The 72,089-nt window shown below is 37.1% G+C and overlaps 3 protein-coding genes across 4 annotated transcripts; all 3 read right to left on the bottom strand.

Annotated features, from left to right (window-relative positions):
• Positions 1-2,407: 2,407 nt before the first annotated feature.
• LOC142530248 (protein PLANT CADMIUM RESISTANCE 10) lies at positions 2,408-6,397 on the bottom strand. Of its 2 annotated transcripts, none has more exons than XM_075636033.1 (4): positions 6,212-6,397; positions 5,015-5,242; positions 4,144-4,370; positions 2,408-2,740 (listed from the first exon to the last, which is right to left on the bottom strand). In XM_075636033.1, exons 2-4 carry the CDS (start codon positions 5,184-5,186, stop codon positions 2,573-2,575), a joined length of 567 nt encoding a protein of 188 aa, XP_075492148.1. In that variant the 5' UTR covers positions 5,187-5,242; positions 6,212-6,397; the 3' UTR covers positions 2,408-2,572. The 2 variants fall into 2 exon arrangements, with proteins under 2 accessions (XP_075492148.1, XP_075492149.1); XM_075636034.1 differs by lacking the exon at positions 6,212-6,397 and adding an exon at positions 6,047-6,170.
• Positions 6,398-36,052: 29,655 nt separating this feature from the next.
• Positions 36,053-37,801, bottom strand: LOC142537382 (protein PHYTOCHROME KINASE SUBSTRATE 4-like). The gene has a single exon (XM_075642918.1). The coding sequence runs from the start codon at positions 37,783-37,785 to the stop codon at positions 36,211-36,213; it is 1,575 nt and encodes a 524-aa protein (XP_075499033.1). The 5' UTR covers positions 37,786-37,801; the 3' UTR covers positions 36,053-36,210.
• A 7,986-nt stretch (positions 37,802-45,787) lies between these two features.
• On the bottom strand, positions 45,788-47,101 carry LOC142537488 (uncharacterized). Its single transcript, XM_075642999.1, has 2 exons — positions 46,880-47,101; positions 45,788-46,459 (listed from the first exon to the last, which is right to left on the bottom strand). The coding sequence occupies exons 1-2, from the start codon at positions 47,099-47,101 to the stop codon at positions 45,788-45,790; spliced, it is 894 nt and encodes a 297-aa protein (XP_075499114.1).
• Between the last annotated feature and the right edge of the window lie 24,988 nt (positions 47,102-72,089).

Raw genomic sequence — 72,089 nt, 5'->3', positions numbered from 1 at the left:
TAGGACTCGAGTCAAGGGGCTGGGGAGGAGTCCTAGCTTGCACGCAAGGGTGTGCAGCCGCGTAGGGAGAGAAGTTGGCTCGGCCAGGGGGCTTTGGTCTGGGCTAGGTCAAGTCCTTAGGGTCCTAGTATGGTGCACAAGGGTTTGGTTCAAGGGCTGGTCCATTGGCTAGGGTCCTAAGTGCAATTCAAAGGATCCTAATCTAGGAGGAGTTCTCGGCCGATTTTGTTGCTGGGTTGGGGGCTTCGATTTTGAGCTTAGGGTTGATTCCTAAGGGTTCTAAGGTCCAATAGGGTCCATAGGAAGTCTGGCTTGAAGATGGTCCAGCATGGTTCGAGCATGGCTCGATGAAAAATCAAGTCTGCTCGTGGGGTAGTGCATAGGCCGAGTTAGGGTTTCTTTGTATAAAAAATTTGAAACATGGCTCACGAGGGTCGAGTAATGGTTCAAGAGGGCTAAATTAATATAAAAAGTCTAGATTTTTAACTTGAAAATTTTATATTAAAGTTTGAATTAATTCAGGATTAAAACGCATTAAAAACGAATGATTAAGGAATAATTGAAAAGTCTAGAATTTAAGCTAAATAAAATTGTGATAAATTTAATTTAGGCTTAAATAATTATTTGGGATATTCTAGAGTCAATGAAATTAAGAAAAAATCAAATTCGAGGATTTTTACGTCTAGAGATAAAACGGTAATTTTACACCTCGAAAATAGTAAATGTCATGGCAGTGCCATGAATGCTGTTTTATATGTTAATATGATTATTTTGCATGTTTATGGAATTTTATGATGAAACAATAACGTTAAAAGACATGTTGCATGCTTGGTTTAAAAGAAAAACGTTATATGCATGTTTAATTTTTATTAAGTGATGAGAATATGAAATGTTGAAGGAAGTGAAGTAATTGTGACTAATACGAATACGATGATACGCTGATATGTTAATACGTAGGCCAAAGCTCAGTTGACGAGTGAGAGTGTCGCTGATGTCCCCGCCGCCCAGTACTATGGTTAATTGTAGATGGATCCATCGCCGAATACGAATACGAAAGTCACAATTAACGATTTGAATTCAATGTAAGAAAAATGGAATACGTATATGAATATGAATATGGATATGAAGGTGATGAATATGAATATGATTTCGTTGACATGAAAATGTTTATGAAAATGTTTATGATTAAAATTTATGCATTTTATGAAAATGTTATTTTACGTACAAGTATTTCACTGTTGAATGTGAACTGTATATGTAGTAATTGTTATCAAGATTATGGTGTATTGAGTCTTTAGACTCACTAGGTGTGATTGATGCAAATGAATAAGATAATAATGATAGTGGAGGTCTTGATCGTTGATCTGACTGGATTGAACTTGCACATAACCCGAAGGACCAGCGTTAGTTTTCCGCACTAGTTTATGATTTATGATTTTTATGATTATATTAAAGATATTTTAAGACTTTTTATTTATACTTTTCAGAGGTTGTTAGTTTTAACTTTATTGCTAATTTAAGATTTGCAAACGAGACGATTTTATGATTCAAAATATTTTTCTTTTGAATTTTTAAATGTTAGTTGGTTGAATTAGTTTTAAAATGATGTCAAAAATATTTTATGCATGTGTATGTAATTCGACCGAAATTATGAGGGTTTTTTAAAAAAATTCTTATACTTTTTAAGCAAAACGAGTGTAGTGAACGTTTCAATATGATTCATAATATTGTCTATGGATCCCACATTATGTTATTGAATAAATACGATAAGATGCAAACTTAAAATAAAGTTAGGATCTAATTAATCAAACAAGTGTAGGACAAAGGCGTAAATGATGATGCATGGTGTATAAGTTGAAGAAAACAAAATAGAGGTGTATAAGTTGAAGAAAACAAAAACTCTATTTTGTTTACGAATAAATTCAAGACACATTCCTTGTTACCAGCTTAAAGATCAAGTGTCTCATTCAAGTTGGCCTTGTACAAGATTGATTGCTACATTGGTATAAAAGAATTTATACGCTAAATCAAAGCAAGAGAGAAAAATGAAAGGGTCCGTGATGCTGTGAATGCCATCCAGCCAAACCGACACGTGTGCAACATAAAACCAATCTTCTACCCCCAACATACAGAACGTGTAGCCGATTATATCAGTGCAACTCAAATCTTTCTTAGATAATAAGAGTTCAAATATCATGTTTCAAAACATATTATGTCAACGCAGGGTGAATCTATGCTCTGCTCCAGGATTAAAACTTCTTCCCACAGATATTTACATGGTAGGACGAGCTTTTACTCCAGATAAGCACAGAAATAACTGTCATGCATGTCAGCAAGAGCAAATGATAATTAAGAGTACTAACCGAACTAACCACTCACTTGAGGTTGAAAAAAAAAAGGAAAATAATGAGATGCCTTCACACTGAAAATATATGAACTGAAGGCTGCAAATTTTCGGCAGTTTAAAAAACAGAGAGAAGGAAAAACGAGGTAACAATACACACATAATAATTAACTAACAGTACAACTAACTCATCATCAAATAGAAGTAATACTAGGCAAATAATGGAGCTTATTTCGATGAAACCAATTCCATTGTCTGCAAGGTAGGTGCCGTAACTTCCACCGTCTGACTCGGAGGATTTGAGCTTCCAGACCTCTCCCGAATTTCTCTATATTCTTGACATATGGCACATAAATGGCAGCAGAAATGAGTGATGAAATCTCCACATGGTGCTTCCTATATCAAAGAAGCCAAGAAATCATGCGGAAAGTTATTTGATCTGCAAAGTAAAAAATCACCATAATTTCACCAGATTATAAGCTACTTTGGCATTGTTACTAACACAATGCTGAGAATAACCATTCATCATTCCCTTCTTCAATTAAATAACACGGTAATTTAGCTGCACAGTTGACCGCTCATTATCGTCAATGGTCATAGAAAAGTAATGAGTAATTCTGGCAAGCAAGATTTCTACAGAATATTTCATACATTAGCAACTAGAGTTATAAATAATATGCTGTAACAAGGTTTATTACATATCCTTCCTGACATTTGGACACATATGAGAAGGTAAACAAGGAACATCATAAGCTTATCCGAGGAGCGTATTTTCCAAGCATAGGAATGATAAAATTAGAGCTACGACGGAAGAAAGAAAAATTCGGAATAAAAGCACAATCCAGATTAAAAAGTACTGAGGATAATAGAGGCAGGCTGATGATATATATATATATATATATATATATATGTTACGAAAAATGCCGAATTGCTCATGAAAAATACAAGCTTTCCCTACTGTATTAAATTTGATCAATTTGATCGCTCATCGAAATTAATTTCCTCTAAAGAACTGGTTGTAAAATGGCATAAAATCACCAGACAAGTTTTCTTTCCGCCAGAACTATGCTACACAGTTTTAGTGGCATGTAGCACAAGAGATTAATGGACACTTTCAATTAGATAAAGGAAAAACAGAAACCATAAGACCAACATCCAAGATCAAAGGTGTAGAAAATGCTGATATGTCCTACTCAAACAAGAATCTAATTTTGAGGACAACAATAGCTAAAGCTAGTTGAATCCAAGGGGATGACGCAACTAGTGAATTAACCTTTTGGAGTCTATATCATTGGGAGCATTAACCTTTTGGAGTCTATATTATTGGACCAAATATTCGACACAGACATATCAAACCATATTCACTGTAAAACTCCCACATAAATCCAGCAGGTGGACAGTTGACAAAAAGACAAAATTCTAAGTATTCCGTCACCATGCAAAGGCAATTGATGGATCATGCCACCAGAACACATTGACCATATTCAAAGTCATTGAGCCAAATGTTAAGTTCAGGAACAATTCTTTCTTGGAACTAATGCAACTCTTTGTATTATCAACACGGATGGATTGTCAAGGCACCAACACTGTGGCCAACACTTCAACTATCAGAGCGACATTAAACAACCAAAAGCACAAGACCAAGCCAACCGTCCTTGAACATCTACGGTAGAAAACTTGGCCGCAATTGTTAGAGAAGATACACGCATACGTGAAAGTTTACATTTTTTTGTTTTCAATTTTTTGGATTTCATGAATGATGAAATTTATACATGAAAGCATGAAATGCAAAGATATACCTGCAAGTTGTACTTTGACCTTAATGTCCTTCGGTAGCCACACGCATAGCATGCAACAAAGCATCCAGGTAACCCCCACAGAATGCCATCAGTCAACACACAGCAAACGGAATTAACAAGAGACCACAAAATAAAATGAGTTGTACAAGATCCCATTAGAGTTCCGGACCCCAAAAACTCTGCATTCTTGGCAAAAAGATAGCACGGGCAAATTAAGCCAACACAACCTGAGTAAACACTGAAGTTAGTTAAGAAATAATATAAATCAGGGTGAGATATCACAGAGTCATATTAGCTCTAGGAAAACACCAGAACACCATAAACTATTTTGGAAAGATAATTCTGACGTGATCCAACACAATTCATGTCCAATTATAAATTCAGTTTACTAGAAAGGAATTATTATTGTGTCATGTTTGACCTTGAGTAATCTCTGTCACACAGTGAACCAATGATTTCTCAAGTGTGAAAACTTCCACACAGCTCAATGAACTTTCTCTAGAAACACATCTCTCCATTTTTTAAAAAGAAAATACGTCACAGAAAGAAATAAATGTTAGTTTCGAATTATTTGCCTCTAGCGGACATTAAACAGTTATCATAGTCTCCACAAGGACTTCCACAATAGACTACATTCAAAAAAGGTGATTCCAATCCGCATTCAACTTCTTTTGGGCATAAGTAAACACAAACAGTATTAAAATACTGCTCAGATATGCATTAACAGATTATGAGACAAGCCTTCAAGCCAGATAGAATAAAAAATAAAGGGATGATTATCACATTATTTCTTGTACAACTCAAAAATGCACCTTCCATTCACTTTTTTTGCTTCTTATAAATCAAGATCACAAGGCAGAAAGTAGCGTACAGCTCTGCATATCATCACAACAAGCACAGATTCCAGATGACCACTCTTCAGGCACATTATTCATGTGCTGTTGAACAGGCGTTGCATCTACAGGGATTACTGTTTCCGCTTCTGCATCTGACTGACTCAGAGGAATATAAGGTGGGGGTACATAATTGGTTTGGCTCACCATTGAATCTCGGATGCAAGCTTCACAGCTTTAGTTGATTGAACAGCTTGAACTGTAATCTGCAGCAAAAGTATAATGAGAATTCACCAAAATTTCCACATAGGACAGCAGAGGCTTCCTATACCATCCAAACTACATCCATTCATCATGCCAGAAATTGCAAAAATATTGACTATATGTGTGTTCATAATTATATAGGGTTGTCCTTTGAACGGGACCAAAAAATCGCCAATGATGTAAGATGTTATTGTCCTTTGAACGGGACCAAAAAATCGCCAATGATGTAAGATGCTAAATACATTGCAGGCATTAAAGAAAATGACTGGCTCAATCATCCAGTTAAACATCATGGATAATCGATCATTCAAGTTCCAAATCAGAGTAAGTCCGAAGGAAGAACATTGCAAACGTTTGAAGAAACCAAGATGGACAAGAATCAACTTCCTCCACGATAATCTTCACTGATAAGCTCCAAATATTGGTTTAGGATTAATTAACCACTTCTAACCGACTCTTGCATGGTTTCAAAGGATATATAAATTTGTACAAACTTTAAAATGCTTCCCGAGTCCAAAATTCGATAACTGCATGTCGAGAAATACACTGTGTTTCCGTGCACATTTTTACAGAGAGAGTGCTGCATCAGATTCTCAAAACACATGACAAATAATTGTCAGCAAAAGCTCATCTTGACATACGAAGTTTCACCGTATTGTACATTTAAAACCAATGTGATTATAATCATAGTACCGCCTCACGAAAAACAAATACAAATAAAGGGACAAAATTACAGAAGTTCAACATTTAAGAAACGGGCATAATTCCCCTCATTACCCAAAAAAAAAAAAAAATCAAACTTCTACCTAAATGATTCAGAAAGTGAAGTTTCTTCTAGAAAACTTCGTTACATGAAACAATTGAAGATTAAAATAATTTTTAAAAGAAACAATTGAAGGTTGAAACTTGAAACCCAATCCAGTTTTCTCAATCATTCAAGAAAATCAATGGAATTGAGCGCGGGCACTAACCTGAGATAGAGAACCGTAGAATCAACAAGTGTGGACTTTCCAGTTTGGGGAATTAGATTCCAAATTCAAATCAAATCGCGTAAATTACGGATTTGCTCGAGGCCAAGCAAAAGTGCAATTCTACAAACCAAATTCGCTTCGTGTTTTTATAATTTCAACATTTTTTTTCTGAACAGAGAATATTTTCAATATATAAAGTTGTGAGAGTTTATTTTCTCAAAAGTAAAAAATAAAATTATTATTTTAATTTATTATTTTTTACCTCGAATTACTAATCAATAAAATAAGGCATCCCACACACTTCAATTTTAATTTATTTTATATATATATATATATATATATATATATATAATATATTTGAAATTTGACCATACTTTTTATCAAAATAAATCTAACAATTGCGGAAGTTTTTAGTGATCCGACTTCGTGACACCAATTAGTTTTTACTGTTGAGGATCGAAATTGAGTTTAGAGGAGGGTGAATAAACTCTACTCGTTTTTCCTTTCTTTTGATGAGGTACTAAAATCCTGTTAGAGATAGTAGTTTATCTTGTTGCGTATACCTTCACCTAAATTACAATTATAGGTGCGGAAACAATCTGATGAAGTAAGTGAAAGACAATAATAACAGTAGGCAGTAGTTGTTTATGGAAGTTCGAAGATGAAATCTTCTACGTCTCCCATTCTCCTGTTTTCAGAAGGTATAACTAAAAGACTTTGGATATTACAGTACAACTCTTGTACACACCCACTTCAGAAGGACTTACACATTTGCCTACTGAAACTCTTAGTTACTCGACTCAAAAAGTACGTGATACAAAAGGTTCTGAAAAGACTCTTTTCAGATTACAAGCTCTTCCTGATAAAGTATAAGTGTTGTAAAAGATTGTGAAGAGTGTAAGAATCAGTAGCACATGATGATCTTCAAAAGATCAGATATTTTCTATGAAGCGTCTGCTACTTTTCTTTGTGTTGAACTCAAAGTTATCAAGGAATTTCGAGGTTGTCTCGTTGAGTGAAATAGCGTTGATCCTTGAAAAGATATTATGCGTAGAGTTCTCTCTTTTGTAAGGGTTTGTTCCATGTATATATAAGCGACTGAGTTCAACGTTTATGATCAGAAGATGTCTTCAGATTTCTGATAGAGTCAGCTTTATTACCAAAAAAAAGGTTCCTGCAGAAAAGCTATAAAACAATCAGTCATGTTTTATACTAAACTCGGTAAAGTGAATTAAATGACTCCGTATAGTATTTAATGCTGCAATTAATACTAGTACTTGGTAACTTTAACGGTAACATTTAAAGTAGTCACGTTAGGCAACATCTTCTACTGATTCTGTTTTTCTATCCTTTCTACTGCTTTTGTTTTACTAGACCAGTAGCTTCTGATTTTCTTTTTGTCTACTGTTTTCTTAAAGAGTGCTGCTGGTCTGCTGGTTTTTATTTTCATCGCCACAATTAATTCATGTCTATCAATTTCTCCCTTTGTGGTGATGCCAAAACCTAAACAGTAGGAAAGCGTTAAATAACAGATAATCAGTTAGCAAAAGGATAATATCAATGAAATTAACACAGTAAATTAGTCAATCAGTTCCAATGTCCCTGTAAATGACTTCTTCATCTTGAGGATCCTGAAATCTTCTATCTGAAGGTTCAGCTTCTGATTGCCTTAGTTCTGCTTCAGATGAATCTCTTCGTTTTTCTTCCCCCTTTTTGGCATCAGCGGCAATCACATGGGCTATAAGATCATTCATTCTTCCAGACAAGTTTTGAATGCCATTGGTTAACATCTCCAGATACGGAGCTTGAGTAGAGATACGATCATTGAGAGTAGTGAGAGATTGAGTTTGAGAATCAATTTTGGCATCCATTACATCCATGGAGGTGGAAAATGATCGAATGAGATCATCATGCTCGGTGAGTCGATTTAGTATATCAGTTTGAGCAAGCACGATGTGACTATGATTTCTCGATACAGCTTGTCTGAAAACAATGGTTTCAGCATGCATTTTCTCCACGGATTCCGCCGTTTTATATATTTGTTTGCTCATTCGTTCTCTGAAGAGCTGAGCACCACTAAATTCTGATATGCTTTCACAGGACATCCGCTTGACTAAATCAGACAGGTTATTGAGTTCCCTTTGCAGAACGTCAATCTGAAACTCCAAATTGAATGATTCTGATTCAGGTGAGGGGGTTCGCGCAAGCATGCGTTGCCTCATTTGAGCAGCGCGAGTGTCCGTGAGAGTTTGAACAGGATCAGTGACAATCAGTGCAGTAGAGACTTGATTGGTGGTGAGGGAAGTGGTGTCCATCACAGCAGTAGAAGGACCAGGGTCAGCAGAGGTTTCATCTGGAATAGCAGAAACATTTGGTTCGGCAGCAATTATGGTAGGAACAATCTCTTCATCAGAAGCAACCAAGTTGGAGACCAAGTTCTCTTCTGTTGGAGCAACGGCAGTAGGTGAAGCTGATTGTTCTGCAGTTATGGGTTCAGATTGCTGGTTCAGAAGAACTTTCATTTCAGCTTGATGAGCAGTAGAAAATTTCTCTAGATTTGGCAAAAGAGATACAAGCATCTGATTCTGCCATATGTTGTTCTGCGGTTGGAGAGGGTGATTGTGGCAATGAAGTAGCTGGAACTGATTCCTGAGTAGTAGGGGACGTGGGAACAATTGACTCAATGACTTCTTCAACGGAAGCCAGTTCATGCACAGACAAAAGAGATGATGACTGAAGAGGCCTTGTTGGTGATGTAGGAGTACTGAGAACAGAAGCTTTTGGTGAAGCTGTAGTCCGTTCCTCAACTGTCTGGATCTGTGGAAAGTCTGGAACAAGACCGACTTGATATTCAATTGGCTCGCCAAAGCCCTTTTCTTGATCAAGAAGTTGCTCACTCATCTGTTTCAATTTGTCAGTTAGAATCAGAATGACGTTTTGATCCTGAACAGCAGTAGGAATTGTAGGATCAAAATTTGATTTAAGAATTTTCAGAACCGATTCCAACTTCTGACATTTCAGCTGTTCGAGGATGTAGCTTCTTCTACGCAATGCCTCGATTACATTTTCTGTTTTGGCAAGCTGAAAGACCCTCTTCTCAGCGTTCATTATTTTCCCATAGGATCCTTTCGTCTTGAAGTAAGCAAAAGAATGAAAAATTCGGACCTTGTGCCACTCGTCAAAGAAATTCATGTCATCATTGGCAGAGCTTTCTATTTCTGCCAAATGAAGATCAACACCTGTGGTCACAGTTGTTCTGAGTCCAAAAAATTGTGGTTCTTCAATCATCTTTCCTTTGCCTTTGTCGGTTGATGAGATAGGCAAAATGGGTCGAAATGCAGAAGACCCCCTTGTTGGTTCTCTAATCACTATTCCAGACATTGGTCTGAAAATAGAAGCGGTAGATGTTGCTGGAACAGATGCAGCAGCTTGCACTGAAGTAGGAGCATTGGATCGTGCAGATGGAACCACTTCTGGAAACACCTGTCTGATTGGCACTTTCTCAATTTCAGAAATTGCTGCTGTCTTCTTGATTTTAAGAACAGTCCGTGCTTTCTTTTTGATTGGAGTTGGTAGGGATGGTTGAACATCAGCAGCAGACTCTTCTGATACTGTTTTATCAGAATCAGTAGAGACGATCACTCTTTTCCTTTTAATCTTTCGTTGAGGTTTCTGAGTCTCAGAAAGAGTCTCTCCAATCTCCTTTTTCAAGGCAACAAATTCAGCCACGGTTGGCTTGGGCCTTAAAGCGAGTACATTCTCAGCATCAATCATTGTTACCGAAACAGCATCCTGTTCACTTGTAAAAGCGAAACCAGCATCCTTGAGCATTTTGCTGATCTGAACAGCAAATCCAGAACTTTTCTTGATGACCATGTCTTTCATGATTCTGAATATGAAATGACTCCAATCCACTTTAGTTCCCTTAGTGATGTCAGCCATCACTTGAACTTTCTCCTTTGTTAACTTGTCGAACGTACCAGCTTTGACTAATATAGCATTCGCCACAATATCAGCCAGAATTTGATATTCCATTTTGAGTAATTTTTGTGGCAAGAAGGAGACAATTCTTCTCCAGTGGCTGAGAAAGTGCTAAGAGCAATAGACATTTCTAGCTTGGAAATATCAGATAGTTCAGAAGTACCTGAAAGTGGGAGGAGAAAAGTTGCGCCCAATAGTGCGGCATCAATGGAGATGGATGCATCTCCTTGAGAGTGGACGATCTTTCCTTCATGCACAGCTGCCTTAGCGTAGAAATCCAGAAGAGCACTTTTGTATATCACAGCTGGTGCTTCCAAGAAGTTTCGAAGTCCTGATTTCTCAAGGTCTTGAAACATTTTAACAAGATTCTTATCTTTGACATTGAGAACTGAAGAAAAGTTGACTTGATATGCATTAAGAGTGTATGCTCCGGCCATTTCTCTACGATGAAAGGATCAGATAAAATTTGCAGTAGATAGAAGATGATTAAGAGAAAGCAGTAGCTGAGTAGCAACAGTTTTGAAACGGTAAAAGGGAAAAATGAGAAGGTGATATTTTAAAATGAATGTACAGCCGTCAAGTAAACATAAGGACACGTGTCAGTATGTTTATGGTTGAATGTGTGAAAAAAAAACTTGCAAAGTTTGTCAGAGACGCGAATGATTTAAAAATTTGAAATAGGCGGGCTGTCCAGACGGTTACTAAAAATAATCAGAAGAAGATTTGTCGTTTTATGATAACGTCTGCTGGAAGTTTCAGAGTGCTGAAATATTTGAGCACTGTGACAAAACCAGCAGACTTGTTGTTTTATCGAAAAGACAAATACTCTATCTGTTTTCTGAAAAAGGTATAAAAATCTTAGTCTGACTAAGATACTGTTCCCCCTCGGTAAATGCAACTAATAAGTGGATATTAAACACCAAACGACTTTTGGCAATCTTTCAATCTGAACCGTTGAAAATGAACAGTCGCAAGAGTCTTTGTGTCTTCCGAAGATTACTATAAATGCCTGCACAACTTAAACGAAGTTAAACATTCATAATCTAAAATGAAAGCTCAAGTTAAAGAAGAGTTAGAGTCTGATCCAAGGGCCGAAGCAAAAATGTTCAGAAGGAAGTTTGAAGATGTCATTCTTTACTTAATGATCCTTGGATCAAACTCCTGGAGTTGTAATGTCAACAATCAAAAAGATTTGTTGCTTCCATTTAGTCGGAGGTGTAGCATCGATCTTTTCCAGAGGCTTTCTAATGCAATAAGAGAGTGCTGGTTGATCGATGAAGCTGATGCCCTGGAAAGTATCTGATTATACATTGGTGCTAACAAGACCCAAGCTTGCTAGATTCTTACTAGACCCAAGCTTGCTGGAATCTTTTCGAAGCAGACCATCCTTTTCCTGCTGAAGATACTACGATCCGCTGATATTAGTGAATGCAAAAAGTTTAATGTAAAGCTTCTTGTTAAAGAGCATTTGTTGATCTACTGCTTTTACTTCTGCATCGTTTAATGTACTGGAATGGTTTCTAATAAAATTTCAGTTTAAGTACTTGATATTCCCTTCTGCTTTCCTGCAAATAACTTACTATTGGCTAAATAAGATAAATAACTGATGAATGATGAATAAAATTCAGAAGAAGAGAAGTCGTCTTGATAGCTTCTACTGGAAGATATAATAAGCCTTGTTTTATTAATGAGACAAAATACCTTTTGCTTCTGACACAGAATCACAGAATATCAGAATAAGGTTTTTCTTAAATTAGTGCAATATATGGTAACAAATCCGATGAGAGCTAGATATGGGATGTTTCATATATCTGTTGTAGTCAAGACTTTCTCGAGCTTTGGTCCCTGGTTTTCATCTATAAATATGAACATGGGTTAAACCAGATAGTCATTCTTAAGAAAAAAAATGGCAAGAGATAATAGTTCTGATTTGGCTGATGAGTTTATGAGAGGATGACTGCTGCAAGAAAGAAGGTAATAGAGGTCAAGGTGCTGAAGAAGACATTTGCTACTTGGACTAAAATCCAGGAGCTTAGGTCTTCCTTCGAGAGTGGGCGAACATCTTCTACTAAGGAGTTGATGATGATGTCGAAGCATTATCGACGTCTCCATAGTGCTGATAGTGCTGACGTTGTCTCTGATGATGGCGTCTACCTTCTTATGCTCTTAAAAGAGCTTAAGACTCTGAAAAAGATTGCTTTTTCAGATGAGTTTTTACGTACCTCTACTGGAGAGCTGACCGCTTGGTTGGCATCCTGGAGAGTTTACGTTAAAACAGAAGTGAAAATTGTACGCCCCCGTTTCTATTATTTTTAATTAAATATTATGTCTACTGATTGTCTCCATCGTTCAACTTTTACCTTCTGCAAAATTAGAAACTGAATAATCACAGAGGAAAAGTTAAGCCAAAATATCATATAATGATAAATAATTAAGTTAAATCTATCAATCCAAGTGTATTTCGAAAGTAAGAAAACTTATTCTCAGGGAGAGGTTTTGTAAAGATGTCTGCTGCTTGCTGATCAGTAGGAATGTATTCCAGACGAATGTTCTTCTTCTGCACATGATCTCTGATGAAATGATGTCTGATGTCTATGTGCTTCGTTCTGGAATGAAGTACTGGAATTTGTGTGATTGTAATGGCACTGGTATTGTCACAGAAAATAGGTGATTCGGAGGCTTGAATTCCATAGTCTTTTAACTGTTGCTGAATCCATAATATTTGAGAGCAGCAGCTTCCAGCAGCCAGATATTCTGCTTCTGCAGTAGATGTGGCTATGGAGGTCTGCTTTTTACTAAACCAGGATATCAGGCTGTCACCAAGAAATTGACAAAAACCACTTGTGCTTTTCCTATCCAGTTTACATCCTGCATAATCAGCATCTGAGTATCCAATAAGATTAAACGACGAGTCCTTGGGATACCAGAGGCCTACATTTTGAGTACCCTTAATATATTTTAAAATCCTTTTACCAGCAATGTAATGTGATTATTTAGGATTTGATTGAAATCTAGCACAAATGCAAACAGCAAACATGATATCTGGTCTACTGCCAGTAAGATATAACAATGAACCAATAAGACCACGATACTGAGTTACCTCTACTGGAATTCCACTTTCATCTTTATCAAGTTTAATAGATGAGCTCATTGGAGTAGAAGCAGCAGAGCATGCTTCCATACCGAACTTTTTCAGAAGCTCCTTGGTGTACTTGGCTTGATTTATAAAAATTCCAGTATCAAGTTGTTTAATCTGTAATCCTAAGAAGAATGTTAATTCTCCCATCATGCTCATCTCGAACTGGTCCTGCATTAACTTAGCAAACTTTGCACATAATTTGGGGTTATTTGACCCAAATATGATATCATCAACATAAATCTGAACTAATAATATGTGTTTGTTTTTGGCTAAGGTAAACAAGGTTTTATCTACAGTACCAACGATGAAACCATGATTAATGAGAAATTGTGAAAGTGTATCGTACCAAGCCCTAGATGCTTGTTTCAGACCATACAATGCTTTATATAATTTAAAAACATGATTTGGTAACACATGATTAGAAAAACCTGGAGGCTGTTCAACATAGACTTTCTCTTGTAGTAGACCATTAAGAAACGCACTCTTTACATCCATTTGATATACTTTGAAGTTTTTGAAAGCAGCAAAGGCTAAGAATATTCTGATAGCTTCGAGCCTAGCTACTGGTGCAAAGGTTTCATCATAGTCTATTCCTTCTTCTTGTCTAAATCCTTGTGCCACCAGTCTTGCTTTGTTTCTTACAACTGTTCCTTCCTCATTTAGTTTGTTTCTGAATACCCACCGAGTTCCAATGACAGCTTGGTGAGAAGGTCTAGGTACTAGAAACCAAACTTTATTCCTCTCAAATTGATTCAGCTCTTCTTGCATAGCTTCTATCCAACTGGGATCAAAAAGAGCTTCTTCAATCTTCTTTGGTTCATCTTGAGAAATAAACGCAGCATGTATGTATTCATTTATCATTTGCCTTCTGGTTCTCAAAGGCGCTGCTGGATTACCAATAACCAATGTTGGAGGATGAGATTTTCTCCAAATAAAAGGATTTAAAAGGATATATTCCTGATTTGATATGTTGAGATTGTTCTTGACGGAATCAGTAGTAGGTTCTTGAGTGTCTTCTGCTGGTATAGGCAGATCTAATGTCTGTAATTCTGGTTCCACTATCGGAATGTCTGGTTCTGGATTTTGAAGATCCTTGATGTTTGCTTCTACATCATCTTCACTGTCCAGTTCCAAGTGGATCCTGTCTAACCTGTTACTTAAATCTGACGTGTTAGATATTTCAGGAGCACTGCTGTCTTCATCGAAGACAACATGAATCGACTCTTCAACATTAAGAGTTCTATTGTTGAAAATTCTAAAGGCTTTGCTTACAACAGAGTAACCAAGAAATAGTCCAGCATCTGATTTTGAGTCAAATGCAGTTAAGTGATTTTTGCCATTATTTAGTACAAAAAATTTGCAACCAAACACATGAAAATAAGATACGTTGGGTTTATTCCCTTTCCATATTTCACACGGAGTTTGATTGTGCCTTTTGTTGACCATAGTTCTGTTTTGCGTGTAACAAGCAGTGTTAATTGCTTCAGCCCAGAAGCGCTGAGAGACGTCTGCATCTGCTAGCATTGTTCTAGCTGCTTCTTTTAGAGTTCTATTTCTCCTCTCAGCTACTCCGTTTTGTTGAGGTGTTCTGGCAGCTGAATATTCATGATGAATCCCCTCTTCATCCAAATATAACTCAAGATTTTTGTTAGTGAACTCAGTACCCCGATCACTTCTGATTTTAATGATGGAAGAAGATTTTTCATTTTGAATCCTTTTCAGAAGCTTGATCAGGAGGCTACTGGTTTGATCTTTTCCTGCGAGAAATATTACCCAAGTGAATCTAGAAAAATCATCAATAACAACAAGAGTATATTTCATTCCCCCTAAGCTCATGATAGGGATTGGACCAAATAGATTCATATGCAGTAATTCCAGACATCTTGAAGTTGACTTGCTATCTTTGTTCTTGAAACTAGATCTTATCTGTTTCCCAAGCTGACAAGCAGAACAAACATGGTTTTTAACAAAATTAATATCAGGTAGGCCATCAACTATATTCTGCTTTTTGAGATGATTGATTGACTTGAAATTCAGATGATTCAATTTCTTGTGCCATAGCCAATGTTTATTACTAAGCGAGGCAACTAAGCATGTAGGAGTGTTGACATGATTTGAGTTCCAAGAGACTCTGTAGGTGTTCTCTTTCCAGTTAATACAATAGTTTCAGCAGAATCTCTAACTACACATGAGTGCTTCTGAAAAGCTACAGAATAACCATTATCACATAGTTGACTAATGCTAATTAGATTGTAACAAAGGTTGTCAACTAGTAACACGTCATTAATGATTATGTTACTATGGATAATCTTACCTTTACCCACGGTTTTACTTTTTGAGTTGTCTCCAAAAGTTATCTTTGGTCCAGTGCAACTCATTATCTCGGAGAGTAGGTTTTTCTGTCAAGTCATGTGTCTGGAACATCCACTGTCTAGATACCATGTAGAGTTACTGATTTCTGTTTTCTTCTGTTGTTCCTGCAAACACAAATTTTAGTATCTGGTACCCAAATCTATTTGGGTCCAAGCCTTATCAGTCCTTTGGGGACCCACATTTGTACAATTTTTGTACTTCGGGTATCCAAGGAAGTGTGTGCAACAAAGGGTCTGTTGTTTTTAACATTGTGCATCCTAGTATGTTGTTCTTCCCTTCTGTTTCTGTTGTCCAGCCTGTATCTCTTCTGAACAGGTTTAGAATTATAGTACTGGTAGTTTTTAACCGTCATAGGAGGTTGTCTTCCTGAGTTGAATCCACTCATGATTCTAGAACTCTGGTCAACTTTTTCCTTATGTTTAACATAACCCAAACCATAGTGCATTCTTCTGTTCATCTGATTTACATTCCTTTCTACTGAAGCAGTAGGTACTTCTGGTATATGTACCATGCTGGATTTCACAAAGTGAATATACTTTCCTTTGCACATATCCAGTTTTGGCTTAGTATTTGTTTCAGAGGTGCCTTCATTATTACAAAATTCGAGACCACTCCTGTCTCCAGATTGTTTTTGTAACTCTTGCATCTTTTCCAGTGAAATAGAAGACTTGTTCCAAGCATTTACCAGTATTGATAACTTCTGGTTTTCAGAAAGCATCTTCTGGTAATCTGCTTTTGCTCTTTCATTCTCCGTTTTTAATTTACTCATCTCAACTTGTAAATCATTACAGCTGTCTACTTGCAAGCAAGTTAACTTACTGTTCTGATCCTTTAAGTTCTGATTTTCGATCTTAACTTCTTTGAATGATTGAGAAAGTCTAGAATACTCTTCTACCATGTCATGTAGTGCATTAACCAGATCAGTTCGTGTGAATTCGTTAGAATCAAAATCAAATACCTCCCCAGATGTCGAGGTTGAATCAGTGTTTGCCATGAGACATTTAACTTCTTCTGCATCACTGTCATTGGAATGACTTTCTGAATCAGATGACCCAGAACTGGAGTTCGCCCATTTGGATTTTCTTTCTTCAGCAATCATTGCTTTTCGATCTCTTCTGGACTTTTTGTCATTCCTCTTGTGATCCTTTCTCTTCTGTTCATCCTTCTTTGGTTTAGGACAATCAGCAATGAAGTGACCTATTTTTCCGCAGTTAAAGCATCACGTATCACCAGATGGTGAATCTTTCTTGAAGTTGCGATTGGGACCCTGATAAGTTCGATGGTTCTTTTTCATGAACCTGGAGAATTTCTTTACAAACAAGGACATAGCATCACTACTGATTTGTTCAGCAGTCTTCTCCAATGTACTATCAATGATCACAGTAGGTAATGCTTGAGGTACAACTGTAGCAGCAGTAGAAGAGGTAGTAGCAGTAGCAGTAGCAGCAAGAGCCTTGGTAGGTAGACTTGAGGGCTCTTCTCCACTTCTTACCTCCAGTTCGAACTCGTATGCTTTCAGGTCTGCAAACAAGTCGTGCAGTTCTAACTTGTTTAGATCTTTGGACACTCTCATAGCCATTGTTTTTACATCTCATTCTCTGGGTAAGGCTCTCATCACCTTGAGAGCTATTTCTCTGTTTCTATGCTCTTTACCCAGAGCTGTTAGCTCATTTACCAAGCTACTGAATCTTTCATCGAACTCATTTAGAGTTTCACCAGCTTTCATTTTTAGATTTTCGAACTTTTGCATTGCTACAGACAGTTTGTTTTCTTTCGTTTGCTCATTTCCCTCACATATCTGGATGAGCTTTTCCCAAATATCTTTTGCAGTAGAACACATTTTAATCTTGCTAAAGGTATTCTTGTCGAGAGTTTTATATAATATATCCTTTGCAACATTATCAAGGTTGGCCTTCTTCTTATCTTCGCTGGTCCATTCACTTCTTGATTTTTCAACCATTTGCGGTGCACCCTCAGTAACAGCAACAGCTGTGTTAGGCTTTAATATTTTCAATGGACCATCTGTGATGACATACCACATGTCATCATCTTGTGCTGCAAGATGAGCTTGCATTCTAATCTTCCAATCATCAAAATCTTCCTTAGAGAACATAGGGATCTTGCTAAAGTGTGCCATCTGTTGTAGTTTTTCACGAACAAGAATAACCTGCTCTGATACCAATTGTTGAGGATCGAAGTTGAGTTTAGAGGGGGGGGTGAATAAACTCTACTCGTTTTTCCTTTCTTTTGATGAGGTACTAAAATCCTGTTAGAGATAGTAGTTTATCTTGTTGCGTATACCTTCACCTAGATTACAATTGTAGGTGCGGAAACAATCTGATGAAGTAAGTGAAAGACAATAATAACAGTAGGCAATAGTTGTTTATGGAAGTTCGAAGATGAAATCTTCTACATCTCCCCTTGTCCTGTTTCCAGAAGGTATAACTAAAAGACTTTGGATATTACAGTACAACTCTTGTACACACCCACTTCAGAAGGACTTACACCTTTGCCTACTGAAACTCTTAGTTACTCGACTCAAAAAGTACGTGATACAAAAGGTTCTGAAAAGACTCTTTTCAGATTACAAGCTCTTCCTGATAAAGTATAAGTGTTGTAAAAGATTGTGAAGAGTGTAAGAATCAGTAGCACAGGATGATCTTCAAAAGATCAGATATTTGCTATGAAGCGTGTGCTACTTTTCTTTGTGTTGAACTCAAAGTTATCAAGGAATTTCGAGGTTGTCTCGTTGAGTGAAATAGCGTTGATCCTTGAAAAGATATTATGCGTAGAGTTCTCTCTTTTGTAAGGGTTTGTTCCATGTATATATAAGCGACTGAGTTCAACGTTTATGATCAGAAGATATCTTCAGATTTCTGATAGAGTCAGCTTTATTACCAAAAAAAGGTTCCTGCAGAAAAGCTATAAAACAATCAGTCCTGTTTTATACTAAACTCAGTAAAGTGAATTAAATGACTCCGTATAGTATTTAATGCTGCAATTAATACTAGTACTTAGTAACTTTAACGGTAACATTTAAAGTAGTCACGTTAGGCAACATCTTCTACTGATTCTGTTTTTCTATCCTTTCTATTGCTTTTGTTTTACTAGACCAGTAGCTTCTGATTTTCTTTTTGTCTACTGTTTTCTTAAAGAGTGCTGCTGGTCTGCTGGTTTTTATTTTCATCGCCACAATTAATTCATGTCTATCATTTACGAAAATACTTATTAATTTAGATGAGTAATGTTTTCATATAATTTACTCATAACTACAATATAATATATATATATATATATATAATATTTGAAATTTGACCATACTTTTTATCAAAATAAATCTAACAATTGCGGAAGTTTTTAGTGATCTGACTTCGTGACACCAATTAGTTTTTACGAAAATACTTATTAATTTAGATGAGTAATGTTTTCATATAATTTACTCATAACTACAATATATAATATACTTAAAAATTCAAAAATTCATATATTCTCTCTACAAATTATATATTTAACATAATTTCATCGTGGATATCTAAATAATAATTAAAAATTATAACAAAATTTTATGAATCAACTCGATTTATTATGATCATGATTCATATATGTAATAGCCATTATTTCAAACACACATCGAAAGTTTCCTTTGCTAGTAAAAATAAACTACAAAACAAGCCTATACAACCAAAATTATAATGTTTATTTAAAATAATTCAAATGTTAAAGTGGGTAGTCTAAATCTACCAAAAACAACTTTTCAGTTCCAACTCATTTGTTCTAGTAACTAATGAAGCCAATTGAGCATTACACAAATCTTAAACTACTCGAATTTGATTTACAAAGTAAATAAATAAAATAAGTAAAGTATAAAATAAATTATCTTTCCCACCTATTACAATTGTTCTCCGTGGTTTAGGAAAAAGTATCCAAAAATCAATATTTGTCATTCAATTAACACATTTAACTTAAATTGATGACTTTTTTATAGGAATAAATCAAGGGTAAATTTGAAAAAGTATATCTGTACATCTTTGATTTAAGATTCAGTACTTAGATGATTTTTTTTACAAATCAATACCTGACAACACTACAAATATAGTTTAACTCCCTACAAAAATAAATTTGCATTTTTGTCCTTTTATTATTTAAATAAATATATAATTTTATCCACCAAATTAATTGTGTGTTTTTCATCTACCAAAATATTAGTACCTATTATGGGCTTCAGATATTTGATTTTGCTATTTTGAATACTCCAAATGTGTTAAAAAAACTATATTTTCGAACAATCATCATAAATTCAGTCATTGTTGGTTTTTCATTAAAAATGCATCATGATGACTTATTCATGTCATTTTATTTTTTAAAAAATATAGTTCCTAACTCATCATGAAATAAGATTAAGTACTTATTTTGTCATATAAAGTATCTATTTTGAAGTTTCAGATACTTGATTTGTCTCTTTAAATACTTCAAATGTGTAAAAAAATACTGAATCTTCGAACGATCACCATAAATTCAGTCATTGTTGGGCTATTCATTAAAGGTGTATTTGGATGACATATTCATCTCATTTAATATTTTTTTGTAAAAAAATCAAATTCTCACTAAGCATAGTAAATTTTAAAGTACTTAGTTTTACTTGAGAAATACCTATTTTGAGTTTTCAAATACTTGATTTCGTAAATAAGATACTCACAATATGTATTAAAATACTGGATATTCGAATAGAAAACTTAAATTCACCAAGCATTGGTATTTCAATGGAAAATGCATTTGGATGACATATTCATCTATTTTAATATATTTTTTGTAAAAAAAAAAAACTAATTACCAAATAAGTATGAAAATTTAAAGTACTTAGTTTTACTTGAGAAGTACCTAATTTGAGTTGGCAAATACTTGATTTCGTAAATGAGATACTCACAATATGTATTAAAATATTGGATATTCGAATAGGTAATGTAAGTTCTCCAAGTGTTGGTATTTCCATGAAATATGCATTTAGACGAGAAGTACCTAATTTGAGTTTGTAAATATTTGATTTGATATAGGAGATACTCATAATATGTAATAGAATACTGGATATTCGAATATGCAACGTAAGTTCACCAAGTATTGGCTTTTATGGAAGATGCATTTAGATGACATATTCTTCTCATTTAATATATTTTTTGTAAAAAAAATCTCAAATAAGCATGAAAATTTTAAAGTACTTAGTTTTACTCGAGAAGTACCTAATTTGAGTAGAAAAATACTAAATTTCGTAAATGAGATACTCACAATATGTATTAAAATACTTGATATTCTGTGAGAACCTGAATTTCCAGCAGCTGGAAATGTTTCAGCAGCTATCAAAATTCCAGCAGCAACTCATATTTCAAAAGCTGGTATTTTTTCAGGCAGACATATATTTTCCAGCAGACAGAATCCAGCAGCAGAAGAGCGAGAAAGCAGCAGACAGTTACTGATTCAGCTTAGACTTGTAACTGAAGCATTAACATGGAATAAAAGCTGCTAATGGTAGATTATGGTCATTAATTGGGAGGCTAACAGTCAGAATTTGGCCTATAAATAACACTCTCAAACCTTTGAATTGGGTTACACAAATCTTGAGACCATCACTTGAATTTTCGAGCTAAAGGAATACTTATTTTTCGAGCAGTAGAATCCAGTAGAAAGAGCAACCAGAATTTCAGTAGACTTCAACCGAAATTCTAGCAAATTACAGTAAGTGAGCTTATATATAAATATCTTGAAATCCGTTTGATAATTCTGTTTTAAAGTTCAGTTTCTGTATGTTTGATTTCTGATATATGATTTTGAAGCACTGAAACTCCCTAGTGAACTAATTGTAGGAATATATATTCTGAACATTTCTGAATTCTGATTCTGATTCTGGCCTCACCCCTTAGAGGAGAGAACATATAGGGACTGATATCAGTTTAGCCATGAAATTCACTAACGTGCTCAGTGCTTACTAATTCTGATTTCTGTTCTGAAACCTGTAAATTCTGAATTCTGATTTCTGTTCTGAAAATATGAGTTTTCTGTATATTATTGTATCACTGTTTCTGTTGAAAACGATTTCGAAACCTGAGAGTTATTCCCGCCCCTGCTTACTGAGTGAAAATCATATCACTCACCCACCAAACCCATCTCAGATAAGAACGAGGAAGAAAAGTTAGAAGAAGAAGAGCAGATTCAATTTTGGGGCTGGTGATGAAGATTGTTGTTCTCAGTTCTGATTCATATTTTAAATTCCGCTGCATCTGTTCCGATATTGTATTTCTGGTTTTACATTTCCGCTGTAAAACATTATTAATTGATTTGTATCAGACATTGAATATTCAGTATTATGAATAAAAGACTGGTTTCTGAATTCTTTACTTCTGAGGCTTGTTGTTTTCGAATGTGAATTTGAGAGCAACGCCGGTGTCAACCAACCCCCGTCCCGGGGCGTGACATTGAAGTGGTATCAGAGCAAATCAGGTTTCATAATCTGGGGAGGAGGAACTAGAAGTAATAAGTTCTGATAGAGTTCTGAAATTAAGTTTTAAAGTTACTGAAATAAGCTACTGTAATAGACTTCTGAAAATTAACTACTGTAATAGACTACTGAAAATATAGACTAACTACGTACAGTTGGGAAAAATCAGTAAGGGAAACCAGAACCAGTAGATTGAAAACCAGTAGACCCAAAACCAGTAGCTGGAAACCAGAACCAGTAGATGTAAACCAGTAGACTCAAAACCAGTAGCCCGAAATCAGAACCAGTAGACGGAAACCAGCAGATCTGAATGCAGAAGACTGGGTCAGTAGACTCGGAATGCAGCAGACTGGTTCTAACAGTGCTGGAAAAGCAGCAGACTGATTGCAGTAGCATCAGAATTGCAGTAGCCCGCGAATTCCAGTAGGCGCATGCAGTAGACCTTGCAAATGGCATGGAAGTTGAGGTATTTTTCGCGCAAACTTCAAACGGTCATAACTTTTGATGCAAGAGGAATTTTTACTATTAAAAGTATGCGTTGGAAAGCTCTCGACGAGGAGAACCTAACCTAGAGCCATTCAATTGTTCGAAGCACCACCGACGGATCCCAAAATCCTTCGTTAAGATAGGGATATCATCATTTTCGTAAAATTTTCCAAAATTTTGAAACTTTGAGAAATTTTCATTTTCAAACGGCTTGATATTTTTGTACCAAACTTGGTACCATTCATGTTCTTGATGTGAAGGATTTTTCAGAAAAATATTCATGCTATTCTGAGACAAAAAATGTTTGAGCCATTTTCTTCTACTAAATGTTATAGGCATACTGATTCTGTTCATTCCAGTAATTGTCTATAGTTCGACTTGTATTCTCTATATCTTTCTGAACCTTCACTTTCATGATTTGGATGTAGGATATGGCTGAACCAGAGTAGCTACATTAAGAGCTTAGAGAAGAAGCTAGAGAAACTTAAGGAGCATAACTACTGCCTAGAGCTGGACAAAGACGAGTTAGAGCGTCGAGCAGAACACTTGAGGTGTGATGTTCAACGATATGCTCACTATCTGCATGAAGCAGAAGAGAGGAATAAGAAGACTCAAGAAGAGTTTGAGACCTCTCAAGAGACTGTTGAGTTCATCGAGTTACGTGATACATTAGTTAAGAAAATCCAAATACTTAAGGATCAAAATCACCAACTCGTACACCAGCATAATCAGTATAGAGAACAGACTGATGCTCAGATTCAAGAGCTGCAAGACACTGTCGAAGTTCTTAGCGACCAGAATGCGGTTCTGCATGGTCATATTGAACATCTGGAAGCAGTAGTAGCCAATCATGAAGAAGAACCCGAGGACGATCCTGAAGAAGAAGAAGAAGTTGAAGAGGATCCTATGGATTTGGGATTAGGAGAAGTGATAGATTAGACATTCAGTAGTAGTCCTTTGTAATACCACATGTTCCATTTGCATTTATGTTCTCATTTTCGATGTTTCGTTGTAATTGCACTTTCTTGAGGAATCAATAAAAATTTATTTATATCCATTGGTTTCATATTTAATTTTGGAGCAATTACTCGATCATTGTGATTCCTTTGTTTAGTCTCTATTCTACCATCAACCTTAGAACTTTCATAATTGTAGGAAATGGACGGTCGACCAGTTAGAAACAATCGCAATCCTCGTTACGGCAACCGCAACAACAACCGTAATGACTGAAGATGCACAACAACCCCAACAGCAACCACCAGCAGTTGGCCTCAATCAAGTGGATTTGATGGCTATAGCCACGATTGTGGCAACCACGCTACAAGGGTTTGTGAACCCTAATGCTAATCAGCCACCACCACCACCTCCAGCTCTAAATGGAACGAAACAGCACTATGAGTCTCTCCGAAGAGCAAGAGTCCCAAACTTTGATGGAAGTTCCGATCCCAAGGTCGGACAGAATTGGATGAAAGAGATGGAGAATCATCTTCGATTACTTGAGGTTCCACAAGGGATCAGAGTAGATGTGATTACAACTTTTCTTGTGGATAAAGCTGCCAAATGGTGGGAAGGAGTCTCACCAGCTATGTTAGAGGCGGGACCTATCACTTGGCAAAGGTTCCGAGAGGCATTCTTGAGGCAGTACTTTCCAACAGCAGTTCGAGTGCAGAAGCTGTCAGAATTTGAAAGCTTGGTTCAAGAACCAAACATGACAGTGGTGGAGTATTCATCCAAGTTCTACTCGTTGGGAACTTACTCCCCAACCATCATGGGAGACGAAGCCTTGAAGATGCATCGCTTAAAGAAGGGGTTGAACAGCCGTATTCAATTTGCCCTTGCCGTTATCGAGCCCAGTAGTTTTGATGAATTGATGGGAGCCGCCATCAGGGCTGAGAATGACATCAAGAGGCGTGAAGGCGAGAACAAACTCAAACGTCCTCAGCCAAGCCAGTACCAATCGGGCCAGCAATTCAAGAGGCCTAGGTTTTCAAGCAACCAATTTACCAGTGCTCCATCCAAAGGAACCACTTCTTCTCAATCAAACAAAGAAGGAGTCAAGTGCCAAACTTGCGGATTCACACACACTGGTGAATGTCGTAGGAATTCTGGAGCTTGCTTCCGTTGTGGAAAGTTGGACCATCACATTGCTCAATGTCCTCTTCCAGATCCAAGGAACGGACCAGCAAGAGGAACAACTCTAAACAAGCCTAAGGAGAACAAGCCAAATGCTCGAGTTTATGCTATCACCCAAGAGGAGGCTGACAACTCGAATGATGTCGTAGCTGGTACCATTCTAATCAATAATATACCTGCTTATGTGTTATTTGATTGTGGTGCTACGCATTCATTCATGTCTAAAAGATTTTCCAAGAAGTTAGGAGCTAAGCCTGATAACTTAGAAGAACCATATAGAGTAGCAACTCCTGCTAATCGAATTTTAGAAACTCGCACTCTATATCGGAATATTGGTGTTCTCATAGAAGACCTAGAATTTCAAGGCAAACCTGATTCAACTAAACATGGTGGAATTCGACGTAATTCTTGGAATGGATTGGTTAGCCAAGAATCATTCTTTAGTAGACTGTCATGGAAAGACGGTAACCATCCAAGCTCCACACCAAGAGAAACTTTTATTTCATGGCAAGACCAAAGAACGAAAGACTCTTCTTTCTGCTTCTCAAACTTGGAAAGCCATGAAAAGTGGAGAAGAAGTTTACCTAGCTATGTTAAGCGAGGTAAAGAAAGAAACCACACTTACGCTAGAAGAGATTCCGGTAGTACAAGAATTCCCGGATGTCTTAGCTGAAGAACTCCCTGGCGAACTTCCCGACCGCGAGGTGGAATTTGAGATTAATTTAGTGCCCAATGCTGCACCAATCTCAAAAGCACCATACCGAATGGCTCCGGCAGAGTTGAAAGAACTCAAAGAGCAAATTCAAGAATTGTTGGATAAGAAGCAAATCCGACCAAGCGCATCTCTGTGGGGAGCTCATGTCCTATTTGTAAAGAAGAAGGACGGAAGCATGAGAATGTGTATTGATTACAGAGAGCTGAATAAGATTACAATCAAAAACAAGTATCTGCTTCCAAGGATAGATGACCTGTTTGACCAACTCAAAGGAGCTTCAGTCTTTTCCAAGCTCGACTTAAGGTCAGGCTACCACCAATTGAAGGTCAAGATAGATGATATTCCGAAGACAGCCTTCAGAACATGATATGGACACTATGAGTTCATGGTAATGCCATTCGGATTAACCAACGCTCCAGCAGTATTCATGGATATCATCATGAACAGGGTGTTCAAGCCATTTCTTGACAAGTTTGTTGTGGTATTCATCGGCGATATTCTGGTATATTCGTCAAGTGAGGAAGACCACAAAGAACATCTTCGTCTCATCCTCCAGAAGCTGAGAGAAAAGGAACTATACGCCAAGTTCAAGAAATGCGAATTCTGGCTAGAGAGCGTCACATTCTTGAGACACATAATATCAGCAGCAGGAGTATCTGTGGACCCTAAGAAAGCCGAAGCAATCTCAGATTGGCCTAGACCAAAGACTGTGACAGAAATTAGAAGTTTCTTGGGATTAGCAGGCTATTATCGAAAATTTGTTGAAAGATTCTCTTCAATAGCAATACCTCTCACCAAACTCACACAGAAGAACTCTAAATTTCAATGGAGTGAAAATTGTGAGAAAAGCTTCGAGACTTTGAAGAAGAAGCTTACCTCCACGCCAGTGTTGGTATTACCGATGGAAGACAAAGACTTCACAATCTACAGTGATGCATCTAAAGGAGGTTTAGGATGTGTACTCATGCAAGAGGGAAGGGTGATTGCATACGCATCAAGACAGTTGAAGCCGTATGAACAGAATTACCCAACGCATGACCTCGAATTAGCTGCAGTAGTGTTCGCACTAAAGATTTGGAGACACTATTTATATGGTGCTAAATGTGAGATTTTCACTGATCACCAAAGCCTCAAGTACTTGTTCACTCAGAAAGAGTTAAACATGAGGCAGAGACGATGGATTGAACTCTTGAAAGACTACGACTTGAAGATAAGCTACCACCCAGGCAAAGCAAACAAGGTAGCCGATGCTTTGAGTCGGAAGGATATGAACAAAGTAATCCTAGCGTCACTTTCAGCACAACCATGCCTTCGAGAAGCCATCAAAATGAGTCAAGATAGAGATTTCGAATTAGTGAAGCTGAAAGAGCAAGCTAAAGAAGGGAAATCACCAGAATTCGAGACAGATAACAAAGGAACCTTGTGGATGAAAGGACGGTTGTGCGTACCCGACATCGATAACCTTCGACAAGAAGTAATGTCTAACGTGCATAAGTCAAAATTTTTAGTCCATCCCGGTTGTACCAAGATGTACAGAGATTTGAAGACGAAATTCTGGTGGAATGGAATGAAGAAGGACGTGGCAATGTTTGTTTCTAAGTGTCACGTGTGCCAACAAGTTAAAGCAGAACACCAGAGACCTGGTGGGCTTCTCCTACCATTAGAAATCCCGGAATAGAAATGGGATCATAATTCCATGGATTTTGTGGTTGGTTTACCCAAGTCGAGACAAGGGCATGATGGAATCTGGGTAATCGTAGATAGACTCACAAAATTTGCGCACTTCTTACCCGTACGTATGAACTATAATCTGGACAAGCTAGCCACATTGTACATGAATGAGATCGTACGATTGCATGGAGTTCCAGCTAGCATACTATTAGACAGAGATCCGAGGTTTACATCCCGCTTTTGGAAGAGCTTATAACAAGCTATGAGGACTAAGGTTACTCTTAGTACGACATATCACCCTCATACCGATGGCCAAACAGAGAGGACAATTCAGACTCTAGAAGATATGCTGAGAGCATGTGCTCTAGACTTCAGTGGTAATTAAAGTGAACATCTACCCTTAATCGAGTTCGCATACAATAATAGTTACCATAGTAGTATTGGAATGACACCATACGAAGCGCTGTATGGACGAAAATGTCGATCACCACTTTATTGGAATGAAGTAGGGGAAAAAGCCATCGTTGGACTCGAACTGATCCAAGAAACAGTAGATAAAGTTGTTGTGATCAAAGAGCGACTAAAAGCTGCACAAGATCGACAGAAAAGCTGGGCTGACATGAAAAGAAGACCCGTGGAATTTGAAGTTGGAGAGAAGGCATATGTGAAAGTGTCACCCATGAAGGGTGTAATCCGATTCAATAAGGCTGGGAAACTGAATCCCATATACGTCGGACCATTTGAGATTCTTGACAAATGGGAACACTTGCTTACAGATTAACACTTCCACCTGATATGTCAAGAATCCATAATGTTTTCCACGTTTCACAGCTTAGAAGATATATTTCCGATCCTAGTCATATTCTTGAAGCGGGACCATTGTTGGTTGAGGGAAATTTAAATGAAGGGCTAAAATATGAAGAGATTCCAATTCGAATTGTGGATAACAAAGACCAAGTACTGAGGAGACGAACTATTCCATATGTCAAAGTACAATGGTCCAATCACACCGAAAGAGAAGCTACTTGGGAGTTGGAAGAAAAGATGCGAGAACAATACCCTTACCTTTTTGAGGATCATGTATAGCCAAGTTTCGAGGACGAAACTTCTCATAAGGAGGGAGGAATGTGAGAACCTGAATTTCCAGCAGTTGGGCTGGAAATGTTTCAGCAGCTATCAAAATTCCAGCAGCAACTCATATTTCAGAAGCTGGTATTTTTCCAGCAGACATGTATTTTCCAGCAGACAGAATCCAGCAGCAGAAGAGCGAGAAAGCAGCAGACAGTTAGTGATTCAGCTTAGACTTGTAACTAAAGCATTAACATGGAATAAAGGCTGTTAATGGTAGATTATGGTCATTAATTGGGAGGCTAACAGTCAAAATTTGGCCTATAAATAACACTCTCAAACCTTTGAATTGGGTTACACAAATCTTGAGACCATCACTTGAATTTTCGAGCTAAAGGAGTACTTATTTTCGAGCAGTAGAATCCAGTAGAAAGAGCAACCAGAATTTCAGTAGACTTCAACCGAAATTCTAGCAAATTACAGTAAGTGGGCTTATATATAAATATCTTGAAATCCGTTTGATAATTCTGGTTTAAAGTTCAGTTTCTGTATGTTTGATTTCTGATATATGATTTTGAAGCACTGAAACTCCCTAGTGAACTAATGGTAGGAATATATATTCTGAACATTTCTGAATTCTGATTCTGATTCTGGCCTCACCCCTTAGAGGAGAGAACATATAGAGGACTGATATCAGTTTAGCCATGAAATTCACTAACGTGCTCAGTGCTTACTAATTCTGATTTCTGTTCTGAAACCTGTAAATTCTGAATTCTGATTTCTGTTCTGAAAATACGAGTTTTCTGTATATTATTGTATTACTGTTTCTGTTGAAAACGATTTCGAAACCTGGGAGTTATTCCCGCCCCTGCTTACTGAGTGAAAATCATATCACTCACCCGCCAAACCCATCTCAGATAAGAACGAGGAAGAAAAGTTAGAAGAAGAAGAACAGATTCAATTTTGGGGCTGGTGATGAAGATTGTTGTTCTCAGTTCTGATTCATATTTTAAATTCCGCTGCATCTCTTCCGATATTGTATTTCTGGTTTTACATTTCCGCTGTAAAACATTATTAATTGAGTTGTATCAGACATTGAATATTCAGTATTATGAATAAAAGACTGGTTTCTGAATTTTGTACTTCTGAGGCTTGTTGTTTTCGAATGTAAATTTTAGAGCAACGCCGGTGTCAACCAACCCCCGTCCCGGGGCGTGACATATTCGAATAGGCAACATAAATTCTCCAAGTGTTGATATTTCCATGGAATATGCATTTGGATGAGAAGTACCTAATTTGAGCTTGCAAATACTTGTTTTGGTACAAGAGATACTCATAATATGTAATAGAATACTGGATATGCGAATATGCAACGTAAGTTTACCAAGTGTTGGTTTTTCATGGAAGATTCGTTTGGATGATATATTTATCTCATTTAATATATATTTTTGTAAAAACAAAAAACAAATTCACAAATAAGCATGAAATTTTAAAGTACCTAGTTTAATTGAGAAATACATAATTTCATATTGCAAATACTTGATTTGGTACATGAGGTACTCATAATATGTAATAGAATACTGGATATTCGAATATGCAACGTAAGTTCACCAAGTGTTGGTCTTTTTATGGAAGATGCATTTGGATGACATATTCATCTCATTTATTATTATTTTTTAAAAAAAAACAAATTCTCAAACAAGCATGAATATTTAAAAGTACTTAATTTTACTTGAGAAGTACCTAATTTCATATTGCAAATACTTGATTTGGTACACGAGATACTCATAATATGTAATAGACTACTGGATATTCGAATATGCAACGTAAGTTCACCAAGTATTGGTCTTTCCATGGAAGATGCATTTGGATTACATATTCAACTTATTTAATATTTTTTTGGTAAAAAAAATTCTCAAATAAGCATGAAAATTTTAAAGTACTTAGTTTACTTGAGAAATAGCTAATTTGAGTTTGCAAAATACTTGGTTTCGTAAATGAGATACTCACAATATGCATTAAAATACTGGATATTCGAATAGGCAATCTTTCCATAAAAAATTAATTAGGATACTTATTCATGTCATTTAAATAAATAAACATGGTCATTATTCATCATGGACTAATTTGGATATGCATTATGAACATAGTTCGTAAATGAGCTTGAAGTTTGCACTTTAAGCATATCTATCAATTCTTGGATTAATGATTTAAAAAATACTCATCAATATTAATTTACAATACTTTTTAATATTCATTAAATGACTTATTTGACAATTATACTTATTTGACATAATACTTATTGGTAATTATTCATTATACTTATTAGTATTTTTTTCTTTATACTTATGAGTATTAATTTATAATATCATTAATATTCATTCACAATGCTTGTTGCTATTCATTAAATGATAAGACAATATTTCATTTGATATCATCCTCATTAGTATTCATTCATAATATTTCTTAGCAATCATTCATTATATGTATTAATATTCTTTCATTATACTTATTATCAAATTTGAGTTTTTAAAGGGTAACATCAATTATCAGTGAAATCTAATTATGTAATATTTGTAACAATTTAGGTATCACATTTTTATTTCACGAATCTCATCATCAAAGGCCACTCAATATTGACTTTAAATTATATATTTTGACATCGTCAAATAATCGAATTTGAGTATTTAAATGGTAAAATCAAATATTTGTGTACTCGTATTAGGTGTTATTTGTATTAAGTTAGGTATCACATTTTTACTTCATGAATGTCTTCATCAAAGATCACTCAATAATAACTTCAAACTATATAATTTGACATCCCCAAATAGATGGATATAAGTATTTAGGGAGTAAAATCAAGTATTTGCGAACTCGCATTAAATACTCTTTGTACCAATTTAGCTATCATATTTTAACTTCACCAATTTAGATACTCTTCGTACCAATGTGTTGGGTGCAATAATTGTCATTGTTTGGTAGAACGATTGAACCGTGGTGCTTGAGCTGCTGTGCGGTTTAAAATATTTGGGTTGCACCATTACTACTAGCTATAGCTTTTGGTAAAGTGGCGAGCGCTCGGTCCTACAATTAGTATCAGAGCCAAGGTCACGGGTTAGATTCTCATTGATTGCAAGGAGTGCAATTATTGGGAGGGAGATTTTTGGGTGCAATAATTGTCCTTACTTGGTAGAGCGATCGAACCGTGGTGCTTGAGCTGCTGTGCGGTTTAAAAGATTTGAGTTGCACCATTACTACTAGCTATAGCTTTTGGTAAAGCAGCAAGTGCTCGGTCCTACACAATGCATCTTTCATGGAAAGATCAACACTTGGTAAACTTACGTTGCATATTCGAATATCCAGTATTTTAATACATATTGTGAGTATCTCATTTAAGATATCAAGTGTTTGCAAACTCAAATTAGATACTTCTCAAATAAAACTAAGTATTTTAAAATTTCAATACTTAGTTGGGAATTTGTTTTTTTTTTTTACAAAAAATATATTAAATGAGGTGAATATGTCATGCAAATGCATCTTCCATGGAAAGATAAACACTTGGTGAGCTTACGTTACATATTCGAATATCCATTATTCTATTACATATTATGAGTATCTCATATACCAAATCAAATATTTGCAATCTCAAATTAGATAATTCTCAAATAAAAATAAGTACTTTAAAATTTTCATGGTTAGTTGGGAATTTGTATTTTTTTTATAAAAAATATATTAAATGAGATGAATATGTCATCCAAATGCTTACTCCATGGAAATATCAATACTTGGTGAACTTACGTTGTCTATTCGAATATCCAGTATTTTAATACATATTGTGAGTATCTCATTTACGAAATCAAGTATTTTCAAACTCAAATTAGATACTTCTAAAGAAAAACTTAGTATTTTAAAATTTTCATGCTTAGTTGAGAATTTGTTTTTTTTTAAAAAAAAAATTAAATGAGATGAATATGTCATCCAAATGTATCTTCCATAAAAATACCAACAACTGGTGAAATTAAATTGCTTATTCGAATATCTAGTATTTTAATATATATTGTGAGTATCTCATTTACGAAATCAAGTATTTGCAAACTCAAATTAAGTACTTCTCATTTAGGGAGTAAAATTAAGTATTGGTAGACTCGAATTAGATAATTTTTGTACTAATTTATGTATCACATTTTAACTTCACAAATGACACATCAAAAGCCACTCAATATTACTTGAAACTATATTTTTATATCCCAAATAATCAAAAATCGAGTCTTAAAAGAGTAAAATCAAGTATATGTGAAATCAAATTAGGTACTATTTGTACCAATTTAGATAACATGTTTTTTATTCACAAATCTCATCATCAAATTACTCAATATTATCTTCAAACTATATATTTTGACATACTCAATCGAATTTGAGTATTTAAAAGTTAAAATCAAGTATTTGTGAACTCGAATTATGTATTATTGTATTAATTTAGGTATCACATTTTTACTTCACGAATATCATCATCGGTGTCACTTAATATTACCTTAAAATTATATTTTGGCATCCTCAAATAATTGGATATGAGTATTTAAGGAGTAAAATCATGTATTTACAGACTCTAATTAGATACTCTTTGTACTAATTTAACTATCACATTTTAACTTCACAAATGACACCATCAAAAGTCACTTTATGTTGGGTGCAATAATTGTCCATGTTTGGTAAAGCGATCGAACCATGGTGCTTGAGCTGCTGTGCGGTTTAACAGATTTGAGTTGCACCATTACCACTAGCTATAACTTTTGGTAAAGCGGCAAGCGCTCGGTCCTACAATTGGTATCAGAGCCAAGGTCATGGGTTCGATTCCCATTGATTGCAAGGAGTGCAATTATTGGGAGGGAGATTGTTGGGTGCAATAATTGTCCCTGTTTGGTAAAGCGATCGAACCATGGTGCTTGAGCTGCTGTGCGGTTTAAAAGATTTGAGTTGCACCATTGCCACTAGCTATAGCTTTTGGTAAAGCGGCAAGCGCTAGGTCCTACACTTTACATTACTTGAAACTTAAGTATTTTTTTTTACACATTTGAAGTATTCAAATAGCCAAATCAAATATTTGGAACTCCAAAATAGCTATTTTATCGATCAAAATAAGTACTTTTTCTAATTCAACAATGAGTGAGAAATTGTGCTTTTTCAAAAATTATATGACATGAATAAGTCATTTTAATGTATTTTCAATGAAAAGACCAACAATTATTGAATTTATTATGATAGCTCGAAGATCCAGTATTTACACATTTGGAGTATTCAAAGAGTCAAATCAAGCATTTTGTAGTCCAAAATAGGTATTTTGTAGGTCAAAATAAATAGTTAATCTTATTTCATGATGAGTGATGACCTATGTTTTTTTTAAAAAATAAAATGACATGAATAAGTCATCTTAATGCATTTTTCATGAAAGGACCAACAATGACTGAATTTATGATGAATGCTCGAAAATATAGTATTTTTATATATATATTTGGAGTATTCAAAGAGCGAAATCAAATATCTGAAAGCTCATAATAGGTACTTTGTACGTCAAAATAAATATTTTACTTTTATTCCATGATAATTGAGAAACAATATTTTTTAAAATTATATTTTAAATCGAGAAGACAAATGTAATTTTTGTGGATAAAATAATATATTTATTTAAATAATAAAGGGTAAAAATGTAAATTTTGGTTTGTAAGGAGTTAAAACTAAAAATATAACATTGTTAGGTACTGATTCCTAAAAAATTGTGGCTAGGTACTGAATCTCAATTGAAACATTGACAGAGGTATTTTTTTTTAAAATATACCGATAAATCAATGAGTAGGTCTTTTGTGAGACGGTCTCACGAATATTTATATGTGAGACGGGTCAACCCTATCGATATTCATAATAAAAAGTAATACTCTTAGCATAAAAAGTAGTATTTTTCATGGATGACCCAAATAAGAGATCCGTCTCACAAAATATGACACATGAGACCGTCGCACACAAGTTTTTGCCTAAATCAATAACTTTTTGGTTTCACTACTTTTTCACACTCCTCTGGATTGTGGTTGTTCTATAGAGAAACTTTACTACAAATCCAGAATTTATAACCTCATCAAACTTATTTACCAAATAAATTATTATGTTGAACCGAATCTTTGTGATTTGTGGGGGATTTAAATTTGAGTAATTGTCTTGTGAGACGGTTTCACGGATTTATATTTATGAGAAGGATTGATCCGACTCTTATTTACAATAAAAAGTAATACTTTCGACATAAAAGTAATATTTTTTCATGAATCAGATTGAGATAAAGATATGTCCCACAAAATTGACCAATGAGACAATCTCATGTGAGTTTTTGTATGTTAAACTTTCATTGATCAGAGCGCTTGCCAGCTCGATTTAGAAGAACTACTTATACAACAATATAATTATGTATACAATCATATATATATAATATATAATGTGATTAATTTGGTATGCACATGGGGTGTGGCCACTTAAGTCTCCCTTTTGAAGTTGCATGAGTAGAACATACACATTTAATTATACAATCTTATTCGGCGATATTGTAATGAACAAAGAGAAATTCAAGCATCGTGATATGCTATGAAGAGAAGAGGGGGCCTACAAAGCTTGTCTAATGCATGTTTTTTCAACATTGGGGGAGAAGGGTGGTCTACATGCACACAAGCCACAAGGGCTCAATTAACCCCTAAAAAAACCTAGATATATAGCCATGTGAAATGAAAATTATTTTTTTTTAAAAAAAAAGAATAACGACAATTGAAATTAATTTTCCGGCCTTATATATTTAATATATATATAGCTCTTAAGATGAGATAATGAATTATGTATAATGATAAATCACACACACACACACATATATATATATATATGTATAACATAATGGTTTGGAAATTTAATTATTTGTAGAACTTAAGTCAAATATAAATATTAAAAAAAATATTTGATGTAAAGGAATATGTGTAAATAAGATAATATAATTTTTTTCGTAGTAAACTTGAAGTAATGGATTGTAGATAAATACTATGAACGGTGCAAATTTTACACAAATTTTATTATAAAACATATGTTGAAATAGACTCTTTGGCCGGAAATGGCATGATTTACAAATAAGGATTTTATCGTTTAGAATGACTATACTTATGGTTTTTGTTATTAGTGAAGTGGTTTGTCAAAAAATCATTAACAATTAGCGATTGAAGAAAAAAACTTATATGATATGAATCAATTTTGTGAGACATATATGTTATCCGATCTCAATCATAGAAAAATATAATATATTCTCATGTATCGTCAAAACCGTAGAGTCCATCACGATGGAGCATGGTGTTAGGATATATATCGATGGTCTTTTCAAAATTATTCAATTTTTAAGCAAATATACATACAACAATTATAATAATAATAATAATAATAATTTAAATGTCGAGAAAGGAGTGAAATTTGAAGACAATACGCGGACGGAATGAATTTGAACTAATTTGATTTCAATTTCATATTTCCACACACACATATACACAAATGCATATAACATGCACAATTATATATAGTTTTGACATAATGTATATATGTCGTGAAGAGTTATGTGATACTCTTTTTTGTTTTAATTTAGTATATCAAAATTATAAATATAATATATGAATGACTTATCATCAATGATCATATAAATGAATACGATATATATATATATATATATATGGTAATTGTGCAAAATGAATTGATTAATTTACGAGGATCTTAATTTTATTCGATTATTCTAGCATATGAATTTCTCAATTAAGAAAGATAACAAAATCCTAAACATAAAAATATAATATAAACTTTTTTGACGGACCCCACATCCTACCGATTCAATTCAAGAACCCAAACTCGTCCCGCTGCCACCACCTGACATGCACAAAATCTCATGCTGCAAAAGCAAGCGACAGCCGCGCCGCTTTAGAGCCGCCGCCCGCTACCCTCGTCGTCTTAATAGCCCGCGGTGGCCTACCACCCACGTGCAGTGGGAAAATCGGTGGACCCTCCGCAACACATTTCACCGGTTGAGGCCCCACGCTCACCGCCTTCTCCTGTCTGCATCCCATCAGCAACAACCCTCCGTTCCCCTTCCTCTTCCCGCCGTCGCCACCACCTCCCTCCTCCTGCTGCGGCAGCCTCTCTCGCAAGCAATCCACGTTCCCAATTTCTGAAGCGGACACAGAGAAATTGGTGACGCTCGCCTTATCGAAGCCCTCGGCCGTGGTGACACTCCAGTCAATGCTCACTTCACTCGGCGCGTAGCACTCAGTCGCCGCCACTCTAGGCGTCGGCGGATCGCCGAGGCTCCTCATTTCAAACTGTACATTATCGTTGTTAATATTAATCCCATGCGCAGAAGCAAACCTTCTTGCACTGAAAGTGAGAGGAGCTGATTCTTCCAAGGAATCCCTCCGACGGTACATTGGATATGAAGTTGGGGTCGACAAGCTTTCAATCTCGAACAGGTCCGAGCTCGCGTCGCTTCCAACATCGTCATCCATGTTCGTAACAAGAGAAATCGGGCTTCCCGGAATCTTGAATTGGGCTCGATTCAGCATGGAACTATGATCTGGTCGTAAAGCAGATGAAAGTTCCAACATTGCCTGGAAAATTTCCAAAGATTTCCGGGGAGGATCTTCCAGGACACTCACATTTGGTTTCTTTACAATATCCTTCAATCTAGCACTCTTGTTACTCGGGTTCAAAATTGGAAACGAGAAAGGCCCTACTCCATCGAGAAACGGCCTGCCCGACGCCGAAACACGGTGCTGACGTGGTGCTTGAAGTGATGCAAGATATTTCCCAGGGTTCGGACCTTTGTGGATAACCGAATCCGTGTTACTGATGCTTTCAGTATCAGGCCCTGGATTCTCGTTCTCCGAGGTTGTTTCCTTAACCTGGACAGATTGTTTCCCAATGCAGCAGCTTTTTGGGTTCAAGAACCACTTTTTACCGGACGAGTTTCGTTTCTTGCACCCATCCGTCTCAAAATTCTTCAACGAGACGCCAACCGAACCCGGAGGATTCGCCAAAAGCCCCGTTTGGCTGTTCCAGGTCGCGTCCGACGAAGCTGTGGGCCTCGTCTTAAACGATCTTGATCGATGATAATTCCTGTCATATCCATCTGCAGAAGAATTAACAGATGACTGCCTTCGAATCGATACCGAATCTTGTTCAGCTACCTCTTTCTGCTTCTGCCGAATCGGGTCGCTTTTCGAGTCATTGGTCTCGCTGAAATACTTCCGCGCATCAAAAATACTTATTTGATCTGTGTCATCAGTGGTGGAATTGGGATCATTTTGTTTATCTTTGGGTTTGAGGTAAGAGGAGAAGGATAAATCTTCGAATGGAGAATTATTCTGCGCAAAAGTGGTGAAATTAAGGGGAGTTTCTATAACATTAAACATAGGCTGTTGGGTTGAATCGTACTTGAAATTTTTTAGCATTGTTGCCGAAGCCATTGAAGGAAACTGGAAACTCTTGCCAGCTTTAAGTAGACACAGACTTGATTGAATAAAAATAAAATTTGCTCTAAAATACAAAAAAAGAGTAAATCATAGTTAGGTAAATGAATAGTTTCAAACATTTCAATTGCAATAATAAATTAATGATTATAAATGAAAAAGAGAACATTGAATTGGCAAAGGCTGGTTGAATTATTGTTGCGACATACTTGGACTATTCTCTTTTTTATGCTCCTCGAGGTACTTACTTTATAGCTTACGTGGAGGTTCTTTCCCCTTACTTATTGTAACGGTAAGAATTAGGAAATTCGAACTACGTGAAAATCGGATCCGGATCCAGATCCAGATCCTCCAAAATACCAAAATATTTTCCAAATGAGTTGAGCAAATGACTATTAATAGCTACCAATGGCCGTCTGAGAGGTCAGGAGTACCAAGGACAGCTGGAGTTTATGCTGTGGATCCAATCACATCACTCGTACCTGATACTCCGATCGGTATCCTGCTCTGACCATCGATATCGAGTTCTGAAGAATCAGCGATTCTGACTCATACGAGAAGTGACTTAGTATAAGCATTCATTCATTCAATCTCAGCAACTCCATATGCTTCAGCATCATTCATTCATTCAATCTCAGCAACTCCAGAGGCTTCAGCACCATCTCCAGATGCTTTTCGATATCCACAGCTCCATAAGTATACACATGCTTTACAACATATGGGCATGAAGAAACTTACAAGTTTTGAGGAAGAAAGTGGTAGAAGATCGCCGGAAGTAGGTGATTTTGCACGGAGGAGCTTCGAGGAAAAATTTTGCAAGAGCTTCGCTGGAGATTTGAATTTGAAAGTGATTCTTGACAATGATCAAGAGGGAATATCAGTTGAGACGATACTCTACAGAGGTTTAATAGGTTCATTATTGAAGTATATCGTGTGTTTCTGAGTATGCTCTGTGGTTGCAGCCTAGACTGATCTTCCACATCAGAAAAGATTTTTTGAGATTTTTTATTTAAGGCGGGAGATATGACAGAAAAAGTGAAGCTAATTCAAACGAATAATCGTGCGTTAAATACGCAAAGGCACGTCATAATTCTCCTTTTACTCATCTCCATATATGTAATTTAATATTTTTATTAAAATATGTGTTTAATTATTTTAAAATTTTAAAGACGTGAGTATTGCATGGTTTTGTATGGCATTTGCATTTCGCGTTCAAACGAGGAACGGAGATCGGGGATAATCAGGAAAATGTTTTTATTAAATAATTATTTTTAATTATCTAATATATGGTTTAATTAAGTATGATTTTTGAAAATGGGTCTTGGTTGTGTATTTTTACTCGTCAGATCATATTTTTAATCGGTACGCTAATTTTAACGATTCGAAGTACTTTTTGAGAGTTCAGACAATATTTTGAAAAATGTATCAAAACGAAATATTTTTCGAGAGTATTATTGGGCTTTACGGTTTTATTTTATTGTATAATGGGCCTAAAACCATTTTATTCTCCTTTATTTTAATTAAGGGCCCATTTAAAATTTTTTATTATGATTTAAACTCATCGTTGCAAACACTAAACCTAATCTAAACTAGTAAGCTTCGGCCGCTCCCTCCCTCTCATCGGCAACATCCTCCCTTCGAATTTACAGCAGCCAACTCGAAGATTCTTCAAAGCTTTCAAGAAAGTCCTTTCCCCGTCTCTCCGGTGCTCGTCCTACACGTATATATCAAAGTTTTGGAGCGCTTAAACGCAAAGACACGCCATAAATCTTGTTTTGCTAATCATTAACGCTACTTATTGTTGTTGTGTGTGTGTTTGCATGAGAAATTATTTAATCAAGCATGTGGTATTGTTTTGTAAGGGTGGACATGAAATATGCAAGTTTTTGGCTTGTATCTCACGGCTTTCATGGTTTTTATGTAAGGGCCTGCCACGGCTGCATGTTTAAGTATGTACACATTGGGAGAGATGGTGTCAAGGGGCTGGAGTCGCTAGGTAGTCAAGGGTCGATGAAGACCGAGCGTTAGTTACCTTGGTGGTTGGTTTTGGTGTGGCTAGATCGAAAGATTTGAATGTGCAGCGGCGTAAGGGCAGTCCTAGGCTATGGACCAGGCTCTGGTGGGTCTGAGACATGGCCTAGGGTGGCTTGATCATAGCTGGTTGCGGGTTAGGGGCAGATCGTAGGCGATAGACGCGTTTGGAGCTCGGCTTTGTGGTGTTTGTGAGAAGCTCGCACGTCCGCGTGCATGGGGCTGTAGGTGTGGGTTTGGTTGGTCCAGGAGGGAGTTAACGACTTGGTCTTGGTCTTGGTCTATGGATAGTTGGTTAAGGGCTGGTCACTTTGGTTCGGGCCTAGGATCGAGTTTTGGGAGGTTAGGTGCACTAGGGTTTGGATATTGAGAAGTGCCGAAATTTCCAGCAGCTGGTAGAGGGTCTTCGAGGGTCTTAGATGGTCTGAAACAAGGGGTTTAAGGGCTGGTAATGTATGTTCAAGTCATGGTTTAAGTTAGAAAAATTTTGGTGGAGTTTCGGGTTGATTCGGGTAAAAACCGGGACCTCGGTTCAAGTCTTAAAACGAATCGTATAAATTATGGAACGAGCTCAATTTTACGTCTAGGAAATAATTATAAATATGTTTTGAGGTGTTTGGTTGGTTTCGGACCGAAATTTTGAGGTTCATGGGTAAAATGGTTAATTAGGGTTTCCACGAGCAAACCTGGGTCGAGTTAGCAGTCCTGGTAGCACCCTGATCACAAAACTACATGTTTTTAATGTATATATTATCATGAGCACGACTTTTTATGTAATTATGATAAATACGTTGAATGCTTGATTTTAAGGAAAATTTATGTATATGCATAATTTTTATAAGTGATGAATATAATAACACGTTTTGAAGGATGAGAGTTGATTGTGACTAATACGAATACGATGACATGTAAGGCCAAGGCTCAGTGGATGGGTAATACTATAACTGAAGTCCCAACCGTCGGGTACCACGGTTATACGCAGATGGATCCATCGAATAGAGCTGATACGATAGAGCTGATACGAATATCACAACTTATGAACTGAATTCAATTAAATAAAATGAACATGTATATGATGATATGATGTGACATGTTTTGACACGTTATGCTTTGTTCTGATATGTTTAAGTTCATGTTTTTAAGTTAATGAAATGTATGTTGATTACAGTACTTTTCACTTTTGCATGTTATGTATATAAACTTGTTATATTAATGTTTATGGTGTGTTGAGTTTTTAGACTCACTAGGTGTGAATGATGCAGTGAGCATATCGATGAGGAGACTCGAAGTGCCGAAAATTGAGTAGGCGGGGCTGGATGTGCGTACGATAACCCGATGACCATATTTTCCGCACATTACGTTTTATGAGTTAGGAGTGGTATTGGATATTTTCTTACTCCTTCATTTTTATATATTGATGGTTGTCAGGATTTTCACATGTTTTACCTTTGAATAGTTTTATTTTAAAATGTGTAAATTTCAGTTGTTCATCGCATGCATGCATATAAAATTTATATTTTGATATTTGTCTTCTTTTTTTTAAAAAAAAATTTCTAGTAGTTTAAGCAGTAGACTTTTCAAAAATCCACTTCAAATTGTTGCATAATTATTTTAATTTAAACTCATGAACGGCACTAAGAAAGTACATTTAGTAAATTTAGAAAAATGAGGTCGATTCATATAATAGAGTTATCTCAAATATATAATATTTAATTCTAAAAATATCACACAGAACAGAAGAGACATCTTTGCATTTATTTTGAGATTTATAAGATTTGTAGGGGAAAAACCAGATTTGGTCCCAAATGTTTAGTCCTAATTTTAACTCTATTGTCTCAATTTAGTCCTAAATCTTTTAAATTATACCCCGTTTGACCATTTAAGCTAAAAAACTTTCAAATATACAAAAAATATACATGGTTTCATTATTATTAGAAAATAATTATATTGGGCCGTTAAAATGGTATTAAAGCTTAGGATTTTTATTCCATACATACCAAATTATTATTATTTAGTAACTTTTCTTGATGTTGAGGAAATTTTTCTCAAATTCGAACATATGTTCGAAATTTATTATTTTACATGATTTATTTCAATACCTTGAAATATTTGAAACAAGAAGATCTAATCTAGATTAAAATCGAGATAAACAAGAAATATATCATAATCCTAAGGTAAATTTTTTATTCAAATTAATAGATTTCTAGAAATAGTAACGAATTTCTCTAAAATCTTTGGAGACTTTAGATAAATCCAAAAGACGATACATAACTATGACAATCAATTATGTTATATACTATGTAAATTGAAGAAATATGTGAAAACGAGGAGAAATTATTGAGACATAAAAGGACATTGAAACAATAATCCAAAATCTAGAACAACAATCAAGTTCTAGCAATAAAATTACTGGAGGAAGGTTACCACCATATTTTGGCACTGAAACACTATTACATCAAAGAGAAATGGCTAGGGTGAGGCAAAAACCTTTACCCGATGAAGAGAAAATTATCAATCTTATCAAAACTATCTCATAGAAGAAAATATTCTAATGACAAACATAAAAAGGATTGGTCTAGAGGATCTTTAAGACTTTGCAGAGTCTTTGCAAACCTCAAGATCATATATTTGAAAATGAACACAATGTAAGAGATGAACGACCCTTAAGTAGCAGAGTACCTCCTAATGAACCACCAAGGGAGGAAAGTGTGGGATCCTATGATATATACATGGAAGGAACTCGAATATACTTCCAAATAGGTGGAAATCACAACCAACGAGACTGCAGTCAAGGAGAAATCAAATTTCCTTGCACAAAACACCTTATGAGAAGATTGTTCTAGAACCAATACATCCTTACGGAGTTATGATTGACCTTGATATACTGTACTTAAAAACAAAGAAGATCCCATAGATAATTGGACGTTGAGTATGAGAATCATAGTAGGAACACTTGATCTCAATAAAGAATGATTCATTAAACTTTTAGAAATGCGTCTGATGGGATCAGTCAAAATCATCTGGGACATGATTTCGGCAGAAACCAAAGAATCAGTCATAGCTGGAGAACTTAGCGAGATAGCCGGAAAAATTTCTACCATATTCAAGCACTATTTATAAGGGTAGACTATTTTAATAATCAAGACACAGAGAAGAAAAAGAAATATACTCAAGCTCTGTATAGTCTTGAACTTCATGACATAATATTGAGAAATAATATGTTATTCATTAAATGTAGATGAAATTAATAGATCGAAGAAAATATAGCAATGGAACTTTTCTTCGCCAAAATACCAAGTCCCTAGAGAAAATACTAATAAAAGAATATACTCCTAGCAATCCAGGTACTATGGCCATACGAGCCTCTTTTCTTAAAGGAAAGTTCACAGAATTGTATCATTTGATAGTATTATAAAAAATTACAAACAATTATGGGGTATTAATTAACGTACTCATTTATATTGTAAATAAAATGATTTTCCAACAATCATTAGAAGAAAGCCACAAAGGCAAAAAAGAAAGAGCTTTAGATCTCACCCTAACGTCAGAAGTGGAAAAATTTCTTGGAAAACAAGACGTTATAGTCTAGACAGAAATCCAGATCTTATAAATCTGTACAAAAAGTGGACCATTATGATGTAGGATGACATATCAAGCATCAAACTCATCTCAAAGCACATGACTGACACCAACAAATAAAACTTTCAGAAGAGCTCACATTAGAGTTAATAAAAGTTATAAAGACTTTAATTGCTGTACATTGGAGCAAAAGATCATATTTCGACCAACTGTCAAGAAAATGACAGTAACTGAATAAGGTGCTTCGAATCAACTCCATATATTGAAGATGTTTTTATTACCAAGATTTAGTTCAAATATACCAGTTTGAAGATATTCTTTCAGACGAGAGTTTATATGAAGAAGAGGAGTTATACTTCTTTAGTGAAGCATTAGAACCTGTTGGAAAAAGATCACACGAGGCTTTACATTTCATTAAGTTTACGAGGCCAGACATGAATGCGCGTAAATTCATCAAGGATCCTCCACCAAATGAAACACCTCTTGTTGCTTTTATTTATTGAAGATGATATCTACACCAGAAGAGCATGGGAGATACGAGTCTGTCTCACAGAGATTTACAAAGTCAAGTTTCCATTTTATAAGTTTTATCAAAACTCAGTTAACGTATCTTTTCTGTTGAATACAATGATATGAAAAACTAAATGATTTTCAGAAGAAATATTTGAAAATAAATAAATATTATGTGGTAAAGATACTCGTCGAAAATTTTGTAGCATGTATTTTGTAGCATGTATCACATTGGGAGATGGTCAGATGGGATCTACCCGCAATTCCCAAATAAGAAAGAGTCAGAATTCAGGAAAGCTTTCGACCAAGAACTAACCGTAAGCATATTGCAGAAACAAGACCCAAAGTGGTAAAGGACCACACACAAAATAATTTAATCGAGCACCTCAAAAGCAAAATATTCCTCAACAGAAATAAAGAAGGCAGATGACATATGACTCACCACCACAAAAATACAGGTCCACTAATAAATAAAGTAATGAACCACTAGAAAATCGAAGAGTAGACCACTCAACTACACACTACAAGTGTCACGTCTCGAGACCGGGGTTAGTCGACATCGGCGTTGTTTATCAATCACACAATTAAAAACAACCAGTCTCGTAGCACAGTATAAACCGAAAACCAGTTTATTTCATAATTTCTCAAAAACTTATGTCTTTACAACTGAAATAACTAATACGGAAGCGTTTTACATGAAATTAAAAACAACGAAATTCGAAATAATGCTAACATGACTAACACTAAATCTCGAAGAATCACCATCCCCAGAATTGTTCTGATTCCTCCTCGGATTTCTCTGGGACAGGTTGTAAGGGGGGTGAGTATTTTGGGAAATACTCAGTAAGTGGGGGATATTGAAAACAACATAAACATTTTTTTATAACATTTTCGAAACATACATATAAATACAGCATGCTTTTCATAATCATAACATCATAATCATATCATAATAACACTGCGATTTTTCACCTTTCATGGTTTACTGACGTCGGTCCCTAAGTTTTAATCCTCTAAGGGGGCGAGACCATAAAACAGTTCTATCCCACTGTTAAGGGCCATATGTTGGAATTCCACTAATTTTCAGGGAATTCTCACAGTGCCAACGTATAAACGCAACAAGATTTAAAAAAAACAACGGAGACGGTGTTCGACTGAATTTTTAAACAAAAACCGAAAATTCATATGCACCAAAAACCGAAATTTAAAACAGCCCACTTACCTTAAATTCTTGAAAAAAAACGTGAAAAAGGCTAGGGTTCTTCGAAATTCCTACTTCACTGGCTGGACGGCGGCAGGGCTTCGCTGTGCTCGAAAATTCCTAAGGAGACTAGAGGGAGAATTTCGAAATTTGTGTGAGAATTTAGGTGTGTTTTTTGAGTTTATAGGGTCCTCCTATTTATAGGGGTTGATTGCTATCGTGATCAAGAGTTATAGTTGCATTTGAACTCTGAATCAAATCTTCATCTAAAATCATGATCTATCCGTGATATTGTTCGAAATTTAAATCTTTTACCCCCCCCTCCCTCAATTTCGAAATTTGCAAATATAAACACTGTTTAATTCGAATTCTAGGGATTTTATTATCTCTTGCTTGATCTTTTATCCCGGTATCTCAATCTCCACTTAAATCTTAGACCTTTATCTGCTAAATCTTCGAAATTCCTTAATAAATTCCTTGGATCGTGATAGATTTAATCACCCCAAAAGTTCAAGTACCGAAAATAATACCATACTAATTTCGAACTTCAAAATTCTGCACACGATAAAATTATCTACACGACTTAGATAACTCAAAACAAATCTTATATTCTGAATGGTTTAAATATTAATATCCCAGATTACACCATCCTAGCATAATCAAATTATTAATCTGATATTAGTCTGATATGATCACGCTTGTACAGAATCCCGGGTTTAACATCCCTCCCTCCTTATGGGAAGTTTCGTGCTCGAAACTTGGATTGACTTGGTCTATGAAGAGGTACGGGTATTGGTCCCTCATCCTTTCTTCTAGCTCCCACGTGGCTTCTCTTTCCGTGTGGTTCGTCCATTGGACCTTGACGTAGGGAATGATTCGTCGCCTTAGTACCTGGTCCTTGGTGTCCACGATTCTGATGGAAACTTCTTCGTACTTCAGCTCTTCTCCCAAGTTACTTTCGATCATGAGCGGTTCTGCTTCCAACACGTGGCTTGGGTCCGAGATGTATTTCCGTAGTTGGGACACGTGGAAAACGTTGTGAATTCTAGACATGCTTGGTGGCATGGCCAATCTGTATGCTAGTGTGCCCACCTTTTCCAAAATCTCAAAGGGTCCTACATAACGGGGGTTTAGCTTCCCAGCTTTACTGAATCGGACAACTCCTTTCATAGGTGACACTTTTTTGTAGGCCTTCCCACCAACGTTGAATTCCACTGGCCTTTTTTTCAGATCTGCCCAACTCCTTTGTCGATCTTGAGCTGTCTTGAGTTTTTCTCGAACTACGGTAACCTTGTCTATTGTTATCTGTACGTGCTCGGGTCCTACTATTGCTTTTTCTCCCACTTCATCCTAATATAAGGGTGATCGGCATTTCCTCCCATACAGGGCTTCGTATGGAGCCATCCCAATACTGCTGTGATAGCTGTTATTATAAGCAACCTCGATCAATGGTAGATGATTGCTCCAATTGCTACTGAATTCTAGGGCGCAGGCTCACAGCATGTCTTCCAGGGTTTGAATTGTTCTCTCGGTTTGACCATCGGTTTGTGGGTGATAGGCCGTACTAAGAGTCACTTTAGTTCCCATGGCCCCCTGAAAGCTCTTCCAAAAACGTGAGACGAATCTTGGGTCTCTGTCAGATAGGATGCTCACTGGTACTCCATGAAGTCGTACAATATTGTCCATATACAGTGTCGCCAACTTGTCCAAATTGTAGTTCATACGGACGGGTAAGAAGTGTGCAGATCTTGTAAGTCTATCTACAATTACCCATATTCCGTCTTGACCTTGCCTCGACTTTGGTAACCCTACCACAAAGTCCATGGAGATATGCTCCCATTTCCATTCGGGTATTTCCAAAGGTTGCAATAATCCTCCAGGTCGTTGGTGCTCTGCTTTGACCTGTTGACACACTTGGCATTTAGAGACAAATTCTGCCACGTCTCTTTTCATTCCATTCCACCAAAAATTCATCTTAAGGTCCCTGTACATTTTTGTACTCCCTGGATGGACTGAAAATTTGGACTTGTGTGCTTCTGACAGTATTTCTTGGCGAAGGTTATCGCTGTCTGGTACACACAGTCGTCCTTTCATCCACAGGACTCCTTTGTCATCAATTTGTAGATCTTGAGACTTCCCGCTTTCGACTTGTCCCTTAAGTTTCTTTAGCTCAGGGTCTCAATCCTGGTTTAACTTGACGGTCTCTTGCAGACATGGTCTCGCGGAGAGTGAGGCCAGAGTAATCTTGCTCTCATTTTTCCGACTCAGAGCATCGGCCACCTTGTTCGCTTTACCCGGATGGTAACTGATAGTCAGGTCGTAATCCTTCAACAGTTCGATCCACCGCCTTTGCCTCATGTTCAGTTCTTTTTGGGTGAACAGGTACTTGAGACTCTGGTGATCTATGAAAATTTCACACTTGGCACCGTAGAGATAGTGCCTCCAAAATTTTAAGGCAAAGACAACTGCTGCTAGCTCCAGATCATGCGTAGGGTAGTTCTGCTCGTGCGGTTTCAACTGCCTTGATGCGTAGGCTATTACTCTTCCCTCTTGCATGAGTACGCATCCCAAACTTTCCTTATATGCGTCGCTGTAGATGGTGAATTCCTTATCTTCAGTGCGTAAGATTAGTACTGGCGTGGATGCGAGCTTTTCTTTTAATGTCTGAAACTTTTCTCGCATCCTTCGTCCAGACGAACTTGGAATTCTTCTGAGTGAGTTTAGTCAGTGGTATGGCGATTGAGGAAAAACCTTCGACAAACTTTTTGTAATACCCTGCCAGTCCAAGAAAGCTCTTGATGTCTGTGTCGTTCTTAGGTTTTGACCACTCTGTAATTGCCTCGACTTTCTTGGGATCCACTGATATTCCTGCTTCAGAGATTACGTGTCCTAAAAAGAATACACTCTTTAACCAGAACTCACATTTCTTAAACTTAGCATAGAGTTCCTTCTCTCTCAAAGTCTGAAGTGCAATGCGGAGATGCTCTTCGTGATCATGTTCGTTAGAAGAATAGACGAGGATGTCGTCAATAAATACCACTATGAACTGATCCAGGAATGGCTTGAAGACTCTGTTCATTAGGTCCATTAAGGCTGCAGGCGCGTTGGTCAACCCAAACGGCATCACTGTGAACTCATAATGCCCATATCTTGTCCGAAAGGCTGTTTTGGGGATATCTTCCGCCCTGACCTTCAGTTGGTGGTATCATGTCCTTAGATCCAGTTTAGAAAATACTGGGCTCCCTTAAGCTGATCAAATAGGTCGTCAATCCTCAGGAGAGGGTACTTGTTCTTGATGGTGATCTTGTTCGGTTCTCTATTGTCGATGCACAATCTCATACTCCCATCTTTCTTCTTTACGAAGAGTACTGGTGCTCCCCATGGTGACACACTGGGTCGCACTTGCTTTTTGTCCAGCAATTCTTTGAGTTGTTACTTTAACTCCTTGAGTTCAGCTGGCGCCATCCTGTAAGGCGCTTTCGAAATTGGTGCTGCACCAGGGACCAGATTAATTTCGAACTCAACTTCGCGGTCCGGGACTATCCCTTGGAGTTCTTCTGGAAAAACATCCGGGAATTCGCATACTACTGGGATGTCTTCTATCTTCAGTTCGACTTCTCCTTGTACTTCGCTGATCATGGCCAGGTAGATATCTTTTCCGGATTTCATGGCCTTCCATGCTTGGGAAGCGGAAAGAAGTGATTTCCGTTCCTTGGATTTACCATGATACACGATCTCTTCCTAAATTGGGGTTCGGAGCTTAACTCTTTTCCTTTTACTGTCCACTATTGCATTGTTTCTGGCTAACCAATCCATTCCTAGAATGATGTCGAAGTCGGCCATAACTAATTGTATCAAGTTTGCACTGAAAGTCTGATTACCGATACTGATTAAACAGTCCTTGTGAATCTCGTGAGTTTCGATGGCCTTATTTGTAGGTGTGGCTATTCGAAAAGGTTCGGCTAATAATTCAGGCTTAAGTCCTAGTTTCTTAGCCAATCTCTTAGATACAAAAGAATGCATAGCACCACAATCAAATAACGCATACGCAGGCATTTTTTGAATTAGGATGGTACCTGACACGACTTCATTGGCGTCGTCAGCCTCTTCTTGAGTCATAGCAAAGACCCTGGCATTAAGGTTGCTTTCCTTTGGCTTGTTGGGGTTAGCTCCTGAATTTGGCCCAGTTCCCTTACTAGGCCCGGCGGCTTGGTTGGCGGCAGTAGGGGATTCGGCAATTCGGTGTCCCGCTTTCCCACATCCGAAGCATACACCACTGTTTCTTCGGCATTCTCCCAGGTGTCGTAAGTGACAAGTTGGGCAAGGCTTAATATCCTGGTAGCTTGAGGTAGGCGAAGGCCCTTTAGATGGTCCACCGGACTGGTTAGGCTTCTTGAAAGTCTGATTGCTGCGTGAGGACTGACTATTCATGGGCCTTTTGTTCTTATTTTCCTCGGACAACCTCTGATTACCCTCAGACAACTGCATAATCATATCCCATGACTCATCAATTTTCTTTTTGTCTCTTAGTCGTGCTTCAGACAACTCCCTGGTGAGTCGATCCACCTTCTACTTAGCCTGCTTGGCTTGACCCACTGCTACAACTAATGAGTCTCGAAGCTCGGAATTATGCTCCTTAGTAAGCTCGAACATTTGAAAGACCTCATCAATCTTCTTCTCTGTTGCCTCCAGCTTGGTAGTCAAGTCTTCCACTTGTTGTCTTATCTTGAAATTATTAGCTCTCAGCTTTCTAATAGTCTTATCCTGATTTTGTAGAGCCAGTTCCTTTAAACGTATAGCAGCCTGAACGCGCGTGTGAGGTCGGTGAGTGTCCAACCGAATCGTCTTCTTATGAGTAATCGGGGCTACTCTCTTACGGGCAATGACACACATACGAGCCATTTCATATGGATTCGAAGCATATGTTGAGAGGATTTCGGAACAGTTGACGGAATCGAATTCGGAGTTTCCTACGAGAAGTCGAAGGATGTATACAGCGGGTTGACTCGTTGATTTGGCCGGGTTGACTCGCCGGAGCATGGTCGGAGCATCGGCGTGTGCCGGCGACGGGGTCAGTATCACGGAACCGGTGGTGGCACGGCCAGAATCTGTCGGAAAACTACCTAATTTGGCGGGGAACTCGCGTAACTCGGTTAACTCAATGAAATTGGGCGTTTCCGATTGGGTGATCCAAACTCAAAATTGATTGTTGGAAAAAGTTACCCATGGATCATAGGTTGTTTGGGTATAAGGAATTGAAAATCGGAGTAGGATTGTTAGGGTAATTGGACAAAATACAATTCGACGTTAGGGTTCGTACGCCAAATCCGTAGATCCGAAATTCCGGTTGCACCCAAACACGAAATCCGAAATTGTTTGAGGGCTTTTGTTCGTCTCATCGAGGCAGTCCTAGATCTGGTCGCCGATCGAAGAAATAGTACCGGAAGCGGCCGGAATCGGAGAAAAAGCGGCGCGCGCGAAGGCCCTGTTTGGCCGGAATTTCCCGAATATTTTTTTTTAAAATCTATTTTTCCCACTCGGATTATGAACCTGGCGGCTCTGATACCACTTAAATGTCACGCCCCGAGACCGAGGTTAGTCGACATCGGCGTTATTTATCAATCACACAATTAAAAACAACCAGCCTCGTAGCACAGTATAAACCGAAAACTAGTTTATTTCATAATTTCTCAAAAACTTATGTCTTTACAACTGAAATAACTAATACGGAAGCGTTTTACATGAAATTAAAAACAACGAAATTCGAAATAATGCTAACATGACTAACACTAAATCTCGAAGAATCACCATCCCTAGAATTGTTCTGATTCCTCCTCTTCGATTTCCTCCTCGAATTTCTTTGGGACAGGTTGTAAGAGGGTGAGTATTTTGGGAAATACTCAGCTAGTGGGGGATATTGAAAACAACATAAACATTTTTTTATAACATTTTCGAAACATACATACAAATACAGCATGCTTTTCATAATCGTAACATCATAATCATATCATAATAACACTGCGATTTTTCATCTTTCATGGTTTACTGACGTCAGTCCTTAATTTTTAATCCTCTAAGGGGGCGAGACCATAAAACAGTTCTATCCCACTGTTAAGGGCCATATGTTGGAATTCCACCCATTTTCAGGGAATTCTCACAGTGCCAACGGATAAACGCAACAAGATTTAAAAAAAAAAACGGAGACGGTGTTCGACTGAATTTTTAAACAAAAATCGAAAATTCATATGCACCAAAAACCGAAATTTAAAACAGCCCATTTACCTTAAATTCTTGAAAAAAAACTTGAAAAAGGCTAGGGTTCTTCGAAATTCCTACTTCACTGGCTGGACGGCGGCAGCGCTTCGCTGTGCTCGAAAATTCCTAAGGAGACTAGAGGGAGAATTTCGAAATTTGTTTGAGAATTTAGGTGTGATTTTTGAGCTTATAGGGTCCTCCTATTTATAGGGGTTGGCTGCTATCGTGATCAAGAGTTATAGTTGCATTTGAACTCTGAATCAAATCTTCATCTAAAATACTGATCTATCCGTGATATTGTTCGAAATTTAAATCTTTTACCCCCCCTCAATTTCGAAATTTGCAAATATAAACACTGTTTAATTCGAATTCTAGGGATTTTATTATCTCTTGCTTGATCTTTTATCCCGGTATCTCAATCTCCACTTAAATCTTAGACCTTTATCTGCTAAATCTTCGAAATTCCTTAATAAATTCCTTGGATCGTGATAGATTAATCACCCCAAAAGTTCAAGTACCGAAAATAATACCATACTAATTTCGAGCTTCAAAATTCTGCACACGATAAAATTATCTACACGACTTAGATAACTCAAAACAAATATTATATTCTGAATGGTTTAAATATTAATATCCCAGATTACACCATCCTAGCATAATCAAATTATTAATCTAATATTAGCCTGATATGATCATGCTTGTACAGAATCCCGGGTTTTACAACAAGATGCTGGCAACACCAACTGACAAGCAATAATTCAAAAGTTATCTACAAGTTGAAGACCGAATTTGAAATCCTAAAAAGAATTCTATAAATAACAAGGCAGACGAAAGTTCAAGGCATCAAACACACTCTTCAATTTTCTTTAATATTAATTTGTAATATTTCTATTTCTAGTATATGTATATTGTATTTCTGGCTACTATGATTAGCGAAACAATTTATTTCCTCCTCTAAAGAAGATAACTAATGTAATAATATTTATTATATTTAAATAAAATTTCTAAGTTTTGCTTCTTTCATGTATTATTTTCAAAATAAATCTATTACCATACATCTTGAGGTAGGACAAAACAAGGTATTGCTAGGTGTTGCTGAAATAATTTGCATCAGGAACCATCATATGCGACTGTGTCGTTATGTTATGTGGAGCAGTCTGACAACCTTGTGTAGCCTTATACACTTGGACAAATTCGATATATATAACAATGTCACGTACTACGATTTAAGATACATAAATAATGAAAACAAAGGTAAAATGAGAACTTATACTAAATTGGGTCAAAATCTAGAAAAAGATTAAATCAAGATAAATTTTCAAGACTCATACTATAAAATTCAAACAGAATAGAAATATGTTGGATTGGCAACCTTTGTTAAGTGAGTGGTCAAAACTAAGCCATGCAATCACATTTCTTGAAATCTCCCACCAACCAATGTGAGGATTCATTAGATATTTTAAGGTTTAATTAATGTTTTATTTTAATGAAGTAAGATCTTAACATATCTGTTTTTTTTGTGTAAAGATCTTAACATATCCGGAAAAAAGCCTCAGATGTTAAATTTTTACTTAATCTAGGATTGATGTGGCGATTGCGGTAGCCAATTTAATACATCTACGTTGGCAACTTTTTAAATCCTTTTCTTCCAATCAATTGTTACTTTGCAAGATTCTTTGAAATAAATAAATGAAAGCTCGTTCTGTGATTGAGTTATATATTCTTTCGTAGGTGCCTCCAATTGCTCTATATACTCTTTTATCTCATCTTGATATTAACTTCTTATTCGACACGTGTATATATATATATATATATATATTTGTATGATTCATATTTTATTTCACTGAACCCATGAATAATATTATTTTTTATGTCAAACGTATTATTGTTCACTTAAAATATGGATTAAATCAACCCATTTCACGAAAATAGATAATTGAGATCGTCTCACAATAGAGTTATTCGACAATTAGGTGTCAAACCAGAGATATCATCTCAACTTGTGACTTTAATGTCATATACATATGTTAATTATTATATAACATGGTATTTTTTTTAATTATATATTTTGTTAAAAAAATCAAGAATAAAAGGAAAGAAATGTTATATAATAATCAAAGTTTATTCAATCAATGAAATTTCCTTTCATTTTGGAAATTTGACATTTTTAATCTCCTCAGTTTTATGTAGTGGCAGTACTTCAATAATCTTATATATTTCGTTCTGACAAAATATACACGGCTCACGTTGAAATTTTAGTCGTTGTCCCCACTCATTCCAATCAAAGGAAAGAGATGAAAAGATTTTATCCGAAGTAAAACCCAAAGCACCTATCATATTGTATTGTATACAGAAAAAGGTGTCGTAATTCGTTTCCGATCTCTTTGAACAGCGAAGTGCATGATTTTCAAATCTTAGACCCATACCCACCAAATAAAACAACAAAAATTACGAAGTCTTTTTGTCCGTCAATTTGAATGACATTTAAAAGCTAAAATGGATGATAAAAACACAAAAACAAGAATCGAATTTAGAATCGAACTGAAATAAATGTGAAACAATTTTAAACATTTACGGATTGAAATATTTCGGAATATACATGGGGAGATGGCTCTCCGAACCATCCGAGAAAACTTACAGCAACCACATTGGTATAACTACATGTCGCTCTGCTTGGAAGTTGAAACTCATTCGACTAACTATAAAAGGATTCCTCCGACACTACACATACTATGGATGCCACAAGCAGACAGCCAAGTATTCATTCATATGGTTCACTGAAGCTTTTTAGATAAGAGATTAGTACGTAAAGTAGGGCGTAATGACAGCGGAGTACTCAAGTTTAGACCCACATAACCCCCAAGAAATCATCCATGCATGTTCTAGATGTGGGAACTTCAAAAGGCATGTCTCACATCAAGTACTAAACATGCTGTTACACATTAATGATTTGTATTTTGTTTTTTTTTGAAGGTAAGGGTGGAGGAGTGTGAAGATCCGGACTTTTAAAGAACGAAACATCTTAAAGTGTACAAAATTCAGCATAGTAGAGCTCGAGACATCGCAAAAACTGCAAGACCGAAGTCGAGTATCTCGATGATGCAAACCGTTAGCTCATGAACTTGAAACTTTAGCTCAAAGAAACTTCATTCTTATGTCCTAAATAAACCAAAATTGTAGTCAAGGAACGAGCTAAGAGATATGACAAATTTAATGTGCAAGAAATAAACTTTGAGTTAATCATAGTGACTCTTGGTTGTGGATGAAATTTGGACTACTTGGGCACCAAGTATTTGACCAAGACCACCACTTGGAGTGCCACAATTCAGCCTATAAATACATGCAAGTCTTTTCACAAATCCTCGCACCAAAAATCATTACAAATCACTCATAATTTCGGCCACCTCACGGAAGGAAGAAAGGCTGGTATCGACCATTTATTGCAGCAGCTAGGCACGTCCAAGTGCTGCCCAAATCGTGACCAGGTGCTGCCCAAATCGTGACCCAGGTGCTGTCCAAGTTCTCTGAAAGGCTGCCCATGTTCGACCCAAGTATTTTCAAGTTCGGTCAAAGTTCGCCCAAAATCCAATAAAGTATCTTGTTTATTCACAGTGAAACTTTATTGAATAAAGTTAAATAGTGTAGTGCAGAAGACAAAATGAATCTTTTAACCACTCAGTCAGGGTGCAAGACCATACACCAAGTATTCAAACTAACCTTCATTTGGCATCTTTTATTCCAATGGCACATGGCACAAAACACCTTAGGGAGGGAATTCTAAGAACAAAACGGAAATTTATATACTCAAAAAGTTGTAGTTATTTCAAAACTTTAAGTTATTGGATAGTACTATCATTCAACACCCTCTTAAATTACCATTGTTTAGGAAATATCAGTGTTGCAATTCAACATTAAATTTGTTCGTACTCCCTGGTCATGTTACATCTGCTTCACATTTCTTACACTCACTAAATTTCTCCCATAAGTAACCGTGAATCCCTTCATAATTTAGGTCACGAGAGAGATCGAGAAGAAGCAAAAAAAATAATATTGAGTGTCACGCCCCGAGACTCGGGATTGACACCGGCGTTGTTTAACAATCACACAATCGAAACAACAAGCCTTTTGTAGCACAGTATAAACCGAACCAGTTTATATATCATAATTTCAAATGAAATAACAATTGTCTTACAATACCGAAATTTCATAAAAACGACAGAGTTAAAGCGGAAACGTACATCTGAATAACAATAATGAGCATTTAAACTTAATCTAATTCTCGAACCATCACCATCCCCAAAATTGTTCGGACTCTTCTTCCTCGATTTCCTCTTCGGGCTTATCTGGGAAGGGTTGTAAGGGGGGTGAGTATTTTGGGAATACTCAGTAAATGGGGGATATTGAACACAACATACCAATTTTATAACATTTTCGAAACATACATATAAATACAGCATGCTTTTCATAAACGTAACATCGTATCCGTAACATAACAACACTGCGATTTTTCACCTTTAACGGTTTACTGATATCAGTCCCTAATTTTTAATCTTCTAAGGGAGCAAAGCCATAAAACGGTTCTATCCCACCGTTAAGGGCCATATGTTGGAATTCCACCCATTTTCAGGGAGTCTTCACAGTGCCAAATATAACGTACCAAAATTTCATAAAATCGTATAGACGGGAGACGGAGCTCGATCGAATTTTTAAACCAAAAACCGAAAATTTCATATGCATAAAACCGAAATTTAAAACAGCCCACTTACAGTATTTGAATGCTAAGAAAACGTAGGTGCTTGGCTTCTCAAAGTGGATCGTTCCTTGCTCTTCACTCGGCGGCGCTTCGGCTTGGCTTTCTAGGACGGATTTTGAGTAGATGTTTGGCTAGGGAATGCTGCTGAATTTCGAGACTTTCAGCAAGGGGAATTTCGAAAATCTTGAGTAGGGAATGAGTAGGAATGATGGAGTATTTATAGGTGGATGAGATGAGGCTCAACAAGGTAATCAAATCATGCCCATAATTTGCCTGCAAATCACACGGTTGACACCTCATATTTTTTTCCAAGCAAAGCTTATTTGGCTACCAAACTTGTGGGAATTAACCTTGATTCTTTCCCCTTTTTACTTGGCTCGAAATCATGATGCTAGGTCAAGAGATTTTGAGCCAACTTTGATGATATAGTTTCCAATCATACTAGTATCTATCCATCACAAAATTTTAGGCAACTAATCTAGGGGGATTTCGAAATTTCTAGCAATAATCATGCCTTAGTTCTTTGATCTTGTAGGATATCTCCATCTTATAAATTATCTTTCCAAATTTCGAAATTGTGTATGCCTTAAGGTAGATATTATTGTCTTGATACCCAATATTTCCCAATAATTATTATCACATAATCATATCTCATTTAATACCATAAAAATCTTACGATAATTTCCTTACAATTATTAATTACATTAGTGCAATATTTTCGGTTCTCACATCCCTCCCTCCTTATGAGAAGTTTCGTCCTCGAAACTGGAGTTGGCCTGGTCTCTAAATAGGTAGGGATATTCCTTTCGCATCTTCTCTTCCACTTCCCAAGTTGCTTCTCGTTCTGTGTGGTTGGACCACTGCACTTTGACGTAGGGAATGATGCGTCGCCTGAGGACTTGTTCTTTGATGTCCACGACCCTGATAGGAACTTCTTCGTATTTCAGGCTTTCTCCCAAGTCTCCTTCGGTCAAGAGTGGTCCTACTTCCAACACGTGACTCGGGTCTGGAATGTACCTTCTCAGTTAGGACACGTGGAACACGTTGTGGATTCTTGACATGCTTGGTGGCAGTGCCATTCTGCATGCTAGCGTGCCTACTTTTTCTAAGATCTCAAATGGTCCAACATATCGAGGGTTCAATTTCCCGGTCTTACTGAATCGAACAACTCCTCTCATAGGCGAGACTTTCACATAAGCTTTCTCGCCCACGTTGAACTCTACCGGCCTTCCTTTCAGATCTGCCCAACTCTTCTGTCGGTCTTGAGCTGCCTTGAGTTTTTCCCGAACAATCTTAACCTTGTCCACGGTCATCTGTACTAGCTCGGGTCCCACTATAGCTTTCTCTCCCACTTCATCCCAGTAAAGTGGTGATCGACATTTTCTTCCATAAAGAGCTTCGTATGGAGCCATTCCGATGCTGCTGTGATAGCTGTTATTGTAGGCGAATTCTATCAGGGATATATTTTCACTTCAATTACTATTGAAGTCATTGGCACATGCCCTTATCAAACCCTCTAGGGTTTGAATCATTCTCTCTGTTTGACCATCAATTTAAGGGTTATAAGCCGTACTAAGAGTAACTTTTGTTCTCATGGCTTTTTGAAAGCTCTACCACAGACGTGACACAAATCTTAGATCTCTATCCGACAATATGATTGTAGGCACTTTATGTAGCCGTATAATGTTTTCCATGTATAGAGTAGCCAACTTGTCAATATTATAATTCCTTCGGACGAGTAGAAAGTACGCAGATTTTATGAGTCTATCTACGATTATACGTACCCCGTCGTGACTCTGTATTGACTTTGACAATTCTACAACGAAATCCATGGAAATATGTTCTCGTTTCCATTCTAGGATTCTAATGGTTGCAGTAGTCCTTCCAGTCATTGATACTTGACTTTTACTTGTTGGCATACTTGTCACTTAAATATAAACTCGGCGACATCTATTTCATCTTGCTTCGCCAGAAATTTTCTTTCAAATCCCTATACATCTTTGTACTGATGGTATAGATCTGGAATGTTGACTTATGCGCCTCTTTCAGTCACTTCCTATCGAAGATTGTCGATGTCTGGCACACACAATCGTCCTCTCATCCCCACGATTCCGTCTGGGCCCACTTGAAAATCTGACGACTTTATTTCCTTGGCTTGTTCTTTGAACTTCTCGAGTGTCGTGTCTCGACTCTAATTTAACTTGACTTCTTCCCGAAGGCATGGTTGCGCATAGAGTGATGCTAGGGTTATCTCACCCATGTTACTCCGACTTAAAGCATCGACTACCTTAGTTGCCTTGTCAGGATGGTAGCTTATTGTCAAGTCATAGTTCTTGAGTAACTCTATCCACCTTCTTTGCCTCATTTTAATTTTTTTTCATGAAAAATACTTGAGGCTTGGTGGTCTGTGAATATTTCACACTTGGCATCGTAGAGATAGCGTCTCCAAATTTTCAAAGCAAAGATCACTGCTGCCAACTCGAGATCGTGAGTAGGGCAGTTTTGCTCATGCGGCTTTAGTTGACTAGCATGTCTTCCATGAGTACGCCTATGAGATCTTTCTTTGATGCTTCGCTGTAGATGGTAAAATCCTTGTCTTAAGTAGATAATACCAACATTGGTGTAGATGATAGCTTCTTCTTTAATGTTTGAAAGCCCTTTCACATCTTTCTCTTCAGTTGAATTCATAGTTCTTTTGTGCGAGTCTCGTCGGTGATATGACTACTGAATAGAAGCCCTCGACGAATTTCAGCTGATAGCCTGGTAACCCAAAGAAGCTTGTAATTTCGGTTGCATTCCTATGTTTCGGCTAATCTAGAATTGCCTCTAATTCCTTAGTTCCACTGATGACCTTATCCTGTATGCTGACATTGGAGTGTCTTCTGCTATGACCTTTAGCTGATGATAGCATGTTCTCAGTTCGAGCTTGGAGAAGACTGTAGCTAATTTAAGTTGGTCGAAAAGACCGTCTATTATTGGAAGAATATATTCATTCTTGATTGCGATCTTATTGAGTTCTCTATAATTTATACACAATCTCATACTTCTATATTTCTTCTTTACAAATAGGACTGTAGCTCCCCAGGGGGATGTACTTGGCCTAATCTGCTTTTTGTCTAACAACTCTTGAAGTTGTTCTTTTAGCTCCTTTAGTTCGTCTGGAGCCATTCGATACAGTGTATTGGAGATTAGTGTATCACTGGTACCGAATTTATCTCGAACTCTACTTTTTAGTCTGAGAACATTCCAAGAAGCCTTTCTAGAAAAATGTATGAAAATTTTCGTAATACTGAAATATCTTCCAACTTCAGCTTATCTCCTTCTTGCACTTTGTTTACCATTGCTAGGTAAACTTCTTCTTTCGATATTATAGCTTTCCAAGTCTGGGTAACAGAAAAATGTATTTATGTTCCTTGGCATCGCCATGGTACCTGATTTCTTCTTGATTTGGGGTTTAGAGTTTGACATTCTTGCTATGGCCATCTACTATTGCTCTTAGATAAACAGTTCATCCTTAGGATGGCGTCGAAATCTACCGGTGTGAGTTGAATCAAGTCGACACTAAACATATGCGAATTGATACTAATTTTATCTTATCTTAAATTATCCCGATTACAATCTCAAAAATTAAAAACCCATATAAAATATTGAACTTAACTCAATATCGATCTATAGCTTATTGATTTCAATCCCGAAAATTATAACCTAGTCGTTACCTCAAATAATTATTTTTTTATTTCCTAAATCTTACTTCCATCAAGACCATGAGCCTATCACGCTCTAACACAAAAGATTTCATTGAATTTCATTCTCTTTGAATCATTTTTAGTACCATAAAAAGTCAAAACTTATTGTACTATACTTTCCTTGATACCAATCAATATCTCATAACTTATTGTATTTACGTAAGGTCGTAGCCTACTTGTTATCCCAAAACAATATAAATTCCTTAACATGAGGACACTGTCTCACAAGATATTCTAAGGTCCTAAATATTTAAAGCTAACGCTTAACATTCTTAATAACCCAAACTTAATGCCCATACAGTAAACTGTTAACACAAAATCAATTTCTCTATCGGAATACCCAAAACTTATTATATAATTCTTATATCATATATTATCCTGTTAGTTTTTCATAATTAACTTATCATTCCCGAGTCAAATATTTAATCTTAAATTGAAAGCTTATGTCAATATATCTCTTATATGTATATTCCCAACTATATAGACAAATACTAATTGTTCTCATAATAAAATTCCATAAAAGTCCTCTAACTAGCACAAAAAAAACGCGTTGAACGAGATTTTTCGAGAAATTTTTCAAAAATAAAAATTTTGGATATTGACCCATGGATAGAAAGAATACGTCGAGAGGATTCCAGAACAATCGACGGAATCGAATTCGGAATTTTCTATGAGAAGTTATAGGGTCTACGAATATTTCCTAAAACGGCAAAAACGACGTTTTGGAGGTCTAAACGAAGGGATTTCGCAATTTCAGCCCCTACCTCACAGCAAAGTTGTGAAAACCGCTCGTTGGGCCATTTTGGAGGGAATAGCATTGGCCAATTTTCAAAATCTCACCGAAAATTTTTTTCTCGAAAAATTTTTTCCCCACCTGGATTATGAACCTGGCGGCTCTGATAGCAATTGTCACGCCCCGAGCCCAGGTCCCGCGGCTGCGTGACTGCACAATGGGCCCCTATTGCAACTATTTCGTATCCGTCCTCGCTTTACGAAAATGATTAACCCAAGTTGTTACAGAAGTCCATTGTAAGCCATTATAAACTCATTTTAAAGATGTGGGACAAGGGTATCACAATCACCTCTCCTTCAGAACGCGACGTCCTCGTCACGGCCTGACCCCTCGATCCACTAGCGTCGAGAATCTAGAGGTGGCTCCCGTCATGTAGCACTTTGCCCCGCAGGTTCAAAAGATGGCTGCCATGCACGTAGCACTTTGCCCCGCATAGCACTTATTTTCCGGTGTTCCATGCCGGTGACCGGCTCTGATTAAATGTCACGTCCCGAGACTCGGGATTGACACTGGCGTTGTTTAACAATCACACAATCGAAACAACAAGCCTTTTGTAGCACAGTATAAACCGAACCAGTTTATATATCATAATTTCAAATGAAATAACAATTGTCTTACAATACCGAAATTTCATAAAAACGGCTAGAGTTAAAGCGGAAATGTACATCTGAATAACAATGATGAACTTTTAAACTTAATCTAATTCTCGAACCATCACCATCCCCCAAATTATTCGGACTCTTCTTCCTCGATTTCCTCTTCGGGCTTATCTGGGAAGGGTTGTAAGGGGGGTGAGTATTTTGGGAATACTCAGTAAATGGGGGATATTGAACACAACATACCAATTTTATAATATTTTCGAAACATACATATAAATACAGCATGCTTTTTATAAACGTAACATCGTATCCATAACATAACAACACTGCAATTTTTCACCTTTAACGGTTTACTGATATCAATCCCTAATTTTTAATCCTCTAAGGGAGCGAGGCCATAAAATAGTTCTATCCCACCGTTGAGGGCCAAATGTTGGAATTCCACCCATTTTCAGGGCGTTCTCACAGTGCCAAATATAACGTACCAAAATTTCATAAAATCGTATAGACGGCAGACGGAGCTCGACCAAATTTTTAAACCAAAAACCGAAATTTCATATGCATAAAACCGAAATTTAAAACAGCCCACTTACAGTATTTGAATGCTAAGAAAACGTAGGTGCTTGGCTTCTCAAAGTGGATCGTTCCTTGCTCTTCACTCGGCGGCGCTTCGGCTTGGCTTTCTAGGACGGATTTTGAGTAGATGTTTGGCTAGTGAATGTTGCTGAATTTCGAGACTTTCAGCAAGGGGAATTTCGAAAATCTTGAGTATGGAATGAGTAGGAATGATGGAGTATTTATAGGTGGATGAGATGAGGCTCAACAAGGTAATCAAATCATGCCCATAATTTGCCTGCAAATCACACGGTTGACTCCTCATATTTTTTTTCCAAGCAAAGCTTATTTGGCTACCAAACTTGTGGGATTTAACCTTGATTCTTTCCCCTTTTTGCTTGGCTCGAAATCATGATGCTAGGTCAAGGGATTTTGAGCCAACTTTGATGATATAGTTTCCAATCATACTAGTATCTATCCATCACAAAATTTTAGGCAACTAATCTAGGGGGATTTCAAAATTTCTAGCAATAATCATGCCTTAGTTCTTTGATCTTGTAGGATATCTCCATCTTATAAATTATCTTTCCAAATTTCGAAATTGTGCATGCCTTAAGGTAGATATTATTGTTTTGATACCCAATATTTCCCAATAATTATTATCCCATAATCATATCTCATTTAATACCATAAAAATCTTTTGATAATTTCCTTACAATTATTAATTACATCAGTGCAATATTTTCGGTTCTCACATTGAGTATGAACCAATTACCTTTTTGCCTCATATCGCCCCGTGTAAGCCCTTTCTCCACATTGGGACCTTCGACCACCTCCCGTTCCCCTTTGCATCTTTTAATACCTACCTTGCTCATAATTCCCGGCTACTTGATTTCCATATCCACCCTGTTAGCCAAAATGCCAAAATTTGAAAATGAAAACAACAATTATAGAGCAATAAACGAAAGAAATATTGTATAGATACAGACAAGCACTAAACATAAGCAGTGTGGAGCTGGAAGTATAAATATCGAGTATGTAAAACAATAGAAAACTAGTAAATCAAACCGAGGCATGTACGAAGTACAATTTCCTTAAACAAATTTTTCCCCTCCGAACTGATTTCAAGGATCAGGATGGACAACTTGTTTCCTAGGATACAACAATAAAATCATGTAACAATTTAGTATGAAGTAACTACACCGGTGAACTGAAAACGTACATTCATTTTATCATCAAAAATTAACAAAATGAAAATTTAATAATATGAAATGCAAGAGAATACTTAAGTAAGATCTAGATTGTGTATGTAAAATATATTTTATTTATGGATTGGGGAAATAGACACAATATTTATAAGCTTCAAAATGCAAACCAAAAGTCATGAAAGATTAATTAGCTCAATTAATCTTGCAATTAACTCAAGAATATGAAGAACCAAAATTCTTCAATTAACTCAAGAATATGAAAGTCAAAAGATACTTCACAATTACGAGCCACAATTAACTTAAGAATATGGAGATCTAAAAGACACTTTCATGTTCATTAGCCATATTTTTCATTCACACTTTAAATTTAATTCAAATTTCCAACAATTCTAAGATGAATGAAATTTGATACAAATATTGGTGATAAAGTTCTATAGTTGAATCCTACATAGAATAGGTAGGTGTTACCCTTTGAACATTCCTTTATGAAATATATTTGCTTTACTAGCTGGCCAATAGAGATGATGTCCTTGAATTGTTCTGTCGTTTATGTAGATTAAGATATACTTCAAACAAAAATCTACATGATACAATTTTGTTCTCATGATTGTGTTCGTTTTTGGCCATGAACACACGTCTGGTTCTGATAAACGGCCTAGAATCGAGCCTAAAAATTCCTTCAAAGCAGGCCCCACTTTTCTCTCACATAGGTGATTCTTATTGCTTCTCATTAGAATCTTATTACTTCTAATCAAAATCATTAAAAGTCATATGATTATCCTCAACGTTCATTTTTTTTATAAGATGAATGAACTAGGTATACCTCCCACAGTGATCCACCAAATCAGCGCAATTAGGTTGTCTCATTGAACTTAGTTTTTGGGATCTCCAGTCAGCATAGATTGAGTTTCCTTCGCACCAATTTATTCTATAAGCTTAAGCCCCATTCCCCTTGACAATTTCACAACTAACTCTTTGTTTAATCATTTGGTTATTGGATCCGCTATATTATCTTTTGACTTTACGTAGTCAACAGAGATAACTCCAGTTGAGAGTAGTTATTTAATGATATTGTGTCTACGATGTTATGCATAGAATTACCGTTATACATATTGTTTTGTGCCCTTCCAATCGCAGATTGATATCACAATGCATACTTATGATCAGCATAGGTTTTCCCATCTTGGAACATCTTATAAGATTTGACGCATCCATTCATCCACTTCAGCACATTTGTCAAGAGCTATAAACTCAGATTCTTGGATCTGGCTATTATAGCTATAAACTCAGATTCAGTAAAGGAAGTACAGGCGGTAATGGAAGAGGAGCGAGAAGAAATTGTTTTAATTCTCTGGAATCTCAGGAGAAACACCAAAGTTGCCCAGGACATGGAGTCATCCACTCGGGCTCAATTAATAGCTTGTTTGCCACATAATGTAGATATTTTTGCGTTGTCTCCTGCAGAGTTAGTTGAGATTCCAGCTCACGCAATTGAGCACAAACTGAACACCCTCCCAAGTTCTCTATCACTGGTGCAAAAAGAAAAGATATTTCGGACCAGAGAAAGATAGGATAATAGATGAGCAAGTAGAAGAACTTTTGAAAGCTAGCCAATTCTGAGAAATCCAATTCCCAACTCGGCTATCAAATGTGGTCTCAGTCCAAAAACTACAGGCAAGTGGAGAATGTGTGTGAATTTCAGGGATCTTAACAAAGCCCGTCCCAAAGACTGTTATCCTTTGCCTCGGGTCAGTTAGCTGGTTGACTCCACCTTGCTTTATGAGTTACAATGTTTTATGGATACCTACCAAGGATATCATCAAATCCCTTTGGCTCGGGAAGATAAAGACAAGGCCGGTTTTACAACTTCTGGTGGTACATATGGTTATACAATGATGCCGTTTGGTTCGAAAAATGCATGGGCCACTTATTAACGGTTGATGGATAAAATTTTCGAGAAAAAACCAAGAAGGAATGTCAAGGTGTATATTGATGACATTTTGATCAAGTCTAAGGAGAAATCAAGCTTTATCCTAGATCTTGAAAAAACTTTCTCAACTCTCATGAAGTATGAGGTCAAGTTGAATACATTAAAATGTACTTTTGGAGTCAAGAGTGGCAAATTTATTGGCTTTATAGTAACAGATAGAGGAATTGAAGTCGACTCGGAGAAGGTGAAGGCTAAGTTGGAGATGGTTTCTCCCAAAACGGTCAAAGAGGTACAAAAGCTAACGGGTCAAATTGCAGCTCTGTCCCAGTTCTTACCAAGATTATCACATCGAAGTTATTCTTTCTTTCAGATATTGAGGAAAGCACAAAGATTCGGATGAGATGATAAAACTGAGCAAACATTTCAAGATTTGAAGAATATTCTAGTTGGATTGCTCATCTGGGTTAAACCCGAGCTGAGAGAAAAATTGTTGATCTACTTGTATGCTTCTGAATACGCTGTAAGCTCGATCCTTGTATAAGAAGAAGGAGTTAACCAGAAATCAGTGTATTATGTAAGTCATGCTCTTAGAGGACCCGAGTTGAGGCATACTGAGCTCAAGAAGGTGCCTTTGGCATTGATCATAACTGCAAGAAAGTTGAGACCCTACTTCATGTCTCATCCTATCTATCATTGTCCTCACCAACAGTTCATTGGGGAGAATCATGAAAAATCCAGATATTTCGGGGAGGCTGGTAAAATGGACAATAGAACTCGAAGAGCATGATATCACCTATCAACCAACGACTGTAATAAAAGCTCAAGCTTTGTCAGATTTCTGGATCGAGATGACAAAGCCCGAGCTGGAAAAGTGTGGAAAGTGTTTGTGGAAGGCGTTGCCAGCATGGATGGAAGCGGGGTGGTCGGGATCGTTCTTCTTTCTCCAGTTGGCGAGAAAATAAAAATTGTAGTCAGATTAGATTTTCTGGCCTCGAATACTTAGGCCGAGTATGAGTCGGTTGTGATCGGCATGAGAGCTACCCAGGAAGCTAGAGCTGCCCTGATCATTATTTACTCAGACTCTCAGTTGGATATTCAGCAGGTAAAAGTTTCCTATGAAGTCCAGGAAGAAAGATTAAAAAAACACTTAAAAGTCATTCAGGAGCTATCAGAAAGTTTTACCAATTGGAGCACAGAGCAGATTTCCAGGAAGGAAAATGTGGAAGCCGATGCACTCGCCAAAATGACATATTCCTTAATAGGAGAGAGTAGCAGGGATGTTATTTTTCACACCAAACTGGTACAAACCATAGACACTAGCCCAGTAATCTCCCAGGAAGACTCATGGAAGACACCTATGCTCAAGTACATTTTCACAAACCAATTACCAGAGGACCCTAAACAAGCTCAGAAAATTAAGAAGCAATGCTCTGCTTCAGTATATTAATGGAGTGTTGTATCGACGGTCGTTCCAGGGCACGATTCTCAAGTGTTTGGCTGGGGAAGAAACAGGGTATGTATTAAGAAAAATTCATGAAAGGTGCCGTGGGGACCATCTCGGGGCCGTAGCACTCACTTGGAAAGCACTGTTGGCTGGATTCTGATGGCCTACTATGGGTACAGATGCCTTGGATATAATCCGATCTTGTGAGGGATGTCATCGGTATGGTAATTTCCCTCACAGCCCGGCCTCATCGATGAAGCCTGTTCGAATATCCTACTAGTTTGAGCAGTGGGGTCTTTATATTGTGGGACCCTTCCAGTATTTTGGGCACAATATAAGTTCATGTTAGTGGCAGTCGATTATTTCTCCAAATGGGTGGAGGTTGAGTCCCTTGCCAGAATCACAGAAGATGAGTAACTCAAGTTTTTATGGAAAACACAGTCCACTGATTCGGGCTACCAATAACGTTGATATCTGATAATGGCCGGCAGTTCCAAGGACGAAGAATTACAGCTTGGTATGAAGAAATGAAGATTACCCAGTCATTTACATCAGTCACCTACCCACAAGAAAATGGACAGAATTAAGTCATTAATAGAACGCTTCCAATTATCTCATGATTTTACAAAACTACCTCTAGGGCCGCATAGGGGAAACTCCTTTTAGCTTGGTGTACGGATATGAAGCTATCATACCTGCTGAAATCGGGCAGACATCAGTCGAGTCGAGGCTTATTCGGAGGAAAACCATACATCCCGGGCTCAAGAGTTAGAATTAGTGGAAGAAAAGAGAGAAAGATCTATCATCTGAATGGAAGAATATCGCAGTCGAGTCATGCGAACATATAATCAGCGAGTCCGACCTTGGGAATTTCAAGTTGGTGATCTTGTCCTCAAAAAACCCAATCTGGTTAGATATGTTGGTAAATTAGAAGCCCAATGAGAAAGACTTTATAAAGTCATTCGAAAAGTTAGTTCGGGGGCGTTATATTTGGAATATGGTCAGGATCGGTCTCTGAAAAGACCTTGGAATGATTTTCACTAAAAGAAGTATTATGATTGAATTATACTAATTATCAGAATACTAATGGAATTATTTCTGTATTTCAAAGTATGTGCAAAAATTTTATCTAAATCAGGGAGACATGAGACCCCAGCCCAGTATTTTATCTAAACCTGACAGTCATGAGGTCCCGATATTTTATCTAAACCTGGGAAGCACGAGGCCCCAATATTTTATCTAATCGGGTGGTGTGAAGTCCCGATTACTTCCTTACATTTAGGAATTTTTTAAGATCTACAAACCTACGGTCAGTTTATGTTAAAACAAGCCTTCCGAGGCCCGAGCACTTCTTGATACTTAAAATTTTTTTTTAAAAAAGAAGTGAATATTTCAGTTAAGTATACTTATCCAAGAAGAAATAAAAACAAGGGGAAAGAACAAAGGCCGGGAGGTCGGAAAAGCATATTAAAAGAAAATTATTACAAGCCTATTCTACACGAGCTGGACTTTCAGTCCCACTGGTTTCTTTCTCTGTTACCTCCTCACCTTCTTTCGGAAAAGAATAGATGGCTCGGTCGAACTCAGGGAAGCTTTCCCTATTTTTCGGAATAAGCCTGGCCTCCGCGAACTGCTATTGGCATTTATCGAAGCCGGTCCTGAAGAATGAGTAAGCTCTGTCTTCTATGGCTATCTTGAACTCACCCAAGCAAAGGAAGGCAGCTCGCCATTCTTCTTAGAATTGACCGTGGCAGCCAAGGCAGATTTAGCTTCAGCTGCTCGGACCATTTCAATGTTGAGCTCCTCGACCAAAGATTGGTCTCGTGCTTCCGAAGTCGAGAGTTGGGCACTTGGAGTTTTAGCCCGGACATTTGTAGCTTCAGCTTCTATCCAGGCCAGCCGAAGTTCTCATGGGCCACTTCCAGTTGCTGATAGATTGCCTCTGAGGAAGTCCTCAGGCCGATCACTACCTCTACGTGCAGGCGCCGGGCTCGCTCCAGCTCACCTTTGACTTGTCGATGAATCTCATTGGCAGCCCGAGCTCGGTTGGCCTCTTTCTTGGCTAGAAAAGCAACCTCCTTATAGGTTGCTATAAACATTTGGAGAGGCCCTGCAAAAGGATGATGAATAAAAAAAACTAAAACTATTGAAAAACAAAAAGAAAAGAGGGAAAGGGTTTGCTTGTGGTTAGGAGATAGGCTCCGGAGATGAGTTTCTTCAGCAGGGGAAAGTAAGGCCTTGACAAGCTTAACCCAGGATAAAGAAATACCATCCAGGAAGAGGTTACCCTGAAGTCCTTGGGGGCTGGGTTGGCAGGACTTGGTGGGAATGTTGGTTGAAGACGAGGGAACAGAGTGAACTGCCACGGAAAAACTGCCCACCACCCCCCCCCCCCCCACATCTGCATCGATTAGTAGGACTTGCTCGGGGGTGGACATTGCCTTTCGCTTCCTTCGAACAAGGGGAAGGTGATTTACAGAGTCCTCGGGAGAGCTAGAGCGCTTTGTCCCTTCTTTTTCGTGGCCCTCCACCCTGGCTTCATCAGTGAGCTTACCTTAGGAGGCCTAAGTCTCAGCTGTAGCCCGGGCTTCTACAGCTATCTGTTGGACCAAAGCTTTCTCTTCTAGAACCGCTTTTTGGGCAGCCCTTTTCTTTTGTTTAGCCGCCTTCTCAGTAGCACACCTCTTGGTAAAGACTTCTTGGATTTTCAAGTTATCTGAAAAAAACGCCTCCTAGAAAAGACTTATTGCATTTTCGAGTTATCTGCAAAAAAAAAGTGGGGAAAGAAAGAAATATTAAGTAGCAATATAGGAAAAGAGCAAAGGTAAGAAGTAAGGAAAGAAAGAGGTGAATTACCGGGTTGAGCGCCCGAATTAGCTAGTTCATCAATCATCCTATCTATAGTGTCCTCAGCCCATGCACTCAACTCATAGGCCACTAAATTTTCCTCGGTTATAAGGAGGGAAGAGGAAAATTTTTTCCCATCCATGAGTTCTTGGCTCGAGTATAAGGCTCCTGAATTTGTAGGCTCGAGGAAGTTCGAGTTGAGTGGGAAGGCAAGACAAGAAGCCAGTCAAGCACTGCGGAAGGGGAGAGGGTGATATAAAATAATCTGCCTTTCCATCCCTTCAAGGAAGAGGGGATATCAACAAGAATCCTTCTCTTCAACAAGGCAGACATGGAAAAGCCATTGTATCCAAACCGGCATACAAAGAAGTAGTGGAGAATAAGTGGGTTAATGAGGAGATTATTCATTTTGAAGAGGATATACATTATCCGAAAAAAATTGGGGTGAAGTTGGTTTAGAGACCCCGAGGAAGTGGGCCACCTCAACGTAGAAAGAGGGAAGGGGGAATCTAAGACAACTAAGAACCTGATCCTAGAAGAAAGTAAAGAAACCATCCGGGCTAATCAGCCCTGTCAGAGGGTCTAGGAATCAAGATTTGGTAGGAAGAAGTGATAGATCCAAGGACCTTAAGGTCCTCTTCGGCCCCTAGGCACAAGGTACTCCTCATGGAAGAAAATTAGGGGATACACAGGACATCGGTTTGAGAAGAACTGAGGGCGTGGGCCTTGCCCTTCCCTTCTTCAAATCTCGGGATGTCCCGACAGACTCAGGGTTTGTTTTTGGCTTTTTTGATTTTTTGGGGAAATGAAGGATGTCTGGTCTTTTGGAGGAGGAGGAAGAAGAAGCTGAGTGCATCGACGTGGAATCATAACCAGATGAGACACGTGCATTCGCTCCAGAGGTGGAAGAAGTAGAATTAGACATTGTCTAGCAGAAAAAGAAGAAAACTTACGAATGAATGGGGAAAAATACAGGACGAAGTATGCAAAAATCTCCTGAGAGGGGAATAGAAGACGCCTAAATACGGAGAGCTTGTGAACAAAACGCAAAGATGACAAAATGAAAAATGAGGAGAATCGATCACTTTATATAGGCAGAAGATATACGATCTGGACCATTGATCTCTAAACAAATAAACGAACACGGAAATTGTGCTGGATAAATGAAAAGACGAGCACAGAGTACGAAGCGGCATCCCACCGTTTAACTGCTAGGGCTTACATCATGCTAATGTCAACCCTGCATCATGTGAATTTCCCGCCCAATCACATTCGGATTGCTAGGTACAACGAGTAGAACTCTAGCCCGACTATCTAAGGGGGAATTTATGATACCCCCGAAGAAATCCAGGTCAGCAAAGAGGTACCCGGTTCATCTTTAGTTCGGGTTTTGGGTAATCAGGAACCCAGAAAGGTTGAGCAACCAACCAGTGTTCAGAAGGAGCTGGGTTCTTAGCTGAGCACGGGTAGTGAGAACTCAGGTAGTATAACTAGTAGACAGTGCTCCATGTCACGGTTATCTACCCAAGCACCCCGGTACAGGTGTCATCTCTGAGTTCACAGGTATGAGGCGCCATGTCTTGATCATCATTGACCGGTCTTTCAGCGAACGTAGAAGTGATTTGACTATGCTGGAAGTAGTATAAGCTATCAGATATGGAGTTGTCAGGGAGCAGGGCATGGACACCCATCTCGCCATGAGCAGCAGTTGGGCATTAAAAATAAAGTCATCATTGACTTTTCTCCTATAAATATTAGGTTTGTTTGACATTAATTCATTCTGATATACTTGCAAAAAATACGCATATTCTCTATACATTCTCTTGGTACAAAACCTTTGACTGACTTGAGCGTCGAAGTAGCTATGCCAGAGATTCTTCCGACTCCCCAACCCGGTCCGGTGTAATTGTCCACAAAACTCATACCTAATTAATCCGGACATCATCACTATAGGTTGACTAGATGCGAGTGATTTTTCCTAGTTATTCATTGTACACTATCTCAAATTTTATGGTAGAATTCTTCTCTCAGGCTACCATGGATGTAGGTTTACGAACCGAACCACGTAAAATATTTATGTTGCAATAATTTTTATTAAGCGTTTGTTTACATTCTGCGTTGTGATTCCTTGAGAGATAATACGTGAATAATCAACAAATTCAATATACAAAATCATCGAGGACAGAAATATTGAGAGTTATCTGGGTTTAGGTTGATCTTTCTTGAGGGAAACTTTTGTAGCCTCACGTCAAAATTCGTATCAGAAATTAACCTGCAAGCAATACACTCAGATAAGTTGATCTCAACCAACCCATTTGGTCTTAAAAATGATGGGCACTCAGGCAAATTTAGCCAAAATATGATTAGATTATGCATATTATATATTGAATTTTGAAATGATCATCATTTATAAATGGACGCACATTAATAAAATAGTCATTTTTTTATATTTCACCGTTAGAGCTTTACATTCCCTATGATAAACTCGGTACTGGGTCCCGGGTGCCTAGACTCATTTTATTCCCATAGTCGTGACTTTTGAAGTAGACACCTTCAAATTAATGAGAATTATTTACTATTTATTTTTTTTTTCTTTCACGTACATGCACGTGGAAGGAAGGGTGAACATATTTGAGTTGTCTCGAGTTAATTGTTCAGCTTTATTAAGCAAAAATTTGCATTTTATGGGTTATGACTTATTATCCAAATTGATTATTTCGCTCATTTAAAAGATTAAATTGACCGTGATCTTGGTTTAATTATTTATGTGACTTGAAGAAGAAGAAAAACGTGATTTTGTTGTATTGTATTCCTCACTCTTTACACTGTAGATTGTTCAAATTTATACAA

This window comes from Primulina tabacum, chromosome 2 (assembly GCF_025594145.1).
Source record: "Primulina tabacum isolate GXHZ01 chromosome 2, ASM2559414v2, whole genome shotgun sequence".
Lineage (NCBI taxonomy): Eukaryota > Viridiplantae > Streptophyta > Magnoliopsida > Lamiales > Gesneriaceae > Primulina > Primulina tabacum.
The sequence above is the reverse complement of the archived record's forward strand: the minus strand, read 5'-3'. Positions and strand labels throughout refer to the sequence as shown.

Coding starts and splice junctions, on each gene's coding strand:
- LOC142530248 (XM_075636033.1), bottom strand. CDS start 5,186: ATGGTGAGCCAAACCAATTATGTACCCCCACCTTATATTCCTCTGAGT. Junction 4,371..5,014: donor TTGTGATGATATGCAGAGCT/GTACGCTACTTT, acceptor GTGTTTACTCAG/GTTGTGTTGGCTTAATTTGC. Junction 2,741..4,143: donor GGTCAAAGTACAACTTGCAG/GTATATCTTTGC, acceptor TCTTTGATATAG/GAAGCACCATGTGGAGATTT.
- LOC142537382 (XM_075642918.1), bottom strand. CDS start 37,785: ATGGCTTCGGCAACAATGCTAAAAAATTTCAAGTACGATTCAACCCAA.
- LOC142537488 (XM_075642999.1), bottom strand. CDS start 47,101: ATGTACAGGGACCTTAAGATGAATTTTTGGTGGAATGGAATGAAAAGA. Junction 46,460..46,879: donor AAGGTCAAGACGGAATATGG/GTAATTGTAGAT, acceptor CCCTTATATTAG/GATGAAGTGGGAGAAAAAGC.